This window comes from Phoenix dactylifera, unplaced genomic scaffold, assembly GCF_009389715.1.
Source record: "Phoenix dactylifera cultivar Barhee BC4 unplaced genomic scaffold, palm_55x_up_171113_PBpolish2nd_filt_p 000706F, whole genome shotgun sequence".
Classification (NCBI taxonomy): domain Eukaryota; kingdom Viridiplantae; phylum Streptophyta; class Magnoliopsida; order Arecales; family Arecaceae; genus Phoenix; species Phoenix dactylifera.
This window is the reverse complement of record NW_024068086.1, coordinates 202,755-257,731: the sequence shown is the minus strand read 5'-3', so window position 1 is coordinate 257,731 and position 54,977 is coordinate 202,755. Positions and strand designations below refer to the sequence as shown.

The window sequence follows — 54,977 nt, the reverse complement described above, 5'->3', positions numbered from 1 at the left end:
GTGTTTTGTGAGAGAAGGAGATTCTGTGGCTGTTTACCCATTGTTGCAAAGGTTTCTAAACACCGGTATCTTGGCATCTCGGAGAGTGCCCGATACTGGGATGGAGGAAAATATCAGTTTATCTCGATGATAAATTTTAAAAAAAAAAATTGAAAAAACAACAAAAATCCTATTTTTTTGTATGTCAACGAATTAGGGTTAAATAGTAACGAGAAATTTGATTATAGTGCTCTTTGTGTCCCTTTTCTACCTACTACAATTCTTGAGTCGGGCCGCATAAAGCTGTACAGGCCTCAATTATCGCGCTGTCATCTGATTGTAGAGATGGACAGCTATCAATTAGGACATGCTGTCCATCCCCATGATTGGCTAATAAGCCTGCGATGAAAGAGTATATAGCTCTCTGCAATGCAAAAACACACGGCGAGCTCAGATGTGCCATGGAAGCCAAATTTGCTTGTCTTTGATGGTTAGATGAAGACAACATGGAGGTAGGCTGTTCTCTGAAATTCTATAGAGATCTAAGCGCGGTGGAGCTGTGGAGATTGTTGGCGGAGCTTCCACAGCCGGATATCGTCAGTGCATTTAGTGCTGCCTGGAACTGTTTGGAAATTTCTCCACAGATTTATCTGGGCATAGATTTATGAGAATTCACAATGGTACTGTTCGTTGTATCAGAGTTGGTTAGGAATATGTGGAATAGCTACGGGAAAAAAGGTAGGAATAAGCCAGAAGAAAATATATTCTGTCATTGTACTCAACATTTTTCTTGATGTGAACAAGTGAGTGACAAGTTGTTCTACGATCTCTTTTATATCCCCCCGGCAACTTTTTTATTCGGAGCAAAAAGTAATGCCCTGGTGAGATAAATCAGAATAAGGAAGATTTATTCCACTTTATTCTAAACAGAGTTCCTGTAGTTTCATGACGAAGCATGTTGCAATAAAAGTTAAAGTAGAAATAAAATTAACTATTCTCTTTAATAAATAATAGCAGTAATAGGCTAAAAAAAAAAATTAAAAGTAAAGATAGAAAAAATGGAACCCAAGATGCCAAGGCGTGGTATGTTGGTCACTTTTCTTGAAGTAGATTTCGCCGCCTTACAGTGCACTAGGCTTGGATGGCGTTCTACTCCTGAGATACAACAAACCTCTTGTTCCTTCTGCCTCGATGATTTGCACGGATCAAAAGAAGGCTTCGAACCCAGAATCAATATGCAGCAAGCCCGTTAAAAAAAAATTTTGAAGAAATATTTTAACTAGTAGAGAGAGTAGAGAAAGAAGAGAGATTAGGAATCCTCTGCTTCTAATCTCATATATTTTTATATTTTTTCTAATCTGTAGAGGCCGTCTATTTATAGACCTCTACGAGAGGGCCTGTGGTCTCCTGTGGGGTGCGTCTCTTCACGGTCGCAGGAGGGCTTTCATTACCTTAGGGTTCCGCCAAAGGTCCCTCTTTTAAAGGTGTGTGAGCTCCTAACTTTTAGGAGCTCCTTATTTTCTTCCAAAGAGGGCGCCGGCCCCTCTCTTCATGCCGCACCCAAGATGAGAAGGGGGAGGACATCAGCCATCAAAGTTATCTCTGCAAGGGAGCTAGCACCCCGGGAAGATAGAAAGCTTGGATCGGTTCCTGCTTCGTGTGGATACCCGTAGAGGCCGAGAACTTGAACGGCTTCAAGCGAACCTTCATCCAAAACCACGATCATCAGTTTGCGGTGATCATCTACCGCACAAGGTGAAGATCTAATCTTCTATATTTTAAAAATTTTTTAATCCTTATCTATCTACGAACGGTTTTTGAACAACGTTCATGCGATGAACGGTTGATCCCGCGCATGGCCTCTTCCGCTGCATCTGAATTTTTTTAATTTTTTCTGCGGCATAGGCGGGTTTCTAACAGTGGTATAGCGCGATCCTTCGCGTGGCGAAACCACGATCGCGGGCGCGATCCTTCGCGTCCCTCAAAACTCGCGCCCCTCTTTCACGGACGTAAAAGCATTTGAAAAGGATGACATAAAAACTGAGGGAAGAAGGACTCGAGCTCACATCCTTGTGAGAACAACCCCACACACAAACCAACCACACTACCAAGGGATGATGAGAAATAAAATTTTAATCATTAATAAATCCTATACAATCCCCCACCTGATTAAAATGTTTTCAAGATTTTATAATAAAAAATAGTCATACCAGGCTTTTCATGTCACGACTTCAATAAAGGTAGCTTGCAGCTTTGAACCTTTACCTAGTGAAAGTATACTTACATCTGAAAGGAATAGTGGTAGCTAAAAAGCTTTGAATCAAATTCTTTGGTTCAGATTTTCATATACTTCACCCATGACAAATGCAAATATTGGGTTCATCATAGGTGGTGCTTTTTGGCCTTCATGCACCAATATCTCAGTTTCATGAGCGCTCTAGGGTTAAACCTTTATCCCCATAGACTACGGTCACACAGTCACACTCACATAGATGAATCCTCCAAGGGTGCTCGCAGCACAGCACCTTGTCATAGACTCAGACTCATTCAGAGTTTTAAACTCTTTCGTATAGCTCTGCTGTGTTTAGCACTCACATCATAGGGAGAGACCAAATGACATAAAGTCATTTTAATATAGTGCTAACTAATCATTAAACAATTTGTTTTTCTCGTTGAACCTTTCGTCTTGGGATCTCCAGTCAGAATAGGTTGGGTTGCCATTATCAATGATTCCTTATGGGTTTCAGTCTCATCCCTCTTGATGTTTCTATAACTTTGCTTCTAGCTAGTCCTTTAGTCAAAGGATCTGCTAGGTTACCTTCAGATCTAACAAATTCCAAAGTCACGATACCATTTTTAATTAGGTATCTAATTATCTTATGTCTCACACTAATGTGTCTTCTGTTTCTCTTGTTATATTCAGTATTTCTACAAGTATTAATTGCAGCTTCATTGTCACATAACAAAGAGATAGCAGACATAGGCTTTTCCATAATAGAAATTCTGACATGAGATAAACCATTCTGCTTCTTGAGATGCAGAATCTAAGGCTACAATCTCAGCCCCATAGTGGATCTGGTATCAAATGTTTGCATGATCTCTAAGCAACAGCTGCACCACCCAACATGAAATATGTATCCACTAGTTCTTTCGGTTCATTGAATCAGTGATCCAACTAGCACACTATATCCTTCAAGTAAGTGAGAAATCTTGATTAATGTAAACCATAATACATGGACCTCTCAAGTACTAAGTACTCTATCCAGTGCTTCCCAGTGACTAACGACTAGTCAACTATTAAACCTACTGAGCTTTCCTATAGCATAGGAAGTCAGGTCTACTTGTATTTGCAATACATCAGTGTCCCAATAATCTGAGCATATTTTTCTTGGGCCCTGGATCACCTTTGTTCACTTCAAGTTCAAACCATGCTCATAAGTACTCACTGGTTTACAGTTGTACTTATCAAATTTCCTTCAAAAATTTCTCAATATAGTGATGATCAAAGATTATCCATTAGATATTCTGGTAATCCTATTACCAAGCATTACCTTTGCTTGACTAAATCTTTCATATCAAAATTATTAGATAAAAAATTCTTGATATCAGTTACAATATTCATATCAGTACCAAAAATTAAGATATCATCAACATATAAACATAAGATAACACATGAATCATTTTCTAACTTAGAATATAAGCATTTATCATATTCATTACTTAAAGCCATAAGAAATAATTATTTCATCAAATTTTATGTCATTGCTTAGGAGCTTGTTTTAAACCATAAAGAAATTTGACTAACCTACAAACTTTTCTTTCCTGTCCCTGAGCCACATATCCCTCTGGCTGATCCATATAAATCTCTTCCTCTAAATTACCATTGAGGAAGGCAGTCTTGACATCCATCTGATGGATTATCAAATTATGGATTGAAGCCAGTGCAATTAAAGTACGGATAGTGGTTATCCTAGTCACAGGAGAATACGTATCAAAGTAGTCAATACTTTCTTTTCTGAGTAAAGCCCTTAGCAACTAATCTTGCTTTATATTTTTCAATTGAACCATCGGGTCTTAATTTCTTCTTAAAGATCCATTTACAACCTATAGCCTTACTACCAGGTGATAAATTAGTTAGAAACCATTGTTTCATTAGTCATAAGTGAATTACTTTCACTATTAATAGCTTCCTTCCAAAATATAGAATCTAATGAGTTCATAGCATCTTTATATGTTTTAGGATCATCTTCAACCATAAAGGTATAGAAATCAGATCCAAATCTTTCTTTTTCCTAATTCTTTTGCTTCCACCAAGTTCATTAACATCAATAAGTTCATTTTCATTTTCATTAGAAGGTGAATTACAAGATTCAATATTAGATCTATTTGATTATATGCTTTTCTATTTTATCCTTAAAAGAAAAAATGTCTTCAAAGAAAGAAGCATCTTTAGATTCAATTATAGTGTTCTTTCTATGCCATGTCAGAACTAATGACTAAGAATCTATAAGTAACATTATAAGAGAATAACCAAGAAATATAGCATCAAAAGTATTAGGTCCTAATTTTCTTTTCTTAATTAAAGGAATATTAACCTTAGCCAAACAACCCCAAACTTTTAGAAAGTTTAGGTTAGGTTTTCTTCCTTTCCAAAGTTCATAAGGAGATTCATTAGAACCTTTAAATGGAACCCTATTAAGCAGGAAACATGCAGTAAGCACTGCTTCCCCCCACCAAACCTCAGGTAAACCTGAGTTGGCAAGCAAAGATCTTACCATATCTTGCAAAGTCCTATTTTTCCTTTCAGCCACTCCATTAGACTGAGGTGAATAGGAAGGTGTTACTTCATGTAGAATCTTTATTCTCTTGTCAAGTTGATTTCTACTAAAGATTTATAAGACTTAAATATCTCAATTACTTTATCTTTAGTTTTCATCAAATAAACTTGACAATACTTAGAATAATCATTTATGAAGGTTATGAAATACCTTCTTCCCCTTTAGTCAAAGTTTCATTTAGTTCACATACATCTGAATGAATTAATTCTAATAAGGTGGAATTTCTATTTACCATTTTAAAATGGTTTTCTAGGTTGCTTAGACTGAACATAAATTAGACACTTTTCTTTTTCATCTAATGAAACATTAGGCAATAAACCAGAACTAATCATTCTTTTAATAGTATTATTATTCACATGTCCTAATCTAGCATGCCAAAAAAATGAAGAACATACTGAAAGAATAACTTTATTATTGCTATAAGAAGGAATATCCAAAGGTACATCATTTATTTTATTAATTACATATAAGCCATCACACTCATAGCCTTTGCCTACAAATGTTCCATTCTTTGTTATAATCACTTTCTTAGATTGAAATAACAAAGAATAGCCACTCCTTATCAGAAGAGATCCACTGATCAGATTCTCCTTCCTTCGGGCACATGGTACACATTAAATAGAGAAAGCACATTCCCAGATGTAAGCCTTAGAAGTACTTTTTCAGTTCCAAGTACTCGTGCCGAGGTAGAATTCCCCATAGTCACTGTTAGCCGCTCCGGACCTGATAAACAGTAAAAAGGGTACGATCAGTACACATATGAACATTCGCACCTGTATCCACTAACCAATCGGTAGAATGAATTGCCAAATTTAACTCTGGACTTAAAGTTACATACCGATCATCAGTACTAGTAGGGCCAGTACTGGATAACACCATTGTTGCCCAAGGTGACAAGCCAAGAGGGGGGGGGTGAATTGGTTTCTTCTATAATATTTGGTGTTTAAAAAGGACTTTCTTAATTAAGTGCAGTGGATGCTTTCTTAAACTATTTGAATGATTTAAACTAGTGCAAAGATAGAAGATGATGCAAGAATAAACGTAAGCACAAGCACAACACAAACACAACAATATATAGTGGTTCGGTGCTCTCCTTAGCACCTACGTCCACTCCCCAAGCGTCCCCTTGGGAATTCACTATAATCCCGCGGATTACAGTTGGATTGTTTTCCGGGCTCACAATCCAAAAACCTTTGTTGGTTTTACGGGCTCACCAACGAACCTATACACTTTGGTTTTCCGGGTTCACCAAAAACCTTTGTTGGTTTTGCGGGCTCACCAACGAACCTTTACACTTTGGTTTTCCGGGTTCACCAAAAACCTTTGTTGGTTTGCGGGCTAACCAACGAACCTTTACAAAGTGTTTGACAAACAAAAAGAAAAATTCAAACTCCTAAATGAGCATATGAAACAATATAAACTACAAAGAAGAGTTAGAAAGTATTTATCGCTTTGAAGTGGCTTTGCTCTTCTTTGTCAAGGATGCTTCACTCTTCAAGGGAGGATGGAGCTCTTGATGCCTCTTTGAAACTGCTCAATCCCTTTCTTTTGACTCTTGAATGAAGCACTTGGATGAAGCTTGCCTTGCTAGGGTTCTCTCTTGAATGCACTTGATGTATTTTCCCAAAAGTTGCTTCCTCTGATGAATACTCCCTCTTAAATACTTCTCCAACCTCCAAATAGTCCTTTCTGACCGTTGGATTGAAAAACTAGCCGTTTATAGCCGTTGGGAGTCCAAAAAGCATTTCTGCACAATTAGCCGTTATGTTCAGCCCGTGTTTGGGTCGGCTCAACCTGTCCTTGGGTCGACCCAACTTCACTTGGGCGACTCAAACATTCCTTGGGTCGACCCTCTCAGAAACCACAGAAACCTCAATTTCAGCCTTCCTTCCCATGGGTCGACCCAACCATTCTTTGGGTCGACTCAAAGTTCACTTGGGTCGACTCAACTTCTTCTTGGGTCGACCCTCTCAGTAATTCCAGAGAACCATTTTCTGTCTGTCTTTCTGTCTTGCCTTTGGGTCGACCCTCTCAGGGTTTGGGTCGACTCAAGCTTGGGTCGACTTAACCACTGTGTGGGTCGACCCTCTCAGTAAATCCAGAGAGCATTCTTCTGTTGTGTTTTGAGGTTCTTTGGAGGTTGGGTCGACTCATGCTTACCTTGGGTCGACCCAACTCACTGTTCATTTGTGCCATTTTTGCAGGAGTGTGCCAGATGACTTCTTGATGTACCGGGGTCGACCCAATCAACCTGTGGGTCGACTCAAACCACACTTTGCTGCATTCTCAAGGTTAGATTCATCCAAATGAACAAGGCCATTTATCCATTTTCAATTAAACAAATATACTGAGAGTAATGAACTTATAAATGAAGTATCAATTTAACTTATAGCATGCTCTAGATAATTGCTTGTTAATCATCAAAATAACACTATCATCCTCAATCTCCCCCTTTTTGATGATTACAAAATAAAGAGTATAAGCCTATTGATACTTGTCTTTAAAATCAGTTTATAAAAGGATTAAACTGCTGAATTTCAGCTTTTCATATATACTTGTGAAATCTCCCCCTATATCATTTAAATGTTGCCAATTTGACTCTTTGAATTGCTCCCCCTTTCATTTATAATTCATTAGCGATGAAACTTCAAAAATTTGAGATAATATGAGTTTCAGGCTATGTATCGGGTGCGAGAGGTGCGTGCCAAATTCTGAATTTATATGTGACAAATTCTGAATTGTGATATAAATTTTTGATTTGATCAATTTCATTGTTACAAATTGCTCCCCCTTAGATGTATAAACTTTCTTATATGATTTTCAATTTGTTTGCCCATTCATTTCTCTTTCTTTACATAACTTCTTTATTCACTTTTTCTCCCAAAATTAATACTCTTTCTTTATTCACTTTCTTTACATACTCTAAACACTATCTTTACTTCTCCCCTTTTTGTTATACATATCTTTACTTCTCCCAAAATTAATACTCTTTCTTTACTTCTCAAATAAAATACTCTTTCTTTTCTTAAATTGATATACTCTTTCTTTTCTTCTCCCCCTTTTTGTTATCATCAAAAATATATATATATATATATGGGGAAAGATGCAATAAATACCAAACTTCAAACTTCATTGATCAAAATAGGAACATTTTAGTATATCAAAAGCAAAAGCAAATACAATATTCCTCAATCAAAGTTTAAAGATGCATGATAACCACCAAATACATATGAGAACTAGATACATATCCTAGTCTCTAAACAAGATCGTGAGACTCTTCCGGATCGCTTGGCTACGGCTCTCTCGGGTCCCATTTCTCCAAGATTTTGAAGTAATCTACTGTTTGGAGATGATTGGAGAAGATTTGAGAGTGGAAAATAAGGTTTTCGGAAGAGGACAAAGGGTAAACAGTGCCCTAGATAGCTCACGGGTCCCCCTTTTAACAGTGGGATCCCGACGTTGGGTCGACTCAAGAAACTTCTTGGGTCGACTCAACGTTGGGTCGACCCTATTCTAGGTTGGGTTGACCCAAGTGCAGTATTTTTCTTTTCTCTTCCTTTTTGCTTCTAAAAATTTTTTTTTGCTTCCAATCCTTATAAATTCTTTCTGGGACAATGATACATGAGTAAGGAATCTATAGATAACAAGTTTGACTCATGTTTCATGGATTTTTAGAAATTGGAGGAATGTATCATGAGACTACTGCTCCCTTTTATATTTCTTCAATAAAAAGGATCACATATACCTAATTCTCTCCTTAGCGTGCAGAATCTATCTTCACTCAAGGGTTTTGTGAATATGTCGGCTAATTGTTTTTCAGTGCATATATGCTCAATACATATGTTTCCATTTTGCACATCCCTAATAAAATCATATCTTATTTCTATGTGTTTGGCTTTAGGAATGAGATATTTAGGATATAAGCCAGAAGTGATCTCTAAATGTAGATTCCAAAGATAGTTTTGAAATCAAGTGTAGATGGAATCTTTTTCAAGTTATTTCAAGGAGTATCAAGAATAATATTCAAAGAAAGCACGAATGAAACTTCAATACCTTTTTTTTAATATATTAAGTATATAGCAACATGAGAGCAATCTAATTAATTTTAGAGTATAGTATAAGAGCAGATAAAGATCAAAACTTATACTCGAAAAACATAAGATTATGTTGAATCCTTAATTCTTAATGACTTCAAAGTTCTTTCATGATATAAAAGTATTGGAGCATAGACCAAAATATGAATTTATGCAATGTAGGATACATAAAATTCAGGGCTTTGAAAGTTTTTTTTTTTTTTGAAAGCTCTCTTAAAGACTTTCTTTTAACTCTTTTAAAGATCATATCATCAAAATCAATTAAAATGAATTGGCTCATGATTGAAACACTAAGTGCAAGCCAATAAGAGCTCATTAGTAGATTCCAAAGTAAATTTCCAATACTAAGACAAATGGAATCCTTTTCACTTAGTTTTCAAAACAAGTGATTTACCAATTAAGTACAGATGAAAATCCAACTTTCAAAAGATATTCAATGAGGCACAAAGTTTAATACCACTTTACATTTAGTATTCTTTCTCTCATCTTTAGTTGTGAATTTACATGATTAAGTTCTATATGATCTCTCCCTCTGAAATTTTCTTTCTCTCCTTAATTAATCATTTCCGTTTGAGAGTTTTAGAATTTGTTCAATAAAATTGTCAATCTCGAAAATATATTTTATTTTCATAAGACTCAAGGTTTGAGATAAGACAACCTTTATAGAACTCATCTCAAGGTATAAACTTATTATATAATTAAAGCAAGTCTTGCAATATAAGGAGGTTCATCAAAATCAATCCATAAAATTCAAGGTATGTATCAAATTAAAGTAACTTTAAGATAAGATACTGAATATCTAAAGCTCTCCCTTAAAAGATGCATTCTTCTTTAATTATTCTTATCTTTTGTTGAATTTCAGATTTTAATGATAAACGTGAATAAAACTGAAACTTTATGATATCAAGAATGTAGAGTGATCTAGAATTATTCAAAATTTATAGCAATCACTCTTTTTAATCTTTTAAGAACAAGTTATGCTTTCTCTTAATCTTTGAGAAAATGTACTGAAATATTAATCAGAAAATAATTCATTTGAAGCTCAAATTTCTTTCAAAAGTAATTACATTTTCTTTCCTATAAGAATTATTGAAGTGAGTTGAAATATTCTAAGCTTTAGGATCATTAACTCTCTTCTTAAAAATAGCTTTTCTTTTTAATGATAGAAGCATTTAATTATGTAGGAGTGTATATTCAAAATATTAATTTCTTAGTCATAGTTTTTCAGCAATGTATATATGAAGCACCATAAATCTTTTTAATATCAAAATAATATCATATGTTTAGAACCATTTATTTGCAATCAAGATCATTGAAAAACGCATCATTTAGACTAATTTTAATAAACTTATAAGATAGAAAATGATATGTTTCAGATGCGTATCGGAGCAAACAATCAAGGCATCAAAATTAATTCTATTTTTCTTAGACCGTAGTTTTCATCTAGGAATCATATTGAGTTATTCCTCAAAATGATGCAATCATTGAAGCATATAATGAAAGTTACAAAAATGCAATGATAGAAGCATTTTTTTTTTAAATTAAGTTTAAGCTTTTATACAAAATCAGATTTCGAATTTCATAAAAATTTTCAAGGAGGCTTTCAGGATTATAATTTGAGATATGCATCTTCTACATTGTAGCTCATCTTAAATTATTAAGATTGAAAACACATATTTCAAGAACATTAGAGCACATCCAAATCTTTGTAATCATATTGAATTTTGGTACAAATTGGAGGACATATGTACTAATTTAGACAAGATAAAAGATAAATCAGAATCAATTCATTTTGCCTAATTTGCAAATTCAAATTATTCTTTTCTTTATTTTTCAAATATATTCATTAAAACAAAATGATGTTGTTGTTGGTAATAACATGTTCAATCAAATTTTATAGGGCATGAAAGCATTACAAGTTATATTTAGGAAAGATTCTTGTTATTTGAATATTGAAAACACATAATTCATAACATCATGTTACATGCAAAACATAATATGCATTAAGTCATAACATCAGTATTAAAACATAAGAGCAAGCATGGTCAAGGATCAAAATTATTCTTTTTAAATAAACTCTCCCATTTATATATAATTCTACACTGTTTTATCCTAAAGGTGTGTTTTCAAGTGATCGAAACTTTATTTGGCTTTTCACAAGCTTTTTATATACTTTCATTTATCTGTCATTCATTCCTCATTTTTGAATTCTTCCTTTAACCACTTAGTGAACATTCTAATCTTCATTTCTTTTGGTTTTACTTTCTATGCTCTATACTCTATTTGCTCCCTATCCGTGAGTGGAAGGGCACAGGTACTACCATTAGCCTCCCTCTTGTGCCGTCCCTAATATGCCCTACACCGAATAGTTGGTCAAATAGTGTCGGGTACATACCACTAGCCTCCCCATTGACACCATCCCATGATGAGCAATATAGAAGGGTTAAAATGTTCACTTCAAACTTTTCTTGTAATTAATTACGGATTTTATCTCTTCCAAAGGAATGTTCATATAGTCTTACAAATGTGCCAAATATATTATGCTTGTTTTGCTTTTCTAAAGATTGGAGCATTTGCCTTTACTTAGATTTACTTTCCTTGAATAATTGTTCATTTTCTTTCTTTATCTCTTCCTCTTTTTGTTATTCTCAAGTAATTTACATGAAAGAGCAGAATAAAGAATTAATCTAATATGCTGCATATAAATGTATATCATGCAAACAGCATTTTCATTATGCCCAATGATTCATAGCTTATCACAAGTTATTTTGAATTAGAGATTTGAGGCATAACTTGTGTATTTCATGGTTATGCATTATATAGAAAAAGTAAACTCAATTTAATCACACCATGAAACAATTATCACTAGCATGAGAATGAAGCATGATATCAAGATGATCAGCAATTAAAGGTTTAATCATGCTACCATATAATTTCAGACTATTGATTTGCTCAACTAACTCACAAGAGAAGAGTTTAGATTACCAGTACATTTAGCATTCTTCAATCCAAATACCTTTAGATTCTTTAATCCTTGGCGAAGAAAATCTCCCTTTTTTTGTTTCCAAGGGAATGTTTATTGTATCTGTCATTCGAGGTGTCCTTCAAGTTGAATTCTCATTTTCTTGCTCAAGTATTCCTGCATTATAACAAAATCTTTTCTTTCTTGAAGGCAATTCATTAGGTTCTCTAGGATACAAAAACATTCATACAACATATCTCTTAAACTAGATGACTCAACATGAGACATGACAATAATTGAATTTGAGTCACTTTACTCAGAGAGATTGCCTAAATATAAGCAAGCACAAGTCACTTGAAACTGAAGAGATAACTTTATATAAATAATATGGTTCAAGGACACCCAATGTGAGGCAATAAGAAGATTTATCAAAGTCAAACCAATTTCTTATTTTCAAAAGCAATTTAGCTTAGATTCTATTTGCTTAAGATAATTATCAATAAGACATACCAGTTAAGTTTTAATCAAATTATCTTAAATAGTTGTTTCTATCAAAATTCAGATTGTTACATAGAATCAAAGTGATAAACTATATTCTCAATAAAAGATCTAGTTTTATTTTTCTAAATGACATACATAGCAAACTTTGACCTTGCGAAAATTAATCTAAGTGAACCAATGACAAGGACTTTTGAGATTAAGTCCATACTTGTATGAGTTGATTTTATATGCCAAAAGTGGTTTCTTTAATCTTGTATTCATAGTGCATTATATTTAAAGGCATACCAAGTATACATTCTCATGTCTATGATCAATAAGATAATACCATTGATAAAAACTCTCCAATCAAGCATATAGAGAATTCATAGAGTTATCTTAATAAATTGATTAATCATCCAGCAGTAAGTAAGGCATACTATAAAATGAAGTGATTTAATTATATTTTTAAAAATATTACCTATATCACAAAATTGATTAATACCTCCAATTTATGTTTTAATTAGATACTAAGGCAAAGAGAATGATGAGATGCAAGGATTACTAATTCATTATTCTTTTCATTTCAATTATTTTTCTAAAGTATATTTTAAGTTTCATTCTTTAATATATGTCTAGAGCACCCAATTCTAAATTAGCATCTTTTGTTGGAGCCTTGAGTGCTAGACACACTTACAGAAAATATTCAGATTTTCAACTTAGGAACCCAAGCTCTTTGGGTCCTTGTAGGCTAGCTATTATTGTTCCTTTTGGAACCCATATTTTCTTAATAGCTATTTTGTCTCTTAGTTTGCAGGTTTTAGGATTACAAGTAATATACTTCTGCATACTCTTGCTAGATTTAAACAACATAGATTTAGCAAAAACAGATAATGAATTTTCAGTTTTCTGTTTCTGTTTATTAGTTTCACCAGATTTGTGAAAAATTGTTTTAGGATGAGTAGTGGAGGATTTAAGAAATATATTCTCGAAAGATTTTTGAGTGTACCAAGGTTGATATCCCAATCCAACTTTGTCATATACAGCTCTTAAATTTTCTATCATTAAATTCAGTTTTTCAGAGCTGAGAGTGAATCTTTCAACAGTAGGTTTCAAATTATCAACTTTTTAGTTAATTTTTCATTATCTTCTGAAAGCAATTCATTGTTTTTCTTAAGTTTATCATGGCTTTCAGTGAGAAGTTGATTTCTCTAATTTAGTTCTTTATTTTCTTTAATTAAGATTTCAATTTCATTAGTCAGTTTTAGTTTTTCATCTATTAGGATTTGATTTTCATTCTTCAAGTTCTTGTTCCTACAAATAAGTTTCTTATGTTCTAAATACAAATCAGAAAAGACATCATGAAGTTCATCAATGTAAAATCGTTTTTAGTTTTAGCATGTACCTCATATATCTCATCTTCATGTGCCATTAAGCATGATTTGCAATATTGATGCTGCTCTTCTTCTACACATGATGTTTCAGATTTGTTAGTGCATTCATACTTAACTTCAAGCATATTCCATATGTCTTTAGCAGTTTATGCAAGAAGATATGCAATTAAACTCATTCTCATCTAATGCACAATATAGCAGCTTCATTGCTTTTGAATTTTTGTTGAGTCATTTCTTTATCATGATTAGTGCTTGTGTGTGGCCCATTTGACTATAATACTCCATAAATCATAGTTATGTGCTTGAATGAAAATACGCATGCGTGCTTTCCAATATGTGTAATTTATGCCATTAAATAGTGGAGGTCTATCAATTAATTGTCCCTCACTCATAGAACATCCCACTTGGGTTGTCATGATCTTTAACTCTTGATTGTGAGATCAATAATTACTATTGGAGCACCTTGCTCTGATACCACTTGTTGCCCAAGGTGACAAGCCAAGAGGGGGGTGAATTGGTTTCTTTCTATAATATTTGGTGTTTAAAAGGACTTTCTTAATAAGTGCAGTGGATGCTTCCTTAAACTATTTGAATGATTTAAACTAGTGCAAAGATAGAAGATGATGCAAGAATAAACGTAAGCACAAGCACAACACAAACACAACAATATATAGTGGTTCGGTGCTCTCCTTAGCACCTACGTCCACTCCCCAAGCGTCCCCTTGGGAATTCACTATAATTCCGCGGATTACAGTTGGATTGTTTTCCGGGCTCACAATCCAAAACTTTTGTTGGTTTTACGGGCTCACCAACGAACCTATACACTTTGGTTTTCCGGGTTCACCAAAAACCTTTGTTGGTTTTGTGGGCTCACCAACGAACCTTTACACTTTGGTTTTCCGGGTTCACCAAAAACCTTTATTGGTTTTGCGGGCTAACCAACGAACCTTTACAAAGTGTTTGACAAACAAAAAGAAAAGATTCAAACTCCTAAATGAGCATATGAAACAATATAAACTACAAAGAAGAGTTAGAAAGTATTTATCGCTTTGAAGTGGCTTTGCTCTTCTTTGTCAAGGATGCTTCACTCTTCAAGGGAGGATGGAGCTCTTGATGCCTCTTTGAAACTGCTCAATCCCTTTCTTTTGACTCTTGAATGAAGCACTTGGATGAAGCTTGCCTTGCTAGGGTTCTCTCTTGAATGCACTTGATGTATTTTCCCAAAAGCTTGCTTCCTCTGATGAATACTCCCTCTTAAATACTTCTCCAACCTCCAAATAGTCCTTTCTGACCGTTGGATTGAAGAAACTAGCCGTTTATAGCCGTTGGGAGTCCAAAAAAGCATTTCTGCACAATTAGCCATTATGTTCAGCCCGTGTTTGGGTCGGCTCAACCTGTCCTTGGGTCGACCCAACCTTCACTTGGGCCGACTCAAACATTCCTTGGGTCGACCCTCTCAGAAACCACAGAAACCTCAATTTCAGCCTTCCTTCCCATGGGTCGACCCAACCATTCTTTGGGTCGACTCAAAGTTCACTTGGGTCGACTCAACTTCTTCTTGGGTCGACCCTCTCAGTAATTCCAGAGAACCATTTTCTGTCTGTCTTTCTGTCTTGCCTTTGGGTCGACCCTCTCAGGGTTTGGGTCGACTCAAGCTTGGGTCGACTTAACCACTGTGTGGGTCGACCCTCTCAGTAAATCCAGAGAGCATTCTTCTGTTGTGTTTTGAGGTTCTTTGGAGGTTGGGTCGACTCATGCTTACCTTGGGTCGACCCAACTCACTGTTCATTTGTGCCATTTTTGCAGGAGTGTGCCAGATGACTTCTTGATGTACCGGGGTCGACCCAATCAACCTGTGGGTTGACTCAAACCACACTTTGCTGCATTCTCAAGGGTTAGATTCATCCAAATGAACAAGGCCATTTATCCATTTTCAATTAAACAAATATACTGAGAGTAATGAACTTATAAATGAAGTATCAATTTAACTTATAGCATGCTCTAGATAATTGCTTGTTAATCATCAAAATAACACTATCATCCTCAATCTCCCCCTTTTTGATGATTACAAAATAAAGAGTATAAGCCTATTGATACTTGTCTTTAAAATCAGTTTATAAAAGGGATTAAACTGCTGAATTTCAGCTTTTCATATATACTTGTGAAATCTCCCCCTATATCATTTAAATGTTGCCAATTTGACTCTTTGAATTGCTCCCCCTTTCATTTATAATTCATTAGCGATGAAACTTCAAAAATTTGAGATAATATGAGTTTCAGGCTATGTATCGGGGTGCGAGAGGTGCGTGCCAAATTCTGAATTTATATGTGACAAATTCTGAATTGTGATATAAATTTTTGATTTGATCAATTTCATTGTTACAAATTGCTCCCCCTTAGATGTATAAACTTTCTTATATGATTTTCAATTTGTTTGCCCATTCATTTCTCTTTTCTTTACATAACTTCTTTATTCACTTTTTCTCCCAAAATTAATACTCTTTCTTTATTCACTTTCTTTACATACTCTAAACACTATCTTTACTTCTCCCCTTTTTGTTATACATATCTTTACTTCTCCCAAAATTAATACTCTTTCTTTACTTCTCAAATAAAATACTCTTTCTTTTCTTAAATTGATATACTCTTTCTTTTCTTCTCCCCCTTTTTGTTATCATCAAATATATATATATATATATATATATATATATATATGGGGAAAGATGCAATAAATACCAAACTTCAAACTTCATTGATCAAAATAGGAACATTTTAGTATATCAAAAGCAAAAGCAAATACAATATTCCTCAATCAAAGTTTAAAGATGCATGATAACCACCAAATACATATGAGAACTAGATACATATCCTAGTCTCTAAACAAGATCGTGAGACTCTTCCGGATCGCTTGGCTACGGCTCTCTCGGGTCCCATTTCTCCAAGATTTTGAAGTAATCTACTGTTTGGAGATGATTGGAGAAGATTTGAGAGTGAAAAATAAGGTTTTCGGAAGAGGACAAAGGGTAAACAGTGCCCTAGATAGCTCACGGGTCCCCCTTTTAACAGTGGGATCCCGACGTTGGGTCGACTCAAGAAACTTCTTGGGTCGACTCAACGTTGGGTCGACCCTATTCTAGGTTGGGTTGACCCAAGTGTAGTATTTTTCTTTTCTCTTCCTTTTTGCTTCTAAAAATTTTTTTTTTTGCTTCCAATCCTTATAAATTCTTTCTGGGACAATGATACATGAGTAAGGAATCTATAGATAACAAGTTTGACTCATGTTTCATGGATTTTTAGAAATTGGAGGAATGTATCATGAGACTACTTGCTCCCTTTTATATTTCTTCAATAAAAAGGATCACATATACCTAATTCTCTCCTTAGCGTGCAGAATCTATCTTCACTCAAGGGTTTTGTGAATATGTCGGCTAATTATTTTTCAGTGCATATATGCTCAATACATATGTTTCCATTTTGCACATGATCCCTAATAAAATCATATCTTATTTCTATGTGTTTGGCTTTAGGAATGAGATATTTAGGATATAAGCCAGAAGTGATCTCTAAATGTAGATTCCAAAGATAGTTTTGAAATCAAGTGTAGATGGAATCTTTTTCAAGTTATTTCAAGGAGTATCAAGAATAATATTCAAAGAAAGCACGAATGAAACTTCAATACCTTTTTTTTTTAATATATTAAGTATATAGCAACATGAGAGCAATCTAATTAATTTTTAGAGTATAGTATAAGAGCAGATAAAGATCAAAACTTATATACTCGAAAAACATAAGATTATGTTGAATCCTTAATTCTTAATGACTTCAAAGTTCTTTCATGATATAAAAGTATTGGAGCATAGATACCAAAATATGAATTTATGCAATGTAGGATACATAAAATTCAGGGCTTTGAAAGTTTTTTTTTTTTTTTGAAAGCTCTCTTAAAGACTTTCTTTTACTCTTTTAAAGATCATATCATCAAAATCAATTAAAATGAATTGGCTCATGATTGAAACACTAAAGTGCAAGCCAATAAGAGCTCATTAGTAGATTCCAAAGTAAATTTCCAATACTAAGACAAATGGAATCCTTTTCACTTAGTTTTCAAAACAAGTGATTTACCAATTAAGTACAGATGAAAATCCAACTTTCAAAAGATATTCAATGAGGCACAAAGTTTAATACCACTTTACATTTAGTATTCTTTCTCTCATCTTTAGTTGTGAATTTACATGATTAAGTTCTATATGATCTCTCCCTCTGAAATTTTCTTTCTCTCCCTTAATTAATCATTCCGTTTGAGAGTTTTAGAATTTGTTCAATAAAATTGTCAATCTCGAAAATATATTTTATTTTCATAAGACTCAAGGTTTGAGATAAGACAACCTTTATAGAACTCATCTCAAGGTATAAACTTATTATATAATTAAAGCAAGTCTTGCAATATAAGGAGGTTCATCAAAATCAATCCATAAAATTCAAGGTATGTATCAAATTAAAGTAACTTTAAGATAAGATACTGAATATCTAAAGCTCTCCCTTAAAAGATGCATTCTTCTTTAATTATTCTTATCTTTTGTTGAATTTCAGATTTTAATGATAAACGTGAATAAAACTGAAACTTTATGATATCAAGAATGTAGAGTGATCTAGAATTATTCAAAATTTATAGCAATCACTCTTTTTAATCTTTTAAGAACAAGTTATGCTTTCTCTTAATCTTTGAGAAAATGTACTGAAATATTAATCAGAAAATAATTCATTTGAAGCTCAAATTTCTTTCAAAAGTAATTACATTTTCTTTCCTATAAGAATTATTGAAGTGAGTTGAAATATTCTAAGCTTTAGGATCATTAACTCTCTTCTTAAAAATAGCTTTTCTTTTTAATGATAGAAGCATTTAATTATGTAGGAGTGTATATTCAAAATATTAATTTCTTAGTCATAGTTTTTCAGCAATGTATATATGAAGCACCATAAATCTTTTTAATATCAAAATAATATCATATGTTTAGAACCATTTATTTGCAATCAAGATCATTGAAAAACGCATCATTTAGACTAATTTTAATAAACTTATAAGATAGAAAATGATATGTTTCAGATGCGTATCGGAGCAAACAATCAAGGCATCAAAATTAATTCTATTTTTCTTAGACCGTAGTTTTCATCTAGGAATCATATTGAGTTATTCCTCAAAATGATGCAATCATTGAAGCATATAATGAAAGTTACAAAAATGCAATGATAGAAGCATTTTTTTTTTTAAATTAAGTTTAAGCTTTTATACAAAATCAGATTTCGAATTTCATAAAAATTTTCAAGGAGGCTTTCAGGATTATAATTTGAGATATGCATCTTCTACATTGTAGCTCATCTTAAATTATTAAGATTGAAAACACATATTTCAAGAACATTAGAGCACATCCAAAATCTTTGTAATTCATATTGAATTTTGGTACAAATTGGAGGACATTATGTACTAATGTTAGACAAGATAAAAGATAAATCAGAATCAATTCATTTTGCCTAATTTGCAAATTCAAATTATTCTTTTCTTTTATTTTTCAAAATATATTCATTAAAACAAAATGATGTTGTTGTTGGTAATAACATGTTTCAATCAAATTTTATAGGCATGAAGCATTACAAGTTATATTTAGGAAAGATCTTTGTTATTTGAATATTGAAAACACATAATTCATAACATCATGTTACATGCAAAACATAATATGCATTAAGTCATAACATCATGTATTAAAACATTAAGAGCAAGCATGTCAAGGATCAAAATTTATTCTTTTTAAATAAACTCTCCCTATTTATATATAATTCTACACTGATTTTATCCTAAAGGTGTGTTTTCAAGTGATCGAAACTTTATTTGGCTTTTCACAAGCTTTTTATATACTTTCATTTATCTTGTCATTCATTTCCGCATTTTTGAATTTCTTCCTTTAACCACTTAGTGAACATTCTAATCTTCATTTCTTTTGGTTTTACTTTTCTATGCTCTATACTCTATTTGCTCCCTATCCGGTGGAGTTGGAAGGGGCACGAGGTACTACCATTAGCCTCCCTCTTGTGCCGTCTCTAATATGCCCTACACCGAATAGTTGGGTCAAATAGTGTCGGGTACTACCACTAGCCTCCCCATTGACACCATCCCTATGATGAGCAATATAGAAGGGTTAAAATGTTCACTTCAAACTTTTCTTGTAATTAATTACGGATTTTATCTCTTCCAAAGGAATGTTCATATTAGTCTTACAAATGTGCCAAATATATTATGCTTGTTTTGCTTTTCCTAAAGATTGGAGCATTTGCCTTTACTTAGATTTTACTTTCCTTGAATAATTGTTCATTTTCTTTTCTTTATCTCTTCCTCTTTTTGTTATTCTCAAGTAATTTACATGAAAGAGCAGAATAAAGAATTAATCTAATATGCTGCATATAAATGTATATCATGCAAACAGCATTTTCATTATGCCCAATGATTCATAGCTTATCACAAGTTATTTTGAATTAGAGATTTGAGGCATAAACTTGTGTATTTCATGGTTATGCATTATATAGGAAAAAGTAAACTTCAATTTAATCACACCATGAAACAATTATCACTAGCATGAGAATGAAGCATGATATCAAGATGATCAGCAATTAAAGGTTTAATCATGCTACCATATAATTTCAGACTATTGATTTTGCTCAACTAACTCACAAGAGAAGAGTTTAGATTACCAGTACATTTAGCATTCTTCAATCCAAATACCTTTTAGATTCTTTACACCCTTGGCTGAAGAAAATCTCCCTTTTTTTGTTTCCAAGGGAATGTTTATTGTATCTTTCATCGAGGTGTCCTTCAAGTTGAAATTTCTCATTTTCTTGCTCAAGTATCCTGCATTATTAACAAAATCTTTTTCTTTTCTTGAAGGCAATTCATTAGGTTCTCTAGGATACAAAAACATTCATACAACATATCTCTTAACTAGATGACTCAACATGAGACATGACAATAATTGAATTTGAGTCACTTTACTCAAGAGATTGCCTAAATATAAGCAAGCACAAGTCACTTGAACTGAAGAGATAACTTTATTAAATAATATGGTTCAAGGACACCCATGTGAGGCAATAAGAAGATTTATCAAAGTCAAACCAATTTCTTATTTTCAAAAGCAATTTAGCTTAGATTCTATTTGCTTAAGATAATTATCAATAAGATATACCAGTTAAGTTTTAATCAAATTATCTTAAATAGTTGTTTCTATCAAAATTCAGATTGTTACATAGAATCAAAGTGATAAACTATATTCTCAATAAAAGATCTAGTTTATTTTCTAGATGACATACATAGCAAACTTTGACCTTGCGAAAATTAATCTAAGTGAACCAATGACAAGGACTTTTGAGATTAAGTCCATACTTGTATGAGTTGATTTTATATGCCAAAAGTGGTTTCTTTAATCTTGGTATTCATAGTGCATATATTTAAAGGCATACCAAGTATACATTCTCATGTCTATGATCAATAAGATAATACCATTGATAAAAACTCTCAATCAAGCATATAGAGAATTCATAGAGTTATTCTTAATAAATTGATTAATCATCCAGCAGTAAGTAAGGCATACTATAAAATGAAGTGATTTGATTATATTTTTTAAAAATATTACCTATATCACAAAATTGATTAATACCTCCAATTTATGTTTTAATTAGATACTAAGGCAAAGAGAATGATGAGATGCAAGGATTACTAATTTCATTATTCTTTTCATTTCAATTATTTTTCTAAAGTATATTTTAAGTTTCATTCTTTAATATATGTCTAGAGCACCCAATTTCTAAATTAGCATCTTTTGTTGGAGCCTTGAGTGCTAGACACACTTACAGAAAATATTCAGATTTTCAACTTAGGAACCCAAGCTCTTTTGGGTCCTTGTAGGCTAGCTATTATTGTTCCTTTTGGAACCCATATTTTCTTAATAGCTATTTTGTCTCTTAGTTTGCAGGTTTTAGGATTACAAGTAATATACTTCTGCATACTCTTGCTAGATTTAAACAACATAGATTTAGCAAAAACAGATAATGAATTTTCAGTTTTCTGTTTCTGTTTATTAGTTTCACCAGATTTGTGAAAAATTGTTTTAGGATGAGTAGTGGAGGATTTAAGAAATATATTCTCGAAAGATTTTTGAGTGTACCAAGGTTGATATCCCAATCCAACTTTGTCATATACAGCTCTTAAATTTTCTATCATTAAATTCAGTTTTTCAGAGCTGAGAGTGAATCTTTCAACAGTAGGTTTCAAATTATCAACTTTTTTAGTTAATTTTTCATTATCTTCTGAAAGCAATTCATTGTTTTTCTTAAGTTTATCATGGCTTTCAGTGAGAAGTTGATTTCTCTGATTTAGTTCTTTATTTTCTTTAATTAAGATTTCAATTTCATTAGTCAGTTTTAGTTTTTCATCTATTAGGATTTGATTTTCATTCTTCAAGTTCTTGTTCCTACAAATAAGTTTCTTATGTTCTAAATACAAATCAGAAAAGACATCATGAAGTTCATCAAATGTAAAATCGTTTTTAGTTTTAGCATGTACCTCATATATCTCATCTTCATGTGCCATTAAGCATGATTTGCAATATGATGCTGCTCTTCTTCTACACATGATGTTTCAGATTTGTTAGTGCATTCATACTTAACTTCAAGCATATTCCATATGTCTTTAGCAGTTATGCAAGAAGATATGCAATTAAACTCATTCTCATCTAATGCACAATATAGCAGCTTCATTGCTTTTGAATTTTGTTGAGCCATTTCTTTATCATGATTAGTGCTTGTGTGTGGCCCATTGACTATAATACTCCATAAATCATAGTCATGTGCTTGAATGAAAATACGCATGCGTGCTTTCCAATATGTGTAATTTATGCCATTAAATAGTGGAGGTCTATCAATTAATTGTCCCTCACTCATAGAACATCCCACTTGGGTTGTCATGATCTTTAACTCTTGATTGTGAGATCAATAATTACTATTGGAGCACCTTGCTCTGATACCACTTGTTGCCCAAGGTGACAAGCCAAGAGGGGGGGGTGAATTGGTTTCTTCTATAATATTTGGTGTTTAAAAAGGACTTTCTTAATTAAGTGCAGTGGATGCTTCCTTAAACTATTTGAATGATTTAAACTAGTGCAAAGATAGAAGATGATGCAAGAATAAACGTAAGCACAAGCACAACACAAACACAACAATATATAGTGGTTCGGTGCTCTCCTTAGCACCTACGTCCACTCCCCAAGCGTCCCCTTGGAAATTCACTATAATTCTGCGGATTACAGTTGGATTGTTTTCCGGGCTCACAATCCAAAAACCTTTGTTGGTTTTACGGGCTCACCAACGAACCTATACACTTTGGTTTTTCGGGTTCACCAAAAACCTTTGTTGGTTTTGCGGGCTCACCAACGAACCTTTACACTTTGATTTTCCGGATTCACCAAAAACCTTTGTTGGTTTTGCGGGCTAACCAACGAACCTTTACAAAGTGTTTGACAAACAAAAAGAAAAGATTCAAACTCCTAAATGAGCATATGAAACAATATAAACTACAAAGAAGAGTTAGAAAGTATTTATCGCTTTGAAGTGGCTTTGCTCTTCTTTGTCAAGGATGCTTCACTCTTCAAGGGAGGATGGAGCTCTTGATGCCTCTTTGAAACTGCTCAATCCCTTTCTTTTGACTCTTGAATGAAGCACTTGGATGAAGCTTGCCTTGCTAGGGTTCTCTCTTGAATGCACTTGATGTATTTTCCCAAAAGCTTGCTTCCTCTGATGAATACTCCCTCTTAAATACTTCTCCAACCTCCAAATAGTCCTTTCTGACCGTTGGATTGAAGAAACTAGCCGTTTATAGCCGTTGGGAGTCCAAAAAGCATTTCTGCACAATTAGCCGTTATGTTCAGCCCGTGTTTGGGTCGACTCAACCTGTCCTTGGGTCGACCCAACCTTCACTTGGGTCGACTCAAACATTTCTTGGGTCGACCCTCTCAGAAACCACAGAAACCTCAATTTCAGCCTTCCTTCCCATGGGTCGACCCAACCATTCTTTGGGTCGACTCAAAGTTCACTTGGGTCGACTCAACTTCTTCTTAGGTCGACCCTCTCAGTAATTCCAGAGAACCATTTTCTGTCTGTCTTTCTGTCTTGCCTTTGGGTCGACCCTCTCAGGGTTTGGGTCGACTCAAGCTTGGGTCGACTTAACCACTGTGTGGGTCGACCCTCTCAGTAAATCCAGAGAGCATTCTTCTGTTGTGTTTTGAGGTTCTTTGGAGGTTGGGTCGACTCATGCTTACCTTGGGTCGACCCAACTCACTGTTCATTTGTGCCATTTTTGCAGGAGTGTGCCAGATGACTTCTTGATGTACCGGGGTCGACCCAATCAACCTGTGGGTCGACTCAAACCACACTTTGCTGCATTCTCAAGGTTAGATTCATCCAAATGAACAAGGCCATTTATCCATTTTCAATTAAACAAATATACTGAGAGTAATGAACTTATAAATGAAGTATCAATTTAACTTATAGCATGCTCTAGATAATTGCTTGTTAATCATCAAAATAACACTATCATCCTCAACCATGTTGGTTTGTGGATTGGCAGGTTGAGGAGGTGCATGTTCATAGTTATGATACTTCTTCTTCTTCATCCGGCATACTCGTGCCATATAACCGGATTTTCCACAATTGTAGCAAATCGGCCTCCGATCATTCTTATTGATCTGGTGTTTTGGCTTCATGAATTTTTCTTTGTTCTTAGGTCCACCCTTTTCAAATTTGGAGTTTTTGAACCTATAGGTTTTATTCTGGCCTTCTACAAAGTTCACCTTAGTTAGAAACTCAGGGTTCATGATTTGCTCATTGTCTTTCTCAAGATGTTGCTCTTGGATCCTAATGGCAGATAGTAGGTTTTTCATGCTCATTTCCTCGATCATATGTTTTAGAAACAACCCAAAATCTTTTCAAAAAGGTGGAAGCTTGTCAATGGTACAAGCAACTTGAAGGCTCTTAGTTATACCCATTCTCCTTAAGCCTAATTCATGATAAATCACTGTTAGCTCATGAGCTTGGTCAACTATGGGCTTGGTGTCTACCATCTTATAAGACAGGAATTGACTAGCAATATACTTGTCCATTCCGACATCTTGGATACCATATTTTTTATTAAGATCATCCCAAATCTCCTTATAGATTTTTAGAGTGTAATAGACATCAAAAAGAGGATCAGAAAGATAGGACAAAATCTACCCCTACATAGGTAGTCTTTCTTCTTAAATTCCTCTAAATTATAAGTCCTAGCCGGTTCATTCTCATCCTTATTTGGAGGAGAGTCAAAAATTATGAAAAATAATCCAAGCGTGGTTAAGAAGATTTTCATTTTCTCTCTCCAACGCTTAAAATTAGTTCCATTAAACTTTTCAGGAGGAACCGAGTCACTTGCATTGGCCATTGGGGTAACTCTAATTACTAGCCTATTATACGTAGAAAATCTACTTTAAGAATGTTGCAATAAAAGTTGAAGCAGAAATAAAACTAAACTATTCTACTTCAATAAATAATAGGCAATAATAGGCTAAAACAAAAAAAATTAAAAGTAAAGGTAGAAAAAATGGAATCCGAGATGCTGAGGCGTGGTATGTTGGTCACTTTCCTTGTAGTAGATTTCGCCGCCTTACAGTGCACTAGGTTTGGATGGCGTTCTACTCCTGAGATACAACAGCCTCTCGTTCTTTCTGCCTCGATGATTTGCACGGATCAAAAAAGGCTTCGAACCCAGAATCAATATGCAGCAAGCCCGTTAAAAAAGAATTTGGAAAAAATATTTTAACTAGTAGAGAGAGTAGAGAAAGAAGAGAGATTAGGAATCCTCTGCTTCTAATCTCATATATTTTTATATTTTTTCTAATCTGTAGAGGCCGTCTATTTATAGACCTCTACGAGAGGGCCTGTGGGTGCGTCTCCTGTGGGGTGCGTCTCTTCACGGTCGCAAGCGCGATCCTTCGCGTGGCGAAACCACGGTCGTGGGCGCGATCCTTTGCATCCGTCAAAAACTCACGCCCCTCTTGCACGGACGTAAAAGCACTTGCTTTTACGTTCGTGCAAGGAAGCCCCTCTTGCTTTTACGTTCGTGCAAGATTCCTTGCACGGACGTAAAAGCATTTGAAAAGGATGACATAAAACTGAGGGAAGAAGGACTCGAGCTTATTAATAAATCCTACAAAGCATAGACAAATCTTGTCTTCTGCTTTCAATCATATTTAGTCGAAGTGGAAACATAATTTCCTTCTTCCTCTTCTTTTATGGGATTTATCTAATCATCATCTACGATGAGAGAGAGAGAGGTTTGATAGTGTTGGGGAAAAAATGGACCACCTCACAAATACAGTCAGAGCACCCGAATTCGACGATAGGCGTGACCTCGGCAAGCATGATCTCGGCGTGCACGATCTTGGCAGGCATGATCTCAGAAGGCCGAGCTTAGAAAATCGGCCTCAGAAGGCCGAGCTCAGAAGGCATGAGCTCAGAAGGCCGAGCTCAGAAGACCAAGCTCAGAAGGCCGATCTCAGAAGATTGAGCGCGGAACGCCCACATAAAAAAGGGAGCACCAAATATTCCATATTCGGGATCAAATTCCGCAGTCTCCGCCACCACAACTGTCAAAATTTGAATTCCTACTATCTCAACCGATTGCCAGCTAATTTGAACACCCTTGCCATCCAAGATAACCTATTTAATCCAAGATATGCGCAATCGCAATCAAGGGTGAGTAACCGTCACACCCCCTCCTATAAAGAGGGGGGAACACTGGCGAGGCAAGGGGCTTCCTCCTCCACAAAAGAAAGGACTCTCTTTTTCCTCCCCGGCCAAAAATACATCCTTATATCATTTCTCTCCATTACTTCTCTCTATTAAAATCCCTCTCTGACTTAAGCATCGGAGGGCCGGTGCCGGAAACTCCGGCCACAGGCTTCTTTCAGGTCCGCCGGAGACAGCCATCCGCCGCCAAGCCAGCCGGAGCTCCTCCTCCTCGTTCCGCGGTCACCTCCGGGTCCAAATTCCAGCAACAGTTGGCGCTAGAGGAAGGGCCCGAGTCATATCATAAGACTCAGGAGCAGAGGAGCTTCTAATGCCTCCAGGTATCGTGCACCAAATCTTGGCCGCTCGATTCAGAATCCACCGTCGATGTGGTAGGTCCCAGCTATGGAGAGAAGAAAAAGAGAACGATGGGAATGAAATATTTTATTGAAACCTCTCTTTGGGTGAGAGAAAACCCATGCACGTAGGACTCTTCTTCGGGCGAGAGTTAACCCAAACACCACTTCTATTCTCACGCTGCCTTTCCCTTCACTCATTCTCTCATTTATGGATCCCTTGACAACTGATTAGCGAAATAAAAGGTTGTCATGTCGGCACTCGAGTTCCTCTCCCTCCCACGTCTTCCATCTAAATCGAATGCTTTCCTTGACGTGGTTACTCTCTTCTTCCTCCCCGTTCTGCATACCATCTTCCCCGTTCTGCATGCCGCCCCGCTCCCCCCGTCTTCGCAATAGAATCTTCGACGAAAACTCAGCTCCCTTGCAACGGACTCCTTCTCTGCGTGCCTGGGACTCCGTCGTGGTGGATCGTGTGTTAGGGCCCTGGTCCAACGCCATCAGGTAGTGGAGGTTGGGTCTTCGAACCCGTTGCAGTCTGGTGGGTTCAGAGGGCGTATCACGATGCCTCCGGCAGATCTAGCTCCGCGGATCTACCCTTAACAGTTTGACATATTGGTGCAACAAGTCCAAACACTCATTGCGGCCTTGAACGAGCTCGGAAGGACGACCTTGGCAGGCAGACCTCAGAAGACCAATCCTAGAAGACCGAGCTCAGAAAACCGAGCTCAGAAGATCGAGCTTAGTACGCCGAGATCAGAGGACCAAGCTCAGAAGGCCTAGCTCAAAAAACCGAGCTCAGAGGACCGAGCTCAAAAGACCGAGCTCAGAAGGCCTAGCTCAGAAAACCGAGTTCAGAAGGCCTAGCTCAGAAAACTGAGCTCAGAACACCGAGCTCAGAAGGCCGACCTCAGAAGGCCGAGCTCAAAACACCTCTCCCAGAAGGCCGGTTGCTGAGCCAAGTCCCGAGAAACTTCGAAGCTCGGGAGCCATCAAAATATCTCCAAAAGGTACAAGATGCCACTTTGGCTTTAAATAATTTCAATATTTAACCTATTTTCAGGTCGGAGAATGCAAAAGATGACCTACGGGTATCTCTACCTCCAACGTCGCCCCGCTTCAAGTGGGGGCGCACGATCACCAACGGACGAGGCCCGTCTCCTGTATGTATCTCCAATAATGCCCCGACCAAGCTCGGGATGCCCGACCAAGTTGGATATCCGACCAAGCTCTGATGCCTCGACCAAGCTCGGGACAACCCGCTGAGTCGTCCGTGAGCTAAGGCTCCCTCGACCTCGAGAACTACTCGACAACGCCTCGACCAAGCTCGGGATGCCCTGACCAAGCTCGGGATGCCATTTCGACACCATTCGATGCCCTTCGACGACATTCGACGCCTCCTACGACAATGCGCCCCGATCTTAGTGAGGGCACCCTGCTGAGTCGACCACAAGCCAAAGAGGGCCGCTAAAGTCGACCTCAGACCAGAGTCGCTTAGCTCGGGTTGGACAGCTCGGCTTAAGGCCGTTAGCTCCGACTGCACGAGAGGTACACTTTACTTGGCACATACATCTCCATAGACATTTGGTTATATTACATGACGATTGACGATTGGACTACTTCCTTCGCTCGAGCCAAAAAGCAGCTCGAACTTGAAAGTCGGAGGGTAATGTTGGGAAAAAAATGGACCACCCCACAAATACAATCAGAGCACCCGAATCCAACGACAGGCGTGACCCCGACAAACATGATCTCAGCATGCACGACCTTGGCAGGCATGACCTCAGAAGGCCAAGCTCAAAAAACCGACCTCATAAGGTCAAGCTCAGAAGGCCGAGCTCAGAAGGCATGAACTCAGAAGACTGAGCTCAGAAGGCCGAGCTCAGAAGGCTGACTTCAGAAGGCCGAGCTCAGAAAGCCGAGCTCAGAAGGCATGAGCTCAGAAGACTGAGCTCAGAAGGCCGAGCACGGAATGCCCACATAAAGAAGGAAGCACCAAATCCTCCATATTCGAGATCAAATCCCGCGGTCTCCGCCACCACAGCTGTCAAAATTTGAGTTTCTACTATCTCAACCGATTGCCAGCTAATTTGAACGCCCATGCCATCCAAGGTAACCTATTTAATCTGAGATATCCGCAATCGCAATCAAGGGTGAGTAACCGCCACACCTCCTCCTATAAAGAGGGGGGAATGCTGGCGAGGCAAGGAGCTTCCTCCTCCACAAAAGAAAGGACTCTCTTCTTCCTCTCCGGCCAAAAATACATCCTTATATCATTTTCCTCCATAATTCTCTCCATTAAAATCCCTCTCTGACTTAAGTATCGGAGGGTCGGCGCCGGAAACCCCGGCCACAAGCTTCTTGTAGATCCGTCGGAGACAGCCGTCCGCCGCCAAGTCAGCCGGAGCTCCTCTTCCTCGGTCCGCGGTCACCCTCGGGTCCAAATTCCGGCAATAGATAGATTGCAAATTCTCTCTTCCAATTGAAGAGAGATCAATGGCAACACATATGAACGGCAGATGCCACTCCTTCAAAATACAATTCAACTGGTCTATTTTATCATAAACTCACTCTTCTTATCAAATTAAAACTTATCTTTAACATTCTTAATCCATGGAATTCAAGAAAAAAACTACTGGATTTAACAACGGGGAAGGCTAGAAATGGCTGTGTGAGAGGAGGGGATAAGATGGCATGTGAATTTCATTCTTTTAACAATTTCACCATTTTCCGAAGAGTGGAGTGGATTATTTCTCCTCACTTTCACCAGTTTTTTTTTTTTTTTGGGGGGGGGGGGGGGGGGGAGGAAATCTATCCTAATCCAGTTTGGGCTGGATTTCCCGGCCCATAGGATTATCTATTACAAGGTCTATTCACGTAAAGCCCATGTCAAACCGATCCTTCTTAGGCCCTACTCCTATGGAAAAAAAAAATCTTTATAGGTTTTTCTTTTTGTAATTCTATAGCCCTATAGATCCATTGATGGGATTTAGGCCGCAACTAAGACGGGCTTCAGAATAAAAAATAGCTCAGCAGGACCCGATTCCTATAAAAAATTCAATTTAATTCTGCTGAATTTTCCTAATAAATCCTAAATCAACTTTATATCCTATTAAAGTTTAGGCTGTTAAATAGGCTATTATTTTGTGAATTCAGTCCAAACAAATAAGAAACCGCTGGATTTAAGGGAGGGGAGCTAAATAACTTCAAAGACAATAACCATTTTTTTTTCCATACTTAACAATTTTTTTTTTCTTTTGACTAGATCGACTTCAACATGCAGTTCCTTGATCATTATCATTTAACTTTTAGTTTTGCACATATTTATAGAGTATCCGTACATACTTTCGTTTATATTATACAAACTTATACTAATTTTTGCGTATAATTTTATTCTTCATGCCAGCACTTATATTTGTGTATATCCAATTATTCACTGTCATCTTCAAAACAACGCTAGCATTCTATTTTTCTTGGTGCACATATTCCAAAAACATTTAGCAATCATGTTAGTTTATAATTTTCTGGGCGGTACTAACTATGCTTTTTGTCTGTAGCTTCCACAGTTCACCATGATTACTTTGGAGAACAATATGGGCTAAGACTTGCAATTTCTTTTGTTTGCTTGGTTGTTTATCTTTATGAATGTTCTCCACATCGTGCCAGTGCCGTGTTCTAACAACTCACACGGGTGGTGACCACAGATTGGGTGAGATAAATACTTCGTTGAAAACAAAAATCTCGGTTGACTATTTTGCTTCAGATTGCCGCATTATTCTGAGGTTGGGACTATTCTGGCATGCATGTTTTACCTATAAATTTGAGATTCAGTGAGCATTTAGTTTGTTGCCGGACATATTTGGTTTGTGACCAGAATCCGAATCAGAATTGACTTGAAATAGTAGAGGAGAATAGGGATTGCGTTTGGAGAGATTAGCGCATTCCTATTCTAAATCGGAATGGAAATAAGACTCTGCCAATGGCTTCCCATTTTCATTTTCACTGATTATGCGCCTGCAAACGGGATGTAATTTGAATATAATAAAGTAGAAGAAAGCTCGAGAAACTCGAGAATTTCAAATGGATGTTCTCATACTAGAAAATATACAAAATTAGACCGACAAAATCTTTAGATGGAAAAAGCCCTAAAGAAGCTGTCACATTTTGGGGCTCCTGTTCTCTTTTAAAACCCCACGACAGTTTGTGACTTTAGGAGATATATTTGAATCTCTTGTAAAGAAAGAAGAAAGCAATTTTTTTTTTTTGAAGCTAATCCATGTAGTCGAACAGATCACTAGTGCCGGTTTCATAACAGGGGTGGAGCATTGTCACTTGCCTGAAGATTTTCTTTCCTAGGATTGTTTCGATTAATTCTATTTTGCAGAGCAACCTGGCTTCGGTTGTTAATTTGAGCTAATAGTGGGGGCTCATATGCTGTATTTTTTTTTTGGTACATCAGCTGCTCACACTAATCTTGTGTGAGCATAACCAGCATTGTCAAAGAAAAATAGATTACTCAATGCTGAAGAAACATCCGACTCCCGAGTCTAGAGAATCCCACCGGTATGTTGGGCGGTGTAGGAGGCGACCCAGTCAGCTACCCTATTCGTCTCTCAGTACACATGCACAATCTGAAAAGTATCATACTTTCTTAATAGCCACCGGATGTCGCCGAGAAGCGGATGCTCTGCTCTCCTCCGCCCTTACAAGCATAGAACGTATCCCATATCCCGCATTTACTTCAAATTGTCTTTCTTCTTCTTTTTTTTTTTAATATCCATCCTCATTACTATTTATAATTATGAACAGATCAGAAACGTCTGGATAATTAAAAAAAAAACCATCGAAGGAACGCCCCCAGATAATTCTTGGATGCAGAAGGCTTGAAGACCGACCACGCTCTTACTTGGACAGACGCGATCAACTACTATTCACGTTTCTCCACGCGGATGACTCCGCGTATGCTCTCTCTCCATTATTAAATTTAGACCACCGACGAGATCCGTCTTCTAAAATTCCCGGACAAAGAGAGGATGGTGGATGTTCCAGCTCATGCAATGGAGAAATATGGCCAAGCTTTCACCTTTCCGCCAAAGAATACAATAATAGAAGGAGAAAAAGAAAGCTTCGAGGAAGGTCGAAGGAGACCAGGATATATACGCTATGATTGGTCCAGGCGTGGGTGGCAATTAAGTTGCACGCGACCCCGCACAGCAAGGCTCAAATGTTATCATTCAGTTTACACCCGATTTGATGAATCTCAGTGGCAAGGCCATGTTACGCAGAGGATTTTCCTTCTTAATTGGAGTGAAGCGAGCAGAGAAAATATATCATTTAGGCTCAAGCTAATGATGGATAGATTGTAGAATTGCCATGAGCTAGTTTGAGGCTAAGTGACAAAGGAGGAATATAAGCTAATTCAAATCCAAAATTATATCATCTCCTCTGTAATTTATAATTTTAAATGCAACCCTCCTTCCTATGAAGAGGAAGTGGGGGAACTTTGATCCAAGCTTTTATGCAATCCTATAACAATATGTAGTATTTTTCTTTATTGACATGATCTTATTAGAATGATTTTAGGAATCACATAATAACCTATATCATCCAGTATTATTTTCTTTAAATAGACTTTGTACGCTAATATATAAGCTTTGAGATGTACCGAATGCGATAGAACAAAAATATAAAGTCCATTCTCTCTCTCTCTCTCTTTCTTTTTCTCTCTTGTTTTTCTCTTCTTATGCAAATATTTTAATATAGTATCAGAGCCATTGATCATCTAATCTGTCGCCGCCATCTCTTCCACCTCTACTGCAATCGTCGTTACTATGTCTAGATGCCTTGAAGATTTCCATTATCGATCTATGATGAATCAGCACCTAAAGATCCTCTATTATTTTGGTGAATCTGTAAATCCTCTATTTTTTAGTGAATCAACATCCGAGAATTCTATGGTTCTTAGTATATTGGTAGATACTCTATTTTCTGGTACAATAACACTTAAAGATTCTTTGTTTTCTAATAGGTCACAGCTCCTCTCCACCGCCTTTCTTCTCATCTTTAAATCTTTCATCGTCTTTCCTCACCGTCGCTTGGCCCCTTCCTCTCCATCTTCGGTTTTGTTTGCTACCTCTAGCTCCATCACTATCTAGTTTGAGGCCTCTTCCTCTTCCACTGTGCCTTTATCTACGAGAATCATTGACCTTTGACTACTTTTTCTCTGAGCACTGGTCCCCATCATAACCTCCACCTTCTATATGTCTTCTCACTACCTTGTCATCTAAACCATTCACAATAACTGACACGTCACTCCGCTATGCCAATGTAGATAAGACATGTCATCCAGCCACATCGTCATTGACCAGTGGTGACATCCTATGACATCATCGTCTGTCCAACCGTAAAGCTTGCCGCATCAATTGATTTGCCATATCTTCGCAATATGAAAGCCACGTCACCCACTAATTAGATCAACAGTCCATGTCATCAAATATGTCAGTCAGCTACATCAATTTGCCACATTATCAAACATATCAATTAGCCATGTTGGCAAATACGTCGGTTTATCATGTTAGTGGGACATATCGATAGACACATCAGTCAATCATATAATGGACTCATCAGTCTTCTTCGTTAGTTAGCTATGTAAGCATTACCAAATACATCAATTTGTTGCGTCAGCTCTTTGATCTACTATATTAATTTCTAAGCTGCTATGTCAGCTCTTGTTCTACCATGTTAGATTTTATATTATCACATCAGCTTGACACACTAGTCTGTCATATCAACTTTTGAGCTGCTATGTTAGCTCCTAAATTGCCATGCCAGATTCTATGCTGTCACATTAACTTGACACACTAGTTGCGATATTAGCTTCTGAGCTGCTATATCAGCTCCTGATCTGCTAAATTAGCTTTTAAGCTGCTACGATAGTTATTGATTTGCCATATCAGACTCTGTGCTACTGCGTTAACTCTTGATCTATCACTTCAACATCTAAACTACCATGTTAACTCATGATCTACCGCCATATCAGCTTTTAAGCTGCTATGTCATCTCTTGGTCTATAATATCAGTTTTGAGCTGCTAGTTCACCTCTCGATCTTCTGCGTTAGCTTCTAAATACTTTCATGATCTAATTTGCAAAATCAAGTTGATACCTACAGTACCATATTGAGTTTGAGGAAGGGTGTTAGCATGATTTCAAGGATCACATAACAACCTAATATAATCCATAATATTTTTTTCGTTAGCATATTCTTGTATCAGGCTATATTGTTTTCTTATATAGAGTTTGTCCACTAGTAAATATAATTTATGAGATGTACCAAATATGATGGAACAGAAATATAAAATCCTCTCCCTCTCTCTTTCTTGTTTTCCTCTTCTACTGCAAATATTATAACATTATCTACTTATCTAAATGAATATCAACTAGAGTTCACAATTTGATTATTTTTTTTATAGCAAAGTTGTGTTAGTGAATCTCCCTCTCTCTTTCTTGTTTTCCTCTTCTACTGCAAATATTATAACATTATCTACTTATCTAAATGAATATCAACTAGAGTTCACAATTTGATTATTTTTTTATAGCAAAGTTGTGTTAGTGAAGTTATTCAAAAATGCAATTTATTAAATTTTTAGTGGAGACTGACTGTCTGCTCAAAAAAAAGGGGAAAAATACACTATTGGTATCATCCTCTTTCTGGAGGATTTTTACTAGATCTTAAATTTCAAATTATAGCAAGTATCCTATTGTTGAATGTGTATGTGAAGTAACGCAGCTGGCACAGAGGTTCATGGTATTAATAGCAATTATATAGATATGCTTGAAAGTTGTAGAACCTAATGCTTGAAAATTTTGTACATCCAACTTTCTCTATATATGTCAAATACGTAATCTTTTCAAGAGATGAGGGAGGACAATTTGGAGTTACAGAGGAGGGAGGACAGTTTGGGTGGTTTCTCCGATGATGATATGAGCTCTCTTTGGCAGAGGCTTGCGGAGCATCACTCTCTATCGAGAAAGCAAGAGGTATTTTGGAGGTAGAAGTCCAAGATCCAGTGGTTATAGGAGAAGGATGGGAATATCCGGTTTTTTCGCAAGTCTACCATCATCAGGAGGCAGAGGAGCATGATTAGGTCCTTGCGAGATGAGGTGGGGTCATGGTTGGAGGAGGAGAGCTTGATCCGATATCTCTTGGTTAACTTCTTCCGATCCAGATGGTCTGAGGAGGAGGGCGTGGATAGCGGAGTTGCCTTCTCTTGCTCGGACATGGTGGTGGGGTCGTCAGAGATTGCTACGCTGATCGAGAAGGTGACAAAGGCGGAGATCAGGATGGCAGTTTGGGCCCTGGTGGTGGACAAAGCCCGTAGGCCTTATGGGTTCCCCCTTTTTTTTCAGAAGATACTCGAGCATTGTTGGGAGAGCGGTGATGGAGGTGGTCTAGCTCTTCTTCAGGTCAGCAGTTATGGCAAATGACTCGAAGGCAATTTTTGTCACCTTGATCCCAAAGCGATGTGATGCATCAGAGCCTAGCCATTATAGACCCATCAGCCTTTGCACTACCCTTTACAAGGTGGTGGCAAAGATTTTAGTGGGCAGGATGCAGTCCCTTCTGCCTCGTCTTATTTGCGCAGAAAAGGGGGCGTTTGTCGGTGGCCGGAGCATTACTGACAATGTCATGATAGCCCAGGAGATGATATGGGAGTTGCAGCGAGCTTCACAGCGGCAGTGTTACATGGCTGTGAAGCTTGACATGGAGCGAGCCTATAATAGAGTCCGATGACCCTTCTTGCGGAGGGCGCTGGTGAGTCTTGACTTCCATGAGACTTGGATCTCCTGAGTCATGGGGTGTGTGCAGGGACCATCCTTCTCCATCTTGGTCAACGGCACACCGTCGCTCTTCTTTCGGTCAACTGTCGGGCTATGCCGGGGTTGTCCCTTATCCACATACCTTTTTATCATCTATGCTGATGTCTTGTCTCGTGCTTTGTAACAGGCGTGTGGGGAGCAGGCATTGCAGGCCTATGTCCCGACGCCTGGTGGCCCGGTGATCACTCACCTCCTCTTTGCAGATGATTGCCTTCTACTGACCAGGGACAGGCCGCGGGATGCCATTGTTCTTCGGAGGGTCTTGGAGGATTATTATTTAGCATCGGGTCAGAGGGTGAATCTCCAAAAATCAACCATTGCTTTCAACCCAAAGACTGAGGTGCGGGTGCGACAGGAGATCAGGGGTTTTCTTGGCATGGGGGAGCAGGATGATCTATGGAGATATCAGGTGTCCCTATCACTAGAAGGAAGTTGCGGATCTCGAACTGTCAGGAGGTGGTGCATCAAGTATAGAGGGATGGAGGGCGGCCTTGCTCTCCATGATGGGTAGGGTCACCCTAGTTAGGTTTGATCTCTGTTTTATGCCTGTCTACTTGATGTCGAACACCATTGTCCCCAAGACAGTGTTGACGAGAATTGAGAGAATGGCTCGGGGTTTCATTTGGGGGTCGTAGGGCAGGGTGCATCTAGTGGATTGGAAGTCGGTTTGCCAAGTAACTAGGGCTGGGGGGGCTCGGAATTTAGTCCTTGCTGACCAAGAAAGAGGCGCTGATTGCTCAGCATGCTGCCAGGGTTATCTTGGAGCCGTAGTCTCTTTGGAGTCAGATGATCATCGCCCGGTATGGCCCCATTTGGAGCAGTGGGACCATTTGGGGGTCGGAGGGTTTCACTAGCGTGGCACAAGATTAGTAGGTATGTGCCTATGATCCTTTCGAGATGCAAGTGGTTGATCAGTGATGGCTGACGTGGTGGAGGATGCATGGGTGGATGAGCTCCCATTGCGATAATGGCCGACCCTAGTTAGTGTGGAGGCTGGGGATGGACTCCGGGTTTGTGACCTTCTTCTACCTGGTGGTGGGGGGTGGGATACCTACCAGATTGATCAGTTCTTCAGGGAACCACTTGCAGAGCAAATTCGATCGCTCCTAGTTCTAGGGCACCCTTGCCCCGATGTCAGGGTTTGGAGCTCATCCTGCAGGTCTAGAGTTAGAGTGGTTGACATTTGCTGCGTTGTCCAGGATGGAGGATAGTTGGGGGTGGACTTCGGATGAATCTAGCGATTTGGGCTGCACCCCAGAGTGGTCTTATTTCTTTGGAAGGTCGCTTGGGGAAGGCTACCAATGAGACTTCTGCTATTCGGGAGGGGCATGGGTATCCACCTCTAGTGCCTTGAGTGTTAGATTGATGAGTCACTAGACCACGCTATCTTCCAGTGCCACCAGGCTAGGAAGATCTGGAGGCGAGTAGGGTTTCCCACAGTGCTCTGGTGTCATGCGGCGACCTTTCTCCAGGTTATTCGTCAGTTGGTCAGAGCCTTGCAGTCCAGATCAGAGGTAGTGCGGGTGACCTATATTGCTTATCAGATATGGCTTACGAGGAATGTATGGACATTTGGGAAGAGATGCCCCCCACCGGGGATAGTGGTAGAGAGGGCTCGACTGTTGGCGCTGAAGGTCTCTCAGGTGATCCGATCGGATAGATCTTTGACAGCTTGGAATATTTGGGGCTCATCTGCTCGTGGAGCATCCCGCTTGGTGTTTTTCACCTAGGAGCCCCCACCCCCGAATTTTCTTAAGGTCAACTTCGATGGATGCGCAGGGCAGCAGGAGGGAAAGTGCGGGCTTCATTGTCAGGAGCCCATATTCTAGGGTGATCGCAACTGGGGGTTGTGACTTGTTCGACACCTTGGTGCTAAGGGCGGAGTTGAGAGAGGCCTAGTCTAGATTGTACTACGTTCGACATGCCTTGCAGGAGAGAGAGGTCCTTCTGGAGGGTGACTCTACGACGATCATTGAGTGGATTCTGCATGTGTCGGTGGGGGTCGACAATTACCACCCACTGCTGAAAGATATCCGGGCCATGGTTTGTGGTGGGATGGTGTTTCAGGCGAAGCATGTGTTTAGAAAAGCCAATGGGGTTGCAGATTGAGTGGCTTCTTTTATTGCCAACCACTTGGAGGACCACCTTTGGGTGGGAGAGGCGGAGTTGCCCAGTGCTTCCCGTGATGTATTGCTTTTTGATTTTCTTGACTATATCCGTACGCACTATGTATGATACTTCTGTTTTTATAAAAAAAAAGAAGAGAGGTTGTTCGATATCTTCTGCTTCCTCCTCTTTCCTTTGTGTAGGTTGTGAAGGTGTCTTATTAAGTATTAACTACTTTTTACATTAATTAAGTAAGGTCATGATCTAAACCCAATTATTGACATATTTTAGTAAGCATCCAGGCTTGCGCTAAGCCCAAAGCTGCCTAATGCCAATAAAATACTAATGCTAATAAAACCTATGCTTCTATAAAGTACATCAATGTAGCTAAATCAAAAGCACATGCTCCTCCCTCATACTCCTCCAAGGGAAGACTTCTAGGCTTTTAGCATCCATCCCCTCTCTTCCCCTCCTCTCCTATATTCCACTCACCAACCCACAAGGCCACAACCATGACTTTAAACCTCGTCACCACCTTTCTTCTCCTCACCACCACCCTTCTCCTCCTCCTCCCCACCCCTTCCTCCTCGGAGTTCGCCTGCAAGAGCTCTTGCGGCTCCCTCGCCATCCACTACCCCTTTGGCACCGGCCCCGGGTGCGGCAGCCCTGGTTTCCAGCCCCACGTCACCTGTGACTCGGACCACCAGACCCTCACCTTCACCACCCACACCGGCTCATACCCCATCCAAGCCATCGACTACACCAACCAAGTCCTCTACATCACCGACCCCTCCATGTCGACGTGCTCCTCCACCACCACGAGCAATGGCTTCTCCCTCGACTGGAACGCCCCCTTCACCTTCTTCGACGGCAACATTTTTGCCCTCCTCGACTGCTCCACCTCCTCCTCCCCTCTCTACTCATCCAACACCACCGACGTCCCGTTATGCGACACCAGCAACGCGCCCATCTGCAGTCTTCTCTACTCCTGCCCAGCCATTAGCCTGCTCAACGTGCCGATCTCGACATGCTGCATCTACACGCCGGTCAGCCTCGGGCCATCATTTGAGATGGACCTCAAGAAGCTGCAGTGCAGCTCCTACTCGGGGATTTATAGCTTCCATGGCGCTGAGACTGATCCCAGCGGGTGGAAGTTTGGGATTGCCCTCAAGTACAGGTTTAGTGTCGACGATGGCTATCCAAGAGCATGCGCCGACTGCGAGAAGAGCCATGGAGTGTGTGGTTACTCCGGGCAGTACAATTCCTTCACTTGTAGCTGTGGCAATGGGATGAACACGTCCACGAATTGCTACTTTGCTTCCGCGTCTTGGAGCCGTGGGAGCAGGACTGTTCCATTGTGGATCGGTAAGAACATAATACAGCAGGAGAACTTCCAAATTGATTGGATTAGATCACTCGTTACGGCTATAACGATGTTTTCTTTCACCTGTTACAGGAATTGGATTGATCTCCTCATGGTGGCTAGTTGTTGCCTGGATCTTGTAAGAGCTTTGGACAGAGGATGATAAAGCTTTGGACAGAGGATCTTGTAAGAGCTTTGGACAGAGGTGGGTAGGAGTAGATTTCGGTGTACAACGTGAATTATAAAGCTAAAATTCAGGATAATTCTAGCTCCATTGTGCTGTTCTTATCTTTTCGAATATCTATAAAAGGCAAAGATCTTGTAATCATGTTTCCTTGATGCCATTTTGTAGTGCAGTCCTAAGATTTGTACATTAGGAATATCAGAAAGGTGTAGTGAGGACCGTGGAATAAAGGCTTATGTTCCATGTTATCATTCCCTCTTCTTTTGGCTACGCATTATGGAGAAAAAAGGATGCAAGGTACCTTTTTATATGTTGTTGTCTTATTTCTGCCATAGTTATCGTAGAAGAGCTTCTTTATAGATGAGAAGTCTCTCCAATTGTTGGATATCTAGTTTGGCTTGGCGTAGGTGTTGTATAATGAAACATATTGTAAAGCCAATGTTAGGTGGCTTCAAGGAATCTGAGTCACTTTTTTGCTATAGCAATGTATTGTACTCTTATAAGAAATAGCATGAACTCAAGAGTGAGTGAGTTAAATTTGGCCTTCAAAAATTCCACATTTGTCTTGATGTTGACCTGAGTAAGCTTCATCTCAAGATGAGCCGTAGTCCCGGATCTCGGATTAATTCTAAATAAGAATCAACAGCTTGGACAGCTAGTTGGATCTAATCTAGTGGATACAGATGTTCTTGGTGAGAACTATTTTGGCATCATTTCCAAGGTCTTCTTAATAAACTACTTAAGGATTGGTTAGCTAGCTGTGAATTTGCAATGAGGACTATGGCTAAAAGGATTCTTAGTTCTTGAGATTAATGATAAGATAGCCTTATACATGTGATGACCCAAAATTTGAGGTCGACCAATATGCACCTCCTCCTCTTTGAGAAGTGGAATAGCATTCCTTCCTCCTCCTGGAATTAATCCCTGAAACGGCTTCGGCAAATGGGTGTAATGGAAACAAACGGGAAGGAGCTAGGAGGCCCAGAGGCAGCCAAGAAAGGATAGCTACATTGAAGGAGCCCCTACCAGGCTGCCAGAACCAGTAATACTCGGAAGGTCAAAGATAAAACTCGAAAACAAAATCTGAGATCCTATGATGAATTCGGATTTGCATTCAGGTGTAAACAATAACCATAAGAAGAAAAAAGGCCTGAATGACGCCCTTAAATTCGAGGATTCTTGTGGGTGGGCTTAAAACTTGGGCTAGTGGAGAGGGAAACTAGCTGGAGTTCCAAAATGAGAACTCTGTTCTTCAGATACTTGATTCCATGATCAACCTTTTCCCTGCACAGACATTGCACTCAAGGGAAAACAGGGACTGAGTAGAGCAGCACAGAGAATGCAGAGCAGAGATCCACAAGTGAGACAACTCGGATCTTATAAATGGTAGAGGCTCAGCCTTCAGGCTCTACTGAATAAATCTAAAGTTTTCTTGGAAACAATAGTGCCTTTTGGAAATAAAGAAATTGTCACGCCCCGCCTCCACGGGGCACGTGCGGCACTCATGTGGCCACATGAGGGGGGAACATGAACCTCCTCTGCCATATATTGTCTGATTCCAAGGCTTCACGCAAGCGTCCTTCACCCCTCTTCGGTTTTGTTTTCCTTCCAAAACGCGTATGCAAGATTTAGAGATAATCACCTCATATGCCTAGGCTCTGGAACGAGTCTTTCCGTTGTAAAACTAATAGACCTCACACCCTTTCCACCATCGGACAAGAGCCGTCCTCGGCTCTGATACCAAATGTCACACCTCCGCTTCCACGAGGCGTGTACGGCACCCAGTGCCCACGTGGAAGCCACATGAGGGGGGAACATGAGGCTTCCCTGTCAGATATTGTCTGGTTTCAGGACTTCACGCAAGCGTCTTTCACCCTTCTCCGATTTTGTTTTCCTTCCAAAACGCGTCTGCAAGATTTGGAGACACCCGCCTCATATGCCCAGGCTCTGAAATGAATCTTTCCGATATGGGACTATTGGGCCTCATACCTCGCGGCGCACGTGCGAGCTCCAGAACCGAACAATATTTGGCAGGGAGCCCGGTGTTCCCCCCTCATGTGGCCCCCACGTGCGCACTGGGTGCTGCATGTGCCCCGCGCAGGCGGGGGTGTGACATTTGGTATCAAAGACGATGACGGTTCTTGTCCGATGCTGGGAAGGATATGAGGTCCAATAGTCCCACATCGAAAAGACTCGTTGCAGAGCTTGGGCATATGAGGTGAGTATCTCCAAATCCTACAGACGCGTTTTGGGTGGAAAACAAAATCGGTGAGGGGTTTGAACAGTGCGTGCAGCGCGCGTGTGGACCCCAGAATCGAACAATATCTAGCAGGAAAGCCCCATATTTCCTTCTCATGTGGCCCCCACGTGGGCACTGGGTGCCGCATGTGCCCCATGCAGGCGGGGCGTGACAGAAATATTAGATGGTGTGCTAGAAAATATTTGACACGGATCCTTCAATAGGGTAAGATTCAAGTTTCAGCTCTGCTAAATAGCTTTTAAAGTTATGAATGGATCTCCTTTTTTGACACCTATTGTGCAGCAGCCTTCATAGTATGAACCGGAGCTTATGATTCGCATATCCTACAACTCTTCCGACAATATCCATCAAAGTCTTTGGTTCCTACCATGTACAGAGAATTCTTCCCACATTCCCCTGCAGCTGCCCATTCTGGGCAGCGCTCATCCTCATCCGAACATCCTACGCTTGAGCTTTGTCTAACCGGGCGGTCAAAGTTCCTCACATGAATCCATTTTGTTGCAGACCACTTTTCACCTTCGATGACCGGGCAGCTTCCATGCAGGCTCCTTGGATCTGTTGTCGCATTTACGTGAAGGCTGAAGAAGAGTAGAGCATCGCCCTTGTTAGGTTTCACTGCAGGGGAAAAAAAAATACCAGTGAATGGAGAAGGCAGGGATTTTTATATTATTGTCAGATGCATCAGGACAACAAAATCAGCTTCTAATTTACAAAAGATTGGCCATCAGATTTTCACTAGAAAAGAATTCGCACGAGCAATTAGATGACATCCTTAACTTTAGACATAACATTTGATGCTGCACCAAGATTCAGGAATAAATATAATCAGATAACAGGTTGTTTTAGGTAAAGTTTTTCAGGAATAGAAGTTTCATGCGAACATATTGCTATCTTCTTTACTTTTTCATGGATTTGTCTAGTTAGAACTGACACTTGTAGTTTTGATCAGTTCTGACCGACAAACTCTCTACTCTTCTCGTTGTAATTACCAATTCTTTTAATAAAGTCTCGCTTTTGCCTCTCTTAGTTAAAAAAAATAGAAGTCACATCGTACCTGCATAACCGGCTCTTGCACAGTCAGACCAAGTTTCATCTTTGTATTGGGAAACTCCACCCTGCAATTGATTCACATTGCTGTTATAAGGGAGAGACTTTTTGATTGGGTAAAAGGTGAGTCGCCAATTATTTACCTCTGCAAATGGAAAGACGGTTTCCCCACCCTTCTTGACATTGGATAAGTACATAAGCACCGTGGCAAATCGATGACCTCCACGTTCTATATTGAATTTGTCATTAAAATAGTCAAAATGAGGGTCATACTTTTGACCTTTTTCATACCGTAGTACTTGGACAGACTCCGCATTTTCTGACGAAGAAATAAGTCTGTTAGAAGAAAGAAAGCGGAATGCCTAAATTAACTAAGAAAGGTGATATGATCTTACCTTCTGGAAGGAAGGTCCAAGCAGCAACCCTGCGTTCAATTCTCGTGACAATTTCGTCCTGGAAGCCAAAATAATCCATTAATTTTCCTTTTTTTTCGTCTTCTGTTTTTCAAATGCAATATGGTAGTATAACATATTACAATAAATATAAGGCTTCAATCGCTTTTTTTTTACATATTAAGCAAAAAACTTTGATAATTGCTGTACAGAAATTTTTACGACCTCCACATGGCAAACAAAGAACTCTGCACAAGCTGAGCCTTCATGCAGAAATTTTCATCATTAATACCAACTTCATTGACCATCCTTTCTGCAAAAGTAATTATTGGGTATTTGACCCTGAGGTTGAAAGACCAAGAAAGCTTCAAGAAGGGATTATTATGAACATTTGTTCATGGAGGAATTAATGGGAACATTAACAATCTGATGAAAATTTTGATTTTTTTTTTTTGTTCCCTCAAAATAAGCTACAAAATCGATTTGCCAACTGCGCTATGACCTCAAAAATCAGCAATGGGGAGCATTACATCAAACAGTACGGTATGAGATCATCGCCGATCATGAGAGAAGGAAAACAAAGAGACAATTTTGCAATTCAGCTCGGAGATGAAAGCATGCGATAAGAATTAGATTCTAATCTTGCAAGCAACCAATCCAGGCAAGAAAATCTAGCATGCGGGGATTGGCCAATTACCTGTTGCTTCTCGAGGAATGTGCCGGAGCTCGTGCGGACGCCGCTCATCAAACTCTTCCCCGAGTCGTTGTCCGCCACCGTCGACTTCTCCAGCTGACCCTCGGCCTGCTCTCAAAGAGCCCACAGACATTCAAAAACCCCTCTTTTTTGTTTCTTTTCTCCGGCCAGCGGCCGAACAAAAACAGGGAAATAAAAAAGAAAAGCCAATTCCTCTCACCAGTTTGATGAGGTGATCGCATTCCTCGTAGGAGAGGAAACCCCTATACAAAAAGGCCCTGCACCAAAACCAAATCCGACGAGCTCAGAGGTGTTCTGCTATCAAGAAAGAAAGGAAACTTCTCCCTCGAAGAAAGAACAAGAGAAACAGCAAGGAGATGCCGGTACCTGGGGCGCCAAGAGAGTTGGGTGACCGGTTTGGGGTCGTAGAAACTGGGCTCGGGTATCCCGCCATGGACGAGGATTGGGATGGAAGCGAAGAAGAGGAGGGAGAAGGCAAACGGAAAGCGGAGTCCCATCATCTTAACAGGGGGGAACGCGAAGAGGAGCAGAGCAAGGCTACGGTGGAAGAAGCTTTTCTTTCAGTTTATAGAGGGAAATGGAACGGGAGTTATTGCGCCCACCGGATGCGTTGGGGGATGCTGTTGGTTTGCTGCCGCGGTCGACTTTGGGAAAGATTTGCTTGTTGACGGATTTGACGGATAGTGATGTCCGAGGGAAACAGCCCACGGCTTTGAGGGATCGGGGCCCCTGGATATGCTTGGGCTTTGACCCTGGAACGAGACGTTTCCTGAGGGTTGTGTTGACTTTTTATTTGGGTGATTTTTCCTTCACTTTTTTTTTTTTTTTTTTTTGCTGAAAAAAAGGGGTAGGGGGAGGAAGGAACAAGCCCACCCCCACGTAGCAGCCCCCACTGGGCCCCCGCCCCGCCAGGAGAATGTTCGATGCGGGCAGAAATGGCCGTGTGTTGGGCACCCCGACCGGTTTTTACTCATACCATCCCCACCCGTGAGCCCGGCTCAGCTACTCCTCTGAGCTCTGGCTCGAGTCCCACGTGTGAGTACGTCACATCCGGCACCACCCTGGCTACTAGCGGTTCAAGAGCGGTCCTACACCACAAGTCCAAGCAGTGGCCAAAGTAGTGAGCTCCGGTCCATAATTTAATCGTCGCCGCAGCGATTCGAACTTGAGACCTTGTGGTTAGAATTGCTGTCCAGTACCACTAGGCTACCACCTTGGTGGCCGATTTTTTCCTTCACTTTACCGTCGAAAACAGAGGAGTAAAAATTCTGTCTCTATTTTTCTTTAAGTTTTTAAAAATACCAATTTTCAACGAGCTTCTTTCTCCCACCATTCTTAAAATTTAATATGGTAATGCAATAAATTATAATAATAAAATAATAAAATTTTTATTGTATATTAAGTAATGAATTTTAGTGGTAGTTGAGCAAAAACTTTTATTATTAATATCGGCATCCACATGATGATAGGTTGAAAGCTCAAATTGAGCCTCCTCCAAAAAAAAACTCCTGTCATTAATACGTGCATCGTGGATACGAGTCTTGTGCGATGGATGGAGCATCGATTTTCTCAATTTTTTCGGTTGTTCTTGAAATGTAGTATAACGATATAACAAATTATAATAAATAAAGAAGTTCAATAGCCAAATTGTTATTGTATATTAAATAATAAATTTAATGATAGCCAAATGGAAATTTTTATCATCAATACTTGCATCTACATGGTGAACTGAAAATATGCGTTGGAGGCTGACGGAATTATTCTGAAGGGAGATTCCGCTCTTGATTGATTGTCTTCAGGCGGAGGGATGAGAGGAGGTGGAGCATCCGCTTCTGTGCGACATACGACGGATGCTACGGAAGTGTCGGGCTATGTAGGTCAGGCACGTCTTTCGAGAGGCGAACCTCTTTTGCTGCTCAACATTACGGAAAGTTTCTATGGATCCAACAATTTTTAGTTTCTTTAGCTTTCTATAGTTTTCTTAATAGTGTTGTAGCTGGCTGTACTCATGTGAGAGCAGTTTGAGCAACCGACCCACCAAAAAAAAAAACCGAAAACTCCAGATAAAAATTTATATTTGGAAATTCTAGTCACTAATACTGTTATTAGTAATATCGACCCCGAGTGTGATGCACAGGATACGATTTTTTGTCTCTTTTTAATTATTTCTTAAAATGTAATATAATAATTTAACAAATTATAATAAATATAAATAGCTAAATTTTTGTTGAATATTAAGCAACAAGCTCTAATAATAGCCAAGTAATTAATACCAATATTATTAATACTTGTATTATATATTAAATAATAAATTTTAATGATAGTCGAGTATATTAATACCAGCATGATTAATATTGATATCTATATTACATATAAAAAGCTCTTCACTAGCCAAGCTTATTTTTTAAATATATAAATATGGCAATAATTATGGAGATGATAGTAACAATGGTGGGAGTAGAGTCATTTGTGATATTGGTGAAAACGGCGATGGCTATGTGATGGGGTAATAGTGGTTGCAATATGGTGAAGTTGCCGGCTATGGTGTTGGTGGTGATCGTGGAGACACTAACGATGTGATGGTGGTGACAACAATGACAATGTAGTATTGTAGAGATACTGGCTATGACAATAATGGCGGAGTGGTGGTAGTATTGGTAGGGTGTCAACAATGCAGCGGAGACATCTATGATAACAACAATAGTACAATGAGGCGAGCGTAGCAATATTTGTGATGGTAGTAAAAGAATGAGTTTAATATTTTTAACATATTGAAAGTAAATATTTTCTATTTTTATTTTTTTAGAAATAATAACAAATATTTTTTTAAAAATAAAAACGACATCTCTAAATATGTCCTTGTCTTGATTTTTATAATTTTATTTGGAATAAAATGAGAAATAAAAGTGATGCCAAATACTTCTCTGCTTTTAAATTATTCCACTTGCACTAAAACTTGGACCCCTAAGTAGACAACCTAAACCAAAGCCCGCATAGCCATAACATTACTAATCAGGAATTGAAGTGACAGCCAACAGCATTCAAAATCGAACCCCAAGCTCTCGTTCAAATGGTAAAAAATAATACCATCCAAACAAGTATTAATATAAATAGAAAAACTAAAAAGGATCAAATCTTTTTGAGATTATTTTAATCAAGTTTTAAGACCTCATATGGAAACCTCTAGCAATATAATTAGATCTGAGATTACGAATTATATTTATTTATTGATTTTAAAAAGTTTATTATTAATAATTCATTTAAACATAAAATGATGAAAGAAAAAAAAAAATTAGCTAATATAATTAATATTAAGATAATAACGTTGATATTGTTTTGTATATTATTTCCAAGGTGCCCAATTTTCATACAAATCCAAACCTCAACCACAACCATGCCAAGAAATTTCATCTTGATTTTCTGTGGCCTTTTATGAATTCTCAAGAGTAACACCATCAAGTAACACAATCTTGCAATAATACCTAAATTGCCTCCTCTATATATTGAGAAAAATTTTGCTCCTCTCAAGAGGAAAATGTATCTATACCTATCAACTCCAAAAAAAAGTAATGGAGCATCCAAATCAAAGATCTATACCATTGATCATGCTATACCTCTGAAAATATGTAGAAACCTATAAAAATTGTATTTTTGTTTTATCTCAAACCTATACATCATATGGACATAAAGAATGAATCATTTATGTTGTGGTGGTGTAATAAAATACATAATAAGGTATTTGAATATTTGAATTAAAAATCTACTTTATTGATCATGATCTATATATATTAAAATACATAGGCTAAAATCATTGATTTTAATTCTTATGTCATACCAAAACACTGCCTCCAATCATTTTAATCATTTATTTTTATATTTATACAATGCATATGTTAGAGACCATAAAATACATGATTTTTGTTTTTTGACATTTAGTGATATAGATGATGACCGGTGATATCAATCTTCAATTTTGATTTTCTATTATTGACTTTTAAAGACGAAAAGAGTGGATACACTTTCCTCTTGAGACGAGCAAAAGTCTGAACCTGCATGCATGCATGTGCATTCTACAGCACTATTCAATTAGCACAACTCTCCACAGCCAACCGAGGATAGAAATTAATTATTATAATGCAAGCTTTTAGACCAGAGAGCTGCCATCAGCAAAACTTGGCACCAAATCTTTAGACTGCTTCGAGGCTCAAATGAATTTCGAGAGGAACACTCTTAAGAGCATTATTTGATCAGCACAAATTCTGCTCAGCTAACTGATGATTGCATTTATTTTCATGTGCATTTTTCCGGCTCAAAAAGACTTGACCAAATCTTTAGACTGCTTGGATGCTTTGAATTGCTTCTAAGAGGAGGGCAGCATGAAAAAGAGGACATAGATTGAAGCAGTATAAAAAATGTAGAGGGAAGTTTCAGAAGGTAGACAACCCAGATCTTATGGACAATAGCAGCTGACCTGTGGGCTCTGGTAATTACTTCTAAGAAATACAATTTTTTTAATAATGGTTTTAAGATTCAACTGTTAGCTTAAAAGGAAGAATTGAGTGGCATTTCAAATGAATGTCCTGCTTTTCATTGTTCTACTTATATGCACTGAGCAGCAGACTTATAGCATGAACCAGAACCTATAATTCACATACCCTGCAACTCTTCCTACAGAATCCCTGCAATTCTTTGGTTCCTACCATGTATACAGGATTTTTTTCGCACTCCCCCGCAGCTGCCCAATGTGGGCACCATACATTCTCATCTGAACAATCACTTCTTGGGCTTTGATTCTTCAGAATGTCAAACGATCTCACATGAATCCATTTTGTTGCAGACCATTTTTCTCTTTCTATGACCGGGCAGCTTCCATGCAAACTTCTTGTATCTGTTGTTGCATTGACATGAAGGCTAAAAAAAAGCAAAGCGTCACCCTGATTAGGTTTCACTGCAAGAAAAAATAACAGTGAATGGTCAAGGGAGTGTTTATCATCATCATCAGCAGCAGCAGCACTTAATATACAAAAGAATAGCAATCAGATTTTACTAGAAACCATGATCCAAAGGCATTGAATAGAAAACAACTTTGCATATTGCCATGACATCCTTTTACCTAGAAACATAACATTTGATGCGGCACCAACTTGTGCAAAGTACTCATTCAAATCTGAAGTCCAATTCTGAAACTCCCAAGTGCACCAACATGGGTTACAAAATATGCCAATCCCAGTTTTTCTTCTTCTTCTTCTATTTTTTTGTGGTTGTGAGTTTAAAGTTCGTAAGTAAACTTTAATCAGATGATAGGTTGTTTTAGGTAACCAAGTTTTTCAAAAGCAAACGTTACAAGGTACCTGCATAACCAGTTCTTGCACAGTTGGACCAGGTTTCATCTTTGAGTTGAGAAAGTCCACCCTGCAATTGATGCACAGCACTGTTATGAGGGAGGGACATACATTGGATAACAGCAAGTTCCAGTTCATTTACCTCTGCAGCTGGAAAGATGGTTTCCCCACCCTTCTTAACATCAGATAAGTACATAAGCACCGTGGCCAATCGATGACCTCCACGTTCTATATTGGACTTGTCAGTAAAATAATCAACATGAGGTACATACTTTTGATCTTTTTCATAGTGTAATACTTGCATAGGCTCGGCATTTTCTGATCGAGAAATGAGTATGTTAGAAGAAAGAAAGAGGAATGTTCAAATTAACCAAAAAGGTAATGCAATGCTATCTTCAGGAAGGAAGGTCCAGGAAGCAACCTTGCGTTCAATTCTTGTAACAATTTCATCCTTCACAACAAAAAAATAATATAAATTTCCCATTTAATCATAATCATAGTTGCATCTACTGTTGTTATCTGTAAAAAATGCAGAGTATCTCTGGATAGGAATATGTATCATTGTTCAACTGATAAAAGTCATGCTCTCTCTCTCTCTCTCTCTCTCTCTCTCTCTCTTATTTTGTGAAAGTGGTTAGCTCAATATTCTTTCTGATCAGCTGTATCTCTGGTTTCTAATGTGCATGAGCAAGGATACTTCTCTGAAATAGTATGCTCATGACGAATATCTGACATGCAGTGGATGCTGATACACCTAGGGTATGGCTAACACATATCAGCATTTACCATGAATGTATTCTTACTGCCACCTAAATCGCATATCCACACCACTTATTTCAGTAAAAAAAAAAAAAAAAACTAAATCAAATTCTACTTTGAAAGAGGCTGAGTTAAATTTGGTACATATCTGAATGCTTATGTTATGTGACTGCCCTATTTGATTACCTGAAATAACTTCAGCCAACAGGTCCATCAACGCAGATGTGTTGGCTATCCTTTCTGCCAACATGTTTATTGGGTGTTCGACCTCAAGGTTGGAATCATCGGCGGCAGCTGTCATGTTTTTTTCATGATAATCTCCTTCCTTTCAATCATGACAATGTCTTAATGCCAGCGCAACATCCTAAACCACCACTACCTGCTAGCGATCAACACTGCCTGCATAATAATTTAATTGCCTGGATAAAATTATTTTGTTAGGCCATTTTCTCTATTTATTTAAATAGTTATTTGGTCCTGATTCACTCTCTATCTCTGTTGCTAGGTTAGTTAGCTTGGGTGTAAACATGACTGCTTAAGTTTATTCTAGTAGCATTGATTACCATTTTCAGCAGAACTTGAATCTTAAGTCAACTTTTTGGGTCAAATTTTGGTATTCTAAAGCAAAGGATAAATTCCTGAAGGTTGGGGGCAATGTCTTTAGGTCAATGGTTGAGGTTAGAGTTTCTTGAAGGCTTCAAATCAACAGTCCCCGTTATCTTTAGGCCCATTCTGAATTTTTTTTTTCTTAAAATTTTCCATGTTAATAGCATCTATTGAACCTCTGGTCAAAAGCTCTGATTTTGCCTGTGGCTCAAGGTTTTAGGGTGGAATTATCCAAAAATCCCTTCGTTATAGTCCACCTCCCATTAATCCTTCTATTCTTCTTCTTCTTCTTGATCTATCTCTAAAAGATATATTTTTCTTCTTCACATTAACCACAAATATTATTATATGAGAATTTCACCATCACAATGCAATTTCACCATAACAAACTTTTCTTATCATAGACTATCCATAGTCAAGATCAGGAGAATCCTACTGAGATGACTTTCTAGTTCATTTTTTTCATTGATTAGAAACTGGAAACTTATAATAAGTTCCTCTAAAATCATCTCCTTCGCAACATCATCTAATTTTATTGATTTTGAGCCTTCGAAACCCAGATCAAACAATCTACTGAAGAAAATTGAATACATCCTGAGCACAAGAAAGGTACTTTCTTTTAAGCAAACAAACAAACAAAAAGACGAAAATTTCAAGAAGGGATCATTTCGATCTTTTGATCCTTGAGATATCGATAGGAAAATATAATGCTCTGGCAAAAATTATCAGTTCTCTTTCTTTCAAATAGGCCACAAATTCCTTTTGCAAATTCCGCTAATGTCTCAGAAAATCACAATGGTGCCATGATTCAATTGGTGATCCATATCTGGACAAACTTATCAGCAACAGCAAGCATACATCAAACTGTGCAGTTCAAGATCATAGCAGATAATGCCCAAACAGCAACGAGAATCAGAAGAAACTGCCGGAAAAAAAAAGAATAAAATTTGTTCTTGAGATTGATCGAACCAACTTTGGCCAATCACCTGGCGCTTGCTGAGGAACATGCCGGAGCTCGTGCGGATTTCGTTGATCACGGCCGTCCCCGCGTCATCCACCACCATGGATTTCACCAGCTTACCCCTCGCCTGCTCTTAGAGAGCCCACATTTCGCATTCAAAGAACTGAAAACAGGGGAAGGAGAAGAATTCTCTTACCAGTTCGATGAGGTGATCGCATTCCTCGTGGGAAAGAAAGCCTTTACACAAGAACGCCCTGCACCAAAGCCGGAAGAAGAATTGCGCTATCAAGAAACGAGAGAAACAGGGAAGAGAGAAATGATTCGTAACATATTGATCATTTATTTTTATTTCTTAATTTTTTATAATTATATATTTTTATTTCTATTTTTTTTTCTTTCATATTATATCATGGAGGTCAGACCAAGATCCAAACCTCCTTCATGTACCATTTTGATTTAAATTAATAAACTGGTAGGAGTCTATGCCAAACCTCCCACCATTAAGGTGGTTTTATATTAATAAATCCTTAGTTCCCAATATTTATTAATTTATTAAAAAAATTATTCCCATTTATTTTAAGAAGGACGAGCTGTGCCTGGCCCGGCCCAGACCCGGTTCAGGCCCTCATGGGCAGTTCCGAGCTGGTTCGCGGGCCGTGCCGTGCTTGGCCCACGAATCGTGCCAGCCCAAGCCCTTATGGGCCGTGCCGGGCTGGCTCGCGGGCCGTGCCGTGCTTGGCCCACGAATCGTGCTAGCCCAGACTCTTATGGGCTGGACCGGGCTCGGCCCGCGGGGCCAGAATTTCGTAACCCAGCCCGGCCCCTTTTATGGGCCGTGCTAGGTACGGACCGCTTCGTGCCGGGCCGGGCTTGGGCTCAGGAATCCCACCACGGGAGAGGATCGGAACGGAAGCGAAGAGGAAGGAGAGGAAGTGGAGAAGACAGTGGAGTCCCATTTCGAGGGGAATGGAGAGGAGAGGGGAATAATGGCCATGGCGGTGTCAAATTTTTTTTCATTATAAGGAGGGAGTCATCGAATGGAGTACATGCCGGTCGAAATTGCAGCGCTCGTGCCCGCGGCAACGAGGTGCTGGCCCTCGCACGGATGGCAATTGGGTGAGATAGAGATGGAGTCAAATGTCCAACAACTAGGTGTATTTATAAATCAAAAACTAAAAAACAAACCTTCTTTTATTTATAAGATAATATAATTTGATTATTATAATCTATTAAATAGACAGATCAAATTGGATTAAACAAGTTAGAGGTTTTAAGCATGCTAAATATTACATGTTAAAGAATCTAAATAAGTTGAAATAGATTTGCAACACATCGAGTGGTAATTGAGTCAACTTGATTCAATTATTAAACATGTTAAAATAGATGAAGTAGGACAGGAACCAAATCTAGTTGATAAATTAGCTAAATTGAGTTGACCAGTTTATATCTCGTTTCTGTTTTATGCCAAATCTTAATGTGCTTATTTTGGGTTGATTGAGTCAAAGTTCTAAGTCTCAATGAGATGGGGTTGTCTCGAGAACATGAGACTTAGAGTGGGGTTCCACAATCCATCCATGAGGAAAAGAGGAAGAAAAAGGAAAGAAAAGGAATGAAAGAAGAAAGGAAAAAAGAAAGGAAAAAAGAAAGGAAGCAAATAAGAAGAAAAAGAAAAGAAAGACCTAAGAAAGAGAGAAGAAAATGAAGGAAAAAAAATAAAAAAATGAAAAAATGAAAGAAAAAAAAGAAGGGAGAAGAAAAGGAAGGAAAGAAGGAAATAGGAAAATAAAAAAAAGGAAGGAAGAAGGAAAAAAAAAGAAAGAAAGAAAAAGATAGAAAAAGATAAGGAAACAAAAAAAATATTATTTGTTTGAAAGGAAAGTAGAAACTATTGGACACATCTCCATAAGATAACCTATATATATATATATAAAATTACTATCCATTATCTCTAGTTATAGCTAAGGTAGTTTTTTTGATGGAAGGGCACTCACCACTCATAAGGTTATGATTATCTGATAAAGGTCCTAGTCTAGCCTATTCAAGCTTGTGATATTCATTGGTTTTATGGCTTTTACGGAGGCACAGAATATAAGATATTTTACTCTTAAAGTTTTCTTGTTGGTTTGTATAGAGAGTGGGAAACTCTGATCAACTATTTGAACAATCATGGCTAAAGGTAGGTATTACCAATATTACCATTGTACAAAAACATTTTATTTGTGATATTTTCTCACAAAAACCACCAAGTTTCTATTGATTTAAGCAAAAGAATACAAAGTTCTAAAGCTACCAAGAGGACATGGCAGAAATCGAAAACAGTAAGGGTCTGTTATAGATGAAGTAGATAGATATATAGTAAGAAAAACTAAAAATAGAGGAGCTCCAACACTAGAAAAAATGAAAAAAAAAAAAGAAAGAAGGGAGAAGAAAAGAAAGAAAGGAAAGAAGGAAGTAGAAAAATAAAGGAAGGAAGGAAGAAGAAAAAAAGAAAGAAAAAAAGGACATAAAAAGATAAAGAAACAAAAAAAATATTATTTGTTTGAAAGGAAAGTAAAAACTGACGGATAAGGTAGTTTTCTTGATAGAAGACGCTTACTACTCACAAGGTTATGATTATGGTCCTAGTCTAGCCTATTCAAGCTTGTGGTATTCATCGGTTTTATGGCTTTTACGGAGGCACAAAATATAAGACATTTTAGTCTTAAAGTTTTCTTATTGGTTTGCATAAAGAGTGGGAAACTCTGATGAACTATTTGATGGAGCCCCTCTGATATTACCGCTATACAAAAATATTTTGCCTGTGATATTTTCTAACAAAAATCACCCAATTTCCATTGATTTAAGCAAAAGAATACAAAGTTCAGAAGCTATCAAGAGAAGGAGGCAGCAATCGAAAGTAGTAAGGGTTTGTTATAGATACATAATAAGAAAAGCTGAAAATAGAGGAGCTCCATCACTAGGCAAAAGTTTTTTTGCCCAAACTATAGCACCAATGGAGATTAGCAGAGTTGACAACAATAAATGATTAATGTCACCACTATCGCTATCACCATCGGCACCATAGCTGGTAAATTCACCATATTGCAATAACTATCACCTCTATCATATAGCTGTCGCCCCTACCACCAATACCACAACTGGCTCCACTCCTACCATTGTTTCTATCATCTCTATAATTATTACCATGTTTATATTTTTAAAATAGAAGCTTGGTGTGTAGAGCTCTTTATATGCAATATAGATATCGGTATTAATCATTCTAGTATTAATAAACTCGGCAGTCATTAAAATTTATTATTTAATATGCAATACAAATATTAATAATAATGGTATTATTTACTTGGCTGTTGTTAAAGCTCGTTGTTTAATGTATAATAAAAATTTAGCTATTGGAGCCTTCTATTTATTA

At 38.1% G+C, this 54,977-nt stretch overlaps 3 protein-coding genes across 5 annotated transcripts; 1 reads left to right on the top strand and 2 right to left on the bottom strand.

Moving 5' to 3' along the window:
• The first annotated feature begins 38,353 nt into the window (after window positions 1–38,353).
• LOC103720679 (LEAF RUST 10 DISEASE-RESISTANCE LOCUS RECEPTOR-LIKE PROTEIN KINASE-like 1.5) lies at window positions 38,354–40,023 on the top strand. 2 transcript variants are annotated; one of them, XR_005508935.1, is made up of 3 exons: window positions 38,354–39,304; window positions 39,396–39,507; window positions 39,660–40,023. XR_005508935.1 is itself a non-coding variant. In XM_008810505.3 (2 exons), exons 1-2 carry the CDS (start codon window positions 38,452–38,454, stop codon window positions 39,443–39,445), a joined length of 903 nt encoding a protein of 300 aa, XP_008808727.2. In that variant the 5' UTR covers window positions 38,354–38,451; the 3' UTR covers window positions 39,446–40,023. The 2 variants fall into 2 exon arrangements, 1 of the variants encoding a protein (XP_008808727.2); XM_008810505.3 differs by having other exon boundaries at window positions 39,396–40,023.
• A 1,923-nt stretch (window positions 40,024–41,946) lies between these two features.
• On the bottom strand, window positions 41,947–44,424 carry LOC103720664 (probable prolyl 4-hydroxylase 6). Of its 2 annotated transcripts, XM_008810489.4 has the most exons (7): window positions 44,267–44,424; window positions 44,100–44,157; window positions 43,883–43,987; window positions 43,189–43,246; window positions 42,937–43,112; window positions 42,801–42,861; window positions 41,947–42,361 (listed from the first exon to the last, which is right to left on the bottom strand). In XM_008810489.4, exons 1-7 carry the CDS (start codon window positions 44,398–44,400, stop codon window positions 42,054–42,056), a joined length of 900 nt encoding a protein of 299 aa, XP_008808711.2. In that variant the 5' UTR covers window positions 44,401–44,424; the 3' UTR covers window positions 41,947–42,053. The 2 variants fall into 2 exon arrangements, with proteins under 2 accessions (XP_008808711.2, XP_026665630.2); XM_026809829.2 differs by having other exon boundaries at window positions 42,801–43,112.
• A 3,980-nt stretch (window positions 44,425–48,404) lies between these two features.
• On the bottom strand, window positions 48,405–51,880 carry LOC103720663 (probable prolyl 4-hydroxylase 7). Its single transcript, XM_039120081.1, has 5 exons — window positions 51,765–51,880; window positions 51,581–51,695; window positions 49,385–49,560; window positions 49,252–49,312; window positions 48,405–48,848 (listed from the first exon to the last, which is right to left on the bottom strand). The coding sequence occupies exons 2-5, from the start codon at window positions 51,669–51,671 to the stop codon at window positions 48,541–48,543; spliced, it is 636 nt and encodes a 211-aa protein (XP_038976009.1). The 5' UTR covers window positions 51,672–51,695; window positions 51,765–51,880; the 3' UTR covers window positions 48,405–48,540.
• Window positions 51,881–54,977: the final 3,097 nt, after the last annotated feature.

What these genes read in the sequence shown, in the direction of transcription:
- LOC103720679 (XM_008810505.3), top strand. Translation starts at nt 38,452, where the DNA reads ATGACTTTAAACCTCGTCACCACCTTTCTTCTCCTCACCACCACCCTT. An exon ending in GACTGTTCCATTGTGGATCG is followed by an intron (nt 39,305 to 39,395) that starts GTAAGAACATAA and finishes CACCTGTTACAG; the next exon opens with GAATTGGATTGATCTCCTCA.
- LOC103720664 (XM_026809829.2), bottom strand. Translation starts at nt 44,400, where the DNA reads ATGATGGGACTCCGCTTTCCGTTTGCCTTCTCCCTCCTCTTCTTCGCT. An exon ending in CATTCCTCGAGAAGCAACAG is followed by an intron (nt 43,247 to 43,882) that starts GTAATTGGCCAA and finishes TTTGGCTTCCAG; the next exon opens with GACGAAATTGTCACGAGAAT. An exon ending in TGCAAGAGCCGGTTATGCAG is followed by an intron (nt 42,362 to 42,800) that starts GTACGATGTGAC and finishes TTTCCCCTGCAG; the next exon opens with TGAAACCTAACAAGGGCGAT.
- LOC103720663 (XM_039120081.1), bottom strand. Translation starts at nt 51,671, where the DNA reads ATGGTGGTGGATGACGCGGGGACGGCCGTGATCAACGAAATCCGCACG. An exon ending in CCATCTTTCCAGCTGCAGAG is followed by an intron (nt 49,313 to 49,384) that starts GTAAATGAACTG and finishes CATCAATTGCAG; the next exon opens with GGTGGACTTTCTCAACTCAA. An exon ending in TGCAAGAACTGGTTATGCAG is followed by an intron (nt 48,849 to 49,251) that starts GTACCTTGTAAC and finishes TTTTTCTTGCAG; the next exon opens with TGAAACCTAATCAGGGTGAC.